Here is a 70,476-nt window from a genome sequence, read left to right as displayed (position 1 = left end):
CAAGCTTTGTAAAATGATGATATTAATTCTAACTCGGTTTTCTCTCGATGTGATTTTGTTATATTTGTAAATCATTACAAACCATTTTACTAATATTGTTAAATATGTAATGGAGCATTTCACTTCAGCCTTCGTAAGTCCCTAACCACGTAAACTTACAAAACCTTACGAACATACCTTTTCAAAAAATTTAGTTTTCATTCAAAATTCAGTCATCAGGATTTCTGATTGATGATTTTCATTCACATTCAGCAATTTTCTTTCAAACTCATTTCATTTCACTTCACTTCATCGGACTTCATTTCTTACTTCACCTTACTTAAGCATAGGCTGAAAAATGAAATGAGTGAAAAATCTTTCATTCACAGCCATTCATCTGAAATTGTGGAATCTTTCAATCATTTTCACAAAAATTACGGGAAATTCATTTTCATTTGCCATCTCCCCCCATCATAATCACGCGAATGAATGAAAGTGAACAAATATGCTTGCGAAGAGAAAAGGCGAAGTTACGAAGTAAATTGACGTGAATTGACTAGTTCTGATAACTTCTTAGGCAAAGTCATGAATCTATATATTCATGGGCAAAGTATCGACCTAATGTATAATAGCAAATAATCAAATGAATAAATAAACAAATACGTTCACTAATATCTTACAACTTTTGAAGCTTGTGAAAATGAAAATAGTTTTCAGAAATTTAAGGTGCTTTCACCCATGATAAAATTCATTCCATTACAAAATAATCTCCTGATTTAATTTGAACCATAATCGAAAACACATCGCAATTTTGGAATACGAAAATAACATTTTTGAATACTTTTTTTTAATCACCTGCAAAATTTCTGCCTTTGCCACTCATTAAAGTTCAAAAATAAAAACATAATTATATCTTATGAGTATAAAATTTTTAAAAAAAACGCAAAATAGTAACCCTTAAAAAAAAGGATTACAATTAAGGAAGACTGAATTACTACTCTCTGAATCTGGACAATTTAAATCCCATAATTTCACAGGGTTGCAAACATCTACGAGATTACTATTTGTTAATCCCAAAAATGCTTTAAAACTTAAACTTTCAAACTAATTTCATTTTGATAGTAAGTTAAAAATTAAGTTTTTCTGGCCAACAAAGATTTGCACATTTTTCGAATTTAAAAAAATCTTATAATTTCAATATTAACAAAAATTGATGGTTGGATTAAATAAATACAAAACAGCAAACATGTAAAAAATCTTATTATTTTTAACAATTTAAAAGTTAATTTAAAGTACATTTTCGTAAATTTGTAATCCAAAAGTATTCTACTTCGAGGGAATTTTGGAAAAAATATCGTAATTTATTTAACCATAATTTATTTAAAAACCCAACTCCAGCGTTAAAGAATATATCTAATTTTACCTTTAAAATTATTAACTATTCATTAGTGTTATTAATTGACGTTAAAACTAAACAAAAAGTGAGTACTAGTAATATGTTTTCAAACCGATTTCATTCCGACAGTAAAAATGCACTCTTCCTTGTTAAGAAAGATTATTTGAACATTTTTCGGATTAAAAAAAATCTTATACTTTGAATATTAACAAATACAATATATTGGTTTCAACTAGGTATTTAAAAAATGAGTGACGAGTGTGAAAAATACTTTTCATAAAATTTTTAAATCCGCAAGTACCCATTTTAGAAATTAAAAAAGTTTATGATTTTGCCCTCCAAGCGAAATAATTGTGTCGGTTATGTGTTCCACAAGATTGTAAGTTTTTCATTAGATATAATTTTTTATGAAAAAAATACTCAAAAATTCGAATTCGCGTTAAACTAAGAACGAGCCAAAAATAAAACAAAAATTCAAAGGGTATTTTCATTGTATAGAAATTTGAATGGTTTTGGCGTCATAAATAAAAATTCCGTATAGAAAATGACTCATATTATTTAAAAGGTGTCATAAGAGTCGAACTATAAATTAAAATTAGTTAATGTTAAAATTACTCAATTGATTAATTTAATTAACTTAACTTCATTGCTTAACCAAAAATATTTGGAACCTCGTTATGAAATGATCAATTTATGTGAAAATATTATTCTAAAAATGTAGTTTATTTGTTTGTTATCCTTTATTCATGTGCCAATAAATATCAAAAAGTTAGTTATATCAAAATATTGTTACAAAAATACAGTTTTACAAAATTTGCACGACTTTGACGCTCTTAAAACACGTTTGGTAAACCTCGTAACGAGATTAACTTGTAGATTAACTACCTTGCCAACCGATAATAATTTTCCACATAATTAATTAGCTAACTTCTATCGATTGAGTTCGTCAAGGCAATTTGAATTGATTTTAGTGAGGGCAATTCACGCAGTCCAATTTTTGTTACTGAGCGTACTCGCGTCAAGCTTTGCATATCTAGCAAATTGAACATGTAAACATAACTTAAGATTTACGAAATTCCGCTGAAAAGTTTTTACATGGTTTTTTCGCAAATTTTTCCAGCAATTGGTTCTTATTTCGCAAAATTAATCATAAATAGATTCTCTTGGATGGGGGGTCCGCGGATCTATAAAATCATGAACATATAAAAATTCGTCATTTTTTCCTAACGGCGTCGAACTTTATAAAATGATAAAATTAAGATTAACTCGGGATTAATTCTTCTGACGCGAATGTGTTATATTTATAAATCTTTACGAACAATTTTACTAAACCATACAAATAAAACACGAGAATTGTGGATTCTTGGCCCAAATTGAGATTGTAGATGTGCAAAAAATTGTGCTAAACACGAATTAAGTTCCTGCAAATTTTCTGATATGCGTAAAATCTACACCATTGCAAATTGTCAGATTACCATTGATCTGATCAAGATGAAGTTGCTTTTTAAAAAATATTTGATTATTTTACTCCAAATTAACTTCGAGAGTAAAATTTCCAAAATTTCACAAAATTGTCCCCCCATCGAAATCAGGGGGACAAACCCTACCCGTTTCTGGGGGAAGTTCTTCTTGTGTTACCTTAAGTTTATGAAATTTGTTACTTAGAGCGAGTTTTTGGAGAATATCACATTTTGTTTGAATACAATTTATAACGAAACTCCACCCCGATACCGTGAGCATCTAATTTTTAAACTTGCGTCGAAAAAATTCGCTATTGTTATCAGTCGACGTTAAAGCTAGCAAGCTATTTACTAACATTAAGATTTAATAAAATATTCAAATTTAATAGTAGTTACATATTTTCCAACTGATTTTTTAGCGCTAAAAATGAAGTTTTTTCCCTAGCAAGAACGAAGGCAAGAAAGAATTTTTAAGTTTACTAAATTTTCTTTAGAAGTGTGAATTTAGGAAAATATCGTACCTTGACAAACCAATCAAACAAATGTCAATGAGATCATTGATCTTTTGTTAAATTTGCGTCAAAATCATTCGTTATTACTATTACGTATTTATCGACGTTAAAATTTAGTAGCAAGGCGAAATACATTATCGTAGTTATGGAGGGAAGTATACCAGGTGCTGATTTCTTTTTTTTAATTGAACTTTTCAAGACTTTGGGAAACTCGGAATCTTGAGTGGCTGCGATGCGTTGATAGGTCATTGGAAATGGTAACAAATATGAAATCCTGAGAAAGGATTTTAAGTTGTTTTTCGTACATATTTCGTAGACATTTTTTTGCTGCTTACATATAAAAACTATGACGTAACTTAAACAAAATTAAAATATCATTTTGAACCTTTCTAACCAACAGTTATTGGACAGTTTTGTCCTATAATTTTTTCAATGAGGAAGATTTTTACGTTTAATCATGCGGTAGAGAAACATATACGATATAGAGAAAAGTCTGTGCAACTTTAAGCTTTGTAGCATGATTTTCCTAATGAGATTATTGAACAGCACGTTAACTTTGTAATTTTGTCAGGTTTATTAGGTTACAGAGAACTGTTTCATTTAATTTCCCGCATTCTTGCACCTTGAATTTTTTTAAATTTCTTGCACCTTGAAATTTTGTAATTGTGTGAGTTTGACGAGGTTACAATGATCCCCGTGAACGGTCTCATTTCAGAATTTTTTTAAATTAATCATTCCAGCGAGTTAAATGTCGCATAATTTTGCATGGTAAAATTCGACGCCAAAATAACGATTTGAAAAAAAAACAGTTATGAAAAATGTTTGCATAGATCTTCCACCGGAGTTCTGTTGCTGTTTATACTAGTCTATAGGAGTTAATTAATATTAGGTAGAAATAAATTTTACTGATAAAGTTACAAATGACTGCGTGAATTGATTCCGTATTAGGCTCAAAGCTAGCAAAAACACCAAAACAAAAAGTTTGTCTCTGGTACACAACTCATACTCATACTCGAGGTGAGTCAGCTCGAACATTTTGAAAACCCGACCCGATAAAGTTCTGAACCCGACCCGCCCGAACCCGATCGGGTTTCGGGTGGGTCGGGTTTAACCGGGCCCGTATCCCGAGGAATCCGGGCATAATGGGGACTCAAGTATTATATGAGTTTAAATTAAATAGAATTGTCCACCCTTAGTGGGTCCTTATTTTAAGATTATCTAGATTTTTTTGTCCGTATTCTGGCATCAATATATTCGTTTGTCCTAAACCCTAACCCGACTAATCTCTAACTCATACCATGAATCATTTTCTTTTACATCGTCCAGTTTCACTTACTGTTCAGGGTGCATACACATTTTTTTGCTTTCCGTGGTTCCTCCTAATAAATTGAAAGTTGGGGAATTGCATGCAATTTCGCCATGAATTTAGTTGTCAACCACATATCAGAAATGAAATGAACAAACCTTTTCTTCGTATTCGTCTCTGAAGACGAGGAATACATATCTTGCCCATTCCTAGGGGAAGGGAACCTGGTATGACAAACCCCTCCAAAAAATTTATTAACAAGGGGGGAATTTTATGAAGTGGTGGCCCATTGAGAAAATTTTAATTTTGGCCCGGTTTTCTATGCTAATTCGGTCAGAGGGCTGAAATACTTAACAAAACTATAGAATATTGTCATTTGATAAAAATACATCCTCAAATATATCTAAACAAAACTTTCAAATTCGTATTTTGACCACACCCTCAGGTCGTGGGTGTGCCAATATTAGTCGGAGTTAGATAAAGCTTGATGAGACCTTTTAAGTGATACCTGGGGTAACACGAGGAAATAATTATTGCCCTTTGACCACACCCCCAAAAGGGTATAGCTTTCAATGAAAGTTGCATATCTAATATACCTTGCAACTTCATATCTCGATTCCCGAAGACAAATTTGAATTAATCGAGAGCTATAGGTTTTGGGAAACAATTAGGTATTCATTCCAGACCACTAGTGTCTTGTAAAATGCATAAGTTTTGCATAATTTTGCAAAGTTTTACACAAAATTAAGGGACAGCTTCGATCTGAAGAAGTTTACAAAAAATTGTAAATAAGTTAATTTCTCTTCAAAATAAGTGCGAAATTTTGCAAAAGATTGAAAGTTCACAGAATTTTCGATTTTACAATGTTACCAAGCACTGCGTGAATTGCCGTAATGCAGGAAGTTCATAAATTAAGGCAAAGGTTATGATTTTTGGACTTTTTGAATTTTGTGTTTGGGTTACTAATTTTTGTAACCCAGTAAACTGTACGATTACAGAGGATTGTCTGGCAGACAGAAGTTGGTACAATTTTGCAAAGATAAGAAAGATACGATATTCTTTCGGACTCTACGTTTTTAACTTTACGCAATTTTCTACTTCGAGGGAATTTTGGAAACAATGTCGTAATTTATTTGACAATAATTTATTTAAAAACCTACTCCAAGCAACTTTGTGGGGCCTTTTAAGATGGCATTAATACCATCTTGGTAGTTAATGGCAACACATTTGGGTGGAAATGACCCTCACCGGCCAACCACTTGACCGATCATGCCCATCTCCGAACTCATCCTTACTTTTGACCCGAAGATGAAGTGTGCAAAATTTCAAGTCGATAGCTTGTGTTTAAAGAGAGTTATCGTGCGCACAGACGGACGGACAGACAGACATCTTGGTAAATCTATAAGGCCATCTTAAAAGGCCTAAAACCAAACTCCAGTTCAGCGTTAGAGAGCATATCTAATTTCACATTTAAAATTAACTATTGTTTATTGTTATTAATCGACGTTAAAACTAGACAAAACTTAGTACTTGTAAGATGTTTTCAAACTGATTTCATTCCGACAGTAAAAATTAAGTTTTTCTGGTTAAGAAAGATTTGTACATTTTTCGGGCCTAAAAAACCTTATTTTTTGAATATTAACAAATATTTATGCTTTCATTAATTTAAGACAAAACAGTGAATGTGTAAAAAATCGATTGGTGTCAGCTATTTAAAAATTAATGTAAACAGCGTTTTGCATAAAATTTGTAGAAATCACAAGTACGCACTTTTGGAAAATTTTACGAATTTTGCCTCCAAGCGAAATAATTGTGTTTGTTATGAGTTCGGCAAGATTGTGAATTTTTTCATTAGATATATTTATGAAAAAATACTGAATAATTGGACTTTGTGTTAAATTAAGAACGAACCAAAAATAAATTAAAAATTAAAAAGTATTTTCATTTTATAAAAATTTGAATGGTTTTGGCATCATACATAAAAATTCCGCAAAGAAAATAATACCATTTATTTGAAAAGTATTGCGGGAGTCGAAGTACAAAACTAATATTTAATGAAAACTACTCAATTGATTAATTAATTCAATCAACTTAATTGCTTAATAAACCAGGAACATTTCCAAACATGTTAAGAAATGGTCAATTTACTTTGAAAGTAGTATTTTTAAAATGTAGTTTTTAAAAAAATAGTTTAAAAATTATAATTTACAAAAATAACGAGATTAACTTATACAAAAGGCGTTAGGACATGGTTTTGACGAGTTCGCGGGTGAATATCTCTGGCGGGGAGTTGAATTTTGAACTGATTTTTGGTCAGTTGTAAGATAATACTCTCAAAAAGATATATTTAAAATTTTAGGCCGATAGCTTTATAAATGCCCCCTCCAGTGCCCCCAGAGTTGGAAGGAGCCAAAAAAACACTTTCCAAACTGAATTACTCATATAGCATGATAACCTAAGAGGTCAGAGGTGAATGATTGTTAATATTACAACCCTAGATAATCATTGCATGTAATAATAAAAGAATCTACATGAATTACATAATGTTGGGCCTCCATCGTCGCTGATACTTTTTCATGAAAATTGATAAATTGGACCGTGCACAGGAAAATTGACCTGCTGACCTTGAACGCGGACCCACTCGGTCAAATGAAGATTGAGGGCAAAGCTCTAAGTGTCCCAAATAATATTAAATTAAACAGTGAAGATTTTGTGTAAACAGTTTTGGAGAACGACCCTAGCTAATCAGCTGTCGCGGAATCCTAAAAAACTCGTGAACTTATTTGGAAAATTAATGGTCAAATTTTTTAGAAAATAAATTTTACTAATCTTTTTGTGTCCCCTACTGCAGAACTATTTTATCTACAAGGTACAAGTGACAAAATAATAAAATTATTGCGTTTTGGTTAGTTAAATTATTTCTGAAGTTCGACATCGAAAACGACGGGAACTTTTCCAAAAATTTTATAAGGTCTGATGAAAACTCAGTCCGTGGGGTATAACCACTTATCAAAATTTTGTCAAAAGTACTTCAAGTGCAATATACTATATGTACCTTGGATAAAAACCACGTTAGGGATTTTTAGCATCAAAGTCGTAAAATGTGGGGGCCTTAAAAGTGGAAGAGTTGCGTGAAAGAGAGCATTCCATTAAGACAAGTATGAAATTAGACTGCAAAACGGACTTAAAAGATACGCATAAGGCAAACGTGGTTTTATATAGTGAAAAGCATGCTAAGTCCCTTAAAAATAGTCGCAAAGACGATTTTTGCATCAGGACCTAAGAAAAAAATATTTAGTTCAACGCCATTTTATAAGAACACTGGTTTGGAAAACTAAAAAAGGACACCTCTCCAAATTATACCTTGCCTTCTTTCGCAGAGTACACAAAATCGGAAGCCAGATATGCTTACCTATAGTTTGAGACATGGGCTTTCACATAAAACAAGTTAGAAATCTCTACGACTAAAAACCATCCCGCAATTAAAGTATGAATTCGTCAAAACCATGTCCTAACGCCTTTTGTAGATTAACTTGATTGCAAATTGATAAAAATTGTCCACAAAATTAATTAGATTCCTCCTTTGGAATCAGTTCGTGACGGGAATTTGCATTGATTTGAGTGAGGCAATTCACGCAGTGCTTGTTAACATTGTAAAATCTGTACATTTTTAGACTTATAGACTTTTACAAATATTTCGAAGAAAATTTTTGTAAACTTACTCAGATCAAAGGCGTCTCTATATTTTGTAAAACTGTGAAAATTTATTTTACAAAACTTACGAACTTTACAATGTTACAAAGAACTACGCGATTTTCCTCAATATTTTTCCAACAACGTCAACCAACCCTAGCGAATTTCAAGTTAATAAAACGGAACCAATTAAAATTTCGTGTATTTTGTTAAATGACAATTTGTGCAAGTTTTTGAAATGACATTTATACAAATTATGGTGAAACGACAAGTTAATATTCAACCTTGTGCGATATATGCTGGAAATGTATTTTTATTAATTGCTATGAAAATCTGTATTTTTTATTGGGCGTCGTTGACCAGCTGCAAATTACTTTTAGAGTCGCCTAATCAATTTTTATTACTCACGTCAAGCTTTGCATATCTGGCAAATTAAACATATCAACATAACTTGCAAACTTTTGCGAAATTTGCGAAATTTCGTTGGAAAACTTTTGCTGGAAACCCATAGGAATTTTTTTCGCAAATTTTCCTAACAATTTTGTTCTTATTTCACAAAATTAATCATAAATTGATTCAATTGGACGGGTGGTTCAGATATATCTACAAAATAATAAACATATAAAAATTTATCATTTCTTTGCTAACGGCGTCAAACTTTATAAAATGATAAAATTAAGAATAACTCGGGTTTAATCCTTTTGAGGCCGACTTTTTTTATATTTATAAATCATTCCAAACAATTTTACTGAAACATATAAAAGAAATAAAACACGAGAATTATGTATGTTAACGTGTTCTTGACGCAAATTGAGATTGTAGATGTGCAAAAAAATTGTGCGACACACGAATTAAATTCCTGCAAATTTTCTGATATGGTACGTAAAATCGACACTATTGCAAATTATTAAAATTTACATTTAGAAATAAAGTTAGGTACTCACTACGAGTTAGCATCGAAAAAAAACGAAGTTCGCAAAAAAAATTGGCTCGAAAATTCATTTACAAACTTGCGCATTTCCAAGGCTAGTATTTAGTTGGCAAATTTTTGTTCATAATTATTCGTATTGCAACATATAAATTGGAAAAAAATGCCAATTAAATACTAGCCATGGAAATGCGTAAGTTCGCAAATGAATTTTCAAGCCAAATGTTTTTGCGAGCTTTATTTTATTGCGAACGTTGCGAACTCCCAAATGAAATACCCTCAATGACCCGATGAATATCTGTATTGCAAAAAATACCAAATTTCTTAATCTTTCAGCGAAAAAAAAACACCACAAAATCATTCATCCAACTCTTTCCATGCTTATTTCAGGTCAGTCACGTCACGGAGTGTGGAGTGGCGCCTATTTATTTACGGAAATCAAATCAATTCACACTCATATAACGAAAGTTTCAACAATTCGTCCATTCTTCCATTCAATCTCGAACTGCCTAACAAATAATTTACAAATGACCCACTAAACTACACCCGCACTTAAAATAATACCTCTTACACAATGTCCATATACAATTAATTATGTAGGTTGCACTACCCTCCATCCGTCCACGATTGATAAATCCTCATTAATAAATATTTTGCTAATTTGCCGTTTCCGACACAATTTTTGTATGGATTCTCCACCCCAGTTTTTTTAACTGTGTGAAAATTATAGTTAATTAAGTAGGTAGTTAAATTTAACGGGAAGGCGAAGGTGAAGGTATATCCTTAATTTATTACTTCATTTCCGTGTTATTTTTGTCAAGAGGAGGTAAAATGAGACGAAAAATGAGACCTACATAAATAACTTAAAAAACGGTTTCATTTTCCCACATGGAAACTTTCTCTTAATCAAAATTAGAATTTCGCGTCGGTTACAACTTTAGTTTCTAATAATTCCCGAAAACTTTCCCATAATCAAAATTGCTTGGCAAAAATTGAAATTCAGACTGCAACTTTATTTTCTAATATTTCCAGAAACCTCGGAAACTTTCCTCCAATAAAAATTACTTGCGTTTTGCACCTCGCTTTTATTGGAATTTTACGTCTGTTGCAATTTATTTTCTAATATTTCCTGGAAACTTTCAAACTTATCGTTCGCTTTTTTCACAAGCCTCTCATTAATCGGAAGAAATGTTAAACATTTCTGTAAAATTGCAGATTTTGTATTATTTCGCCGCCTGGAAACTTTCCCGGAAATCGAAATCACTTATGTTTTTAACAATCAATTTATTTCTTAATATTTCCAGAAAAGTTTTTGTCTTAAAAAAAATCGCCTTGTTTTTCATAAGCCTCTCATTTCTCGGAATCTTTCACTAAAATGTCTATTAAATTTCCAGATTTTTACCCTCGTCCAAACTATGGCGTACAGACGCCTCGCAATTTTCCTCTTAATCGGATTCCTCTTTGCCCTCGTGGAATCCAGTTCGCTCGAAGTGTCCGCCGAGGATGATGACGATATTATCGAGACGGGCGACCCCGTCGTGGTCAGTCGGGCTAAGAAATCAGCCGATTATTATGACGATGATTATTATGAGGATGACGATTACTCGAGTGAGGAGGAGGACTATTCATCCTCTGAAGAAGACAGCTATGAAGACGACTATTACGGAGGGTCAGATTCTTACGAAGGTAATAAAATTGTTACCGGGCTGTTAACGATTTTGAGTAAGGATTGACCATAGCATTTACAATTCCCACTGTCCAATGATTTCAAACAAGAGTATCTTCCTGATTTTCTAAAACGGTTGTACTAATTTTTTTACTGTTTTATTTAGTAAGGCAATTCACGTAGTCATTGGTAACTTGGTAAAATTTGTAAATTTTGTAAAATGATTTTGCAAACTTTTACAAAATAAAGACACTCCCTTGATCTTAGCAAGTTTATAATAATTTGGAAGCTAATTTTCCTTAGAAATATGTGTCAAATTATGTAATAGTTTGTAACTTCACAAAATGTTTAGAATCTGGTAAAAAACTGGGAAATTTATGGGAACATAATATTCTAAAATGTACCTTTAAAAAATTGTATGACTTTGCCGTTTTTAAACAAAATTTGGTACAGTTTATGGCGAATTTAGTGTTTAGATACAGTCGTCGAGAAGAAAAGATATGCATGTTCACGCAGTCACTGGTAATTGTGTAAAGTAAAATCCATAAATTTTGCAAATAATTTTACAAAATTTTCAAAATAAAGAGTAAGATTACTAAAATTTGTAAATTTAGTAAAATAATTTTACAAAATTTTTCAAAATAAATAATGACGCCTTCGATCTGAGAAAGTTTATAAAAATTTGCAACCTAACTTTCTTTCAAAATATTTGTGAAATTTTATAAAAATTTGTAAAGTTAAAGAATTTAATAATTATGAAATGTTACCGTGACCTGCGTGAATTGCCTCGATGTACATAAATTATGTTAAGAAATAATTCATGGTGAGCAAATCTTACCGCGTGGTAGCGATTTTTCTGCACTATTTTGCAATAAATATAAAATTGTGACTTTCCGTTGAGTTATAATTAAGGAACGCCCAATCTTTCGATGACAGTTTTGCATTTTGTAGATTTTGAAAATTTTAAATATTCAAAATCTTCCTGTTATTTAATAACGAAGACAATTTTGCTCTTTAGATTACGGTGACGATTACGGTGAAGATTACGGTGACGACTATGGTGGTGGTGGTGGTCGTAGTTTTAGCGGTGGCGGCGGCGGCGGCGGTGATGATGCCGTCCCACTTTCCGAATTAATAGGACAAGCTGGTGGTGGTGGTGGGGGTGGCGGTGGCGGTGGACACCATCACGGCGGCGGACACCAAGGTGGTCGATCTCTACTCGGTGGCGTGGGTGGATTACTGGTAAGTTTTGAACGAAATCAAATTCCGGATAACAATGATTTATTTTAATTTTCAGAAAAACGAACGTAATTAAAATAAAAGAATTCGTAATTTTGCAAAGTTGTATATTATGTATAAAAGCGGAGAAAGGTTTGAAAACAATAACTTAAAGGAGTCGTTTTTGATTTATTTGAGCCAAAAATTTCTGTAAACCTAAGTTTTAAGTTAAAATTTCCGTAATTTGTATAAAGCTAAAATTTATTTTGATTTTTCTGAACATTAATTTTTATATTTTAGTTAAAAATTCAAATGTTTTGAAAACATAAGCAAAAAGTTTTTTATTTCGTTAAAAACAATTTATTTCTAAAATTTTCTACTTTTTAAGCTGAGATTTTTGTAAAACTAAAATTTTGTTTAAACATTTTTTATATCCTTTTGTTGAAACGAAATTTTGCATAATTTTTGTAAAAGCAACATTTTTTCATAATTTTTTAAAAACTGAATTTACTACGTGAGAAATCATGTTTAATAGTATAAAATTTTAAATAGAGAAATATCATTTGATTGTTGTGTCCACAGTGGAATTTGTTTAACTTAATTTGCAAATTTAATGTGCGAAATCGTGCTGCAAATTTTAAATGCAAATAAAACGTCCCATTCATTTTTTCAGGGGGGAATCTTGGGCGGAGGTAAGCGCCCTGCTACGACGACGGTGACGTATAAATTGGAACAAGCCAAGCAGCCGATGCCCGTCCTCCAAAATGCGGACATCAGCCAAAAAGCGTTGGCAACCTCGTTCATGGACGCTGCGTTAAAGGCGAAAGAAAAAATGTTGAAGAATTTACCACCCGGGACACAGTTGGAAGGTGAGCAAAAAATGCATATCAATTTTTCGCATGATTCACAAATAATTGGCGAAATAATTATCTTCTACGATAAAAAAAATATGTCGTTTTCCTAGACCGTTTCACAACATTTTTATAAAAAATATGTCGATTTCCTGGGTATATTTATGCACGAACAAAAATCTAATGTGCAAAAAAGCTTTGCGAAATGTTTCAAATTTTGCAAAACTTGGCAAGTTAGTCAAATAGATACGTTAATTTGCGATCAATTTGCAAGATTTGGGTGGGTACGCTAAGTATTAAATCAGAACGTAACATCATTGTCCCCAATTTCGCAACATGATTTGCCAAATAATTTTGCATAGAGTGCAATTTTTTGCTGGTTAGATTTGCACAGAATAATGGGATTCTTTTACACTGAACGTTGTCTGAATTACTGTTTTTCCAAAATGTTTGGCAAATGTAAATAATCTGTGAATGTTGAAGTGAGCATTCCTAATAATAAATCGTATCGACCCAACTTTGACAAGTTTGGAACAAAAAGTTGCAAATTTCGCGAAACTTGGCAAAAATCGGATTGATCTCTTCAAATCAAAATAGTTTATGTATGATCATCATTAATTTTAAATTTTTGCAAATTTCAGAACCACCACCTCCGGGAGGACTGTCTCTCAAGGTACGTAAAACATATACATTTCGAAATCTTACAAAATTTACACACTTTACAAAAAACTCACATGAATTACAAGTGTTTTTTAATGTCAAAACAAAAAAATTGAACATATATCCGAATCTTTTTCAATTCCATTTCTGCCTTCTCCTTTTTTATTTTTTTTCCAAATTCACCCCAAAATTTGTAAAGTGTGTAATCTTTGTACAAAAATCTGGCTGTCACCTATATTGCACTGCTCACTGCATAACGAAATATGTACGCTGGTAAAGTGAAACAAGGCTTTTTCATAAATTAATTAGTAATTATGAATGTTCTCAAAATTCTCAAACCGGGATCAACTCATAAATTTATTTAAGTAACGTGTTTTAAAAATTTCATCGAAACGAAAAGTTTAAAACTACGGTTCTTTTCGCGTATAATTGATATCTTATTATTTATTATTATTTCACAAAATCCCATGAACATCAGACAAATTCTTTAAAAAAGACTCAAAAATAGAACCTACGATAATTTCCATAATTTATTTTTTAACGTAAAGTTCAAAACCTTATTGAACTTGGATATTATTAATTTCTCAAAAAATCTCAATTGGCATCATAATGCAAATTTTCAGTGGGCATAGAACATAAAGTACGATTTTTCAAGGTACTATATATAAATTTTCTTTAAAAACCCAAAATCGAAAAGTTTTCATAAATTTCTTCAGCTATCCTCAGCAGTGGCAGTGAGAAGAACTCATCTACAACTAATAAATAAATTATAGTTTTCACCAAATTCTCAAACCGGCATCAAGCAATTGCATTTTAAATATATTTAAGCAACGCTTTTTTTAAAATTTCATTAAAATAAAAAAGTATGATTTTAGTTTGGAATTCATACAAAAAATTTGAAGCCTTTTCATAAATTTATCCCTAATGCATACAGTAAAGTTAGTAAGTTTGAAAATAATTTGAAAAATAAAGAAAAAACAAAATCCTCATAATATAAACTGTCATAAATGGCTATGGCAGTTGTTATCTAATCTCTTGTTGCAATTCGCTTGGTTCGTATGCACCTTCGCTTGTGTGTTAAGCTTGCATTAAGTATGTTTGTAACAGTGATCATAATCTCATCACTCTTCACAATAAATTCATTTACTCACAAAAATTGTATGTGTACCAAAATTTTGAATTGCTACATAATTTATCAGAGCTCTAAATTGATTTGTTAGATAAATATGGATGATTCTAAAGACTACACTAAAACATTAACAAAATGTGTAGTTAGGGAAGGTTCTATCATCGGTTGACGTGTGTACGTAACAACTGTGTAGAAATTTCTGATACTTTTGCTTGGTATAATACTAATTAACCGTATCGTACCAAAAATCACAAATCCAACACTGATTTTTCAAGGTACTGGATATATGTAGTATAATTTTTCTTTAAAAACCCAAAATCGAAAAATTTTCATGAATTCATTGAGCTATCCTCAGTTTTGAAAAGAACGCATCTACAAATATTAAATAAATTACGATTATCACCAAATTCTCAAACCGGCGTTAGGTTATTGCAAACAGACATATGTAAGCAATGCCTTTTTAAAAATGTTTCCTACTGTCTGGAATTTGCATCGAATCACGTCAAACTATATTTTATAAAGTTGAAATATATTTTTGTAAATTAATGCACTTTTAGCACAAAATTGGTGAATTATGCCATGTTACTTTTATAAAAAACGAGGCTTTTTCATAAATTTATCCCATAATAAGAACGTTACATAAGTAAAATTAGTGAATTTGAAGAGACGCTCGAAACAAATTCAATCTTAATTTCTTCAAAAATATAGCGGAAATTAAAGGCAGTATAATTTCACATGCTTTTTCGTAAAATTTTCCTTAATCTTTGTGGAAAAAATTGTCCCTTAAAATTTTAACTAGTTTAAAATGTTACAATTTTTACCAAATATTCTTAACTGGCATTAATACGATTAAGAGGATACGGTCTCTGAAATTTACCTAAACATAAAAAAATAGATTTTATAAATTATATATGAAATTTATGTTTTTATAAATAAAAAAACTTACATTTTAAGCATGAATATGGTCAAACTTTGAAATTTTTATATTTGAAACAATAATCTTAATAATGTCTTAAAAGAAAAAAAGCTCAGTAATACAGACACGAGCTTTTCATAAATGCGTAATAACGACTCTTTCAAAATGCACAATTAGCATCGATCAATGCATAAATTACGCTTTATGAGTTTAGTAAAAATTTAGAAAAAAGCAAAAATTTAAATAAAAAAAAAACTCGAAAATCGATAAATTTCGTAAATTAGTTATCATTAAAGTAATTCAGCTTTCATCCATCCATCCTTTCATCCATCCCAGAATCTATTATCAACTAAATATAATGATTTTCTAAAAATTCTCAAACTGGCGTCAAGGCATGGCACAAATTTTTGCAACGTTTTTTCCATTGTCATCAGACAATTTCTTTTAAAAAAACGTTCAAAAGTAGAAACAACGATAATGTCCATCAATTATTAAGTAGCTTCAGCTACTTTATGTGAAGACTTTGTCTGTCTGTCTGTCTGTCTGTCTGTCTGTCTGTCCGTCTGTCTGTCAGCAGGATATCAGGAGAACGGATTGAGATAATCGAAATCGGTTTTCGCCATCATACATAGGACCCCAGGGGGAGGATCCTATCAACGTTTGGGGGCAACCGGACCACACCCCCTTTGGCGACAGGGGGTGTGGTCGGGGCAAAATGAGATTTTTAGTGCAATTTAATCTATAGGTGAAATAGAGTAAAATTATGTGTTCCGGAGTTGTGCCACACCCCCTCGGCGCCAGGGAGTGTGGTTGGGGCAAAATGAGATTTTTAGTGCAATTTAATCTATGGGTAAAATTAGGTGAAATTGAGTGAAATTAAATGAAATTAAGTGAAATTAAGTGAAATTAAGTGCTTCCCCGATTGTGCCACACCCCCTCGGCCCCAGGGGGTGTGGTTGGGGCAAAATGAGATTTTTAGTGCAGTTTATTCTATGGGTAAAATTAAGTGAAATTGAGTGAAATTAAATGAAATTAAGTGAAATTAAGTGAAATTGAGTGTTTCCCCGATTTTGCCTCACCCCTTCGGCGCCAGCGGGTGTGGTTGGGGCAAAATGAGATTTTTAGTGCAATTTAATCTATAGGTGAAATAGAGTAAAATTATGTGTTCCGGAGTTGTGCCACACCCCCTAGGCGCCAGGGGTGTGGTTGGGGCAAAATGAGATTTTTATAAAAAATTAATCTATAGATGAAATAGAGTGAAATTAAGTGTTCCCGAGTTGTGGTGGGACCGTTTGGGGTGAAGTACGTCTGAAGCTACTTCCGTATGCGCGTTTGCGACGGTTTATTTTTAGTACAGTTCTGAATGTATTGAGCGTACTCACGTCAACCTTCGCATATCTCGCATATCTCGCAAATTGAGCATAGCAACATAACTTGCGAAGTTTTGCAAGATATGCGAGATTTCGCAAAAATTTTGCTGGAAAACCATGGGATTTTATTCGCAAATTTACCCAGCAATTGGGCATGTTCTTATTTCGCAAAATTACTTCGCAAACACTCATCCTCACTATCGCCAGCAAGAGAAATTGAAGAAATCCATGGAAACAATGACAAAATAGGTGTTTTCAGTAGATTTGCGAAGTCATATTTTGCGAATCCCCTCACGACAGAAATATTTTGATCTTCGCAAGTTTGCTAAATGAGTTGCGATGCGAAATAAGAAGTTGTCGTGAGTACGCCCATTATTAATTTCTCACAAATTCTAAATTGGCTTCAAAGCCTAATGTAAATTTTCAGCGATTTATTCATAGAACATAAAGTACCATTTTTCAGGGTACATATGGTATAATTTTTCTTTAAGAGCCCAAAATCGAAAAGTTTTCATAAATTAATCTTCATTAATTAATTCAGATATCTCTGGACAGGAAACGATGTCATCTGCAACTAATAAATAAATTACGACTTTCACAAAATTCTCAAACAAGTCATTACAAACATATTTAAGCAACGCTCTTTTTTCAAATTTCATCCAAACAAAAAGGTTTAAAAACTGCGGTTATTGTTTTTATATGATTGATACCCTATTATGTAATGAAATTCAAGAAATTTCAGACAATTTCTTTTTTAAAATAGTTCAAAAATAGAAACAACGATCACTTCCACAAATTATTTTGTATTTAAAGTTCAAGAACTTTATAATCTTAAATTCACCATGTACATATGATTAATTTCTCAAAAATTCTCAATTGACATATAAGCATAATGTAAATTCTCAGCTGTCATTCATCCATCCATGCATATAACATAAAGCATGCTTTTTCAAGTAATGAGGGTTTATAATGTGGTAAATAGCGTAAATTTACGACATCTACGAAAATTCCATGCTTACGAAGCTTCGTAATTATGCGTAAGGTTTAGGCATCTTTTTCGTTCTTAAAAAAATTCGTAACAATAAAAAATCATGATTCGTAACAATAAGAAATTCTGATATTTCGAACACCGTAGTTACCGGTGATATTGGGCAAGGGAAAATTAAAAACAATTTGTACGAAATATTTTTTACGAAGGGTCTTTCACGTCAACCCTTCGTAAATGACGTAAATTTACGAATTACAAAACCCCCCGTATAATTTTTTTTATGAAAAAATTTTCATGAATTAATTCAGCTGTCATTCATTACTTCACAAAAAAACACCTGCAACTAATCAACAAATTATGATTTCCCAAAAAATCTTAAACCGGTATGAAGTCATTAAAAAATGATTATGTAACGTTTTTTTTTAAATTTCATCCAAACAAAAAAGTACGATGTTAGTTAGGAATGCGAAGCCTTTTGAAAAATTTATCGAGTAATACGGTTCGTGCATACAGTAAAATTAGTAAATTTGAAAATAATTTGCGAAAGCAATAACGAAAAAAGTCCTCATCAGTACAAAATCAGAAAATTTCAGAAATGCGTAAAGACTTTTCAAAATTCTTAACAGGGAATTTGAAACTTATTATAATATAGATGGATAATATAGACTTTTGAAAAATTCTTAATATAGCATAAAGTATGATTGTTCAGTTTTCCGTAGTATATTCGTTTAAAACTTCAAATAAAAAACGTTTTATAAATTAATTTGTATGAAATCATCCAAATGTGACTTAAGAAAACAATCGATCTTCGTCCTACTAATAAATTCAGCATTTTTCTAAATTTTCAAACTGGCATTAATCATTTCATACAATTTTAGTAACGCTTTTTAAAATGATATCCCGACAAAAAAGTTGGTGAAATTATAAGCACAGGTTAATTTTCATGAATTAAATCTTCTTTGAAAAACCGAGTCATTCGTATTTAAATAATAACTTTTTTTTTAATTTCAAACTCTCAAAATTCCTTTTCAAAATTCTTGAAACATTACATAAAAATTTTTGTCACACTTTTATAAATTACACACAAAATAGTTTAAACTGCGGTTAATTTTAAGGTCTTATACAGTCTCACCTATCAAATCTAATTATTTATATACTTACATATTTTATGAATTTTTCCAAAATTCTCAACTAGCATTTTATAACGTAATTTTTTTTGTAAAATTTTAGCATGAAATTCATAAAAATTTGGTATGCTGTCGGAAAATTTCTTTAAAAAAATCAAATTCATGTACTTCATCTGAAATTCATTTGATACATTTTAAAACGAAATTCAAGATATTTCAGATAAAAAGTAAAAAATTTTAGGATATTAAAAAACCTTTCGATTAATTACCTTAAAAACAAAATTACATCTGTCCATCATTTTAGCACTGTTAATTTTGCAAAAAAAACTTAATCGGGATCAATCATTGCGCAACGTAGAACAAAACCAAATTCTTGCAGGTTTCTATATAAATAATAAAAATTTTCATAAAATTTCTAAATATCGGTTATTTTGTTAACGACAATCTACAGATTGTGTCCGTATTATCAATTTTTCAAAAATTCTCAACTACATCGTCTATGATTTTCAAATTTATTTCAAAATTGTTTATATACAAATGTTATAACCGAAATGTGTTTTTCAATTCTTCACCTCAAATTACGAAATTTTTTGAATTGAAAACCGAAAGCGGAAATGTATCGTATTGATTGTAATTTTTAAAATCTGGACTAGGCAGAGTTCTATCTTGAAATCGATTTAGTTACGCTACTTATTTTTCCAAGTTTCCCATCTGGCGTCAACTCACAACATATGATTCGAATTTATCAACTCGCTAATTCTTCAATTCGAAGAACCCATGTTTCTACAAATTTTAGAATTTCATATTTGTTATTTTAAAAGAGATATATCCCGAAATTTTTCCATTTCAGTGTTCTTTTTTATTAAACTAATTTTTTGAAACGTTAAACTAACACCAAAATTTACAGAATGGGAAACCTTTGTAAAAAAAATTAAGCTATTATTTTTTACATATAATTGATACCCTAATATTTCATGAAACTTACAAAATATCAGACACTTTCTGTAAAAAAATCCAAAATAGAAACGAGGTTAGGGAGAAAAAAAGCTCGGTAATACAAATCAAAAACTTTTCGTAAATTATTTCCATAGTTTTTTTTTGTGGAAATGAATTATCTTCAATTAATTGTGAGGGACTTTTTCAAAATTCTCGACCAGTATTGACCCATACATTTTATATAAAGTACGTATATAAATTTTATATAAAGTTTCAGTGTATATTTAATTTAAAAAACTCCAAAATCGAAAAATTCTCATAAGATAAGTACTAATTCAGCTCTAATCTAACTCTTGAAAAGACATCTATAAATAATGAAAACTTACGAATTTTCTTCAAATTCTTAAACTGGCGTCAAATTACACATTTAATTAAAGTTTTTTTCATCCCAAGAAAAAAGTTAAAACGTGGTTAATTTTTTATATAATTGATATTCAAGAAATATCAGACAATTTCTTGATAAAAAAACTTCCATTCCAAAATGGGAACAACGATTGTTTCCAGGAAGTATTTTCTTAATTGGGGTCCAGAGGGATAGCCAATCATCTTATTTTCCCTATTTCTTTTCTACCACGTCGTACTTTTTTTTAAGTGGTAAAATTGATCTAAACAAAGCTCAAAGCTGCTGAGAGTAGTTTATGAATTGATACATACAGTTTTATCATAAATTTATTGAAATATTGGACAAGTTCTTAAAGAACCTTTGAACAACGTCATGCTGGATCTGAGCATTACGGTAAAACTGAAAATTTATTAAATACATTTTTACCGGCGTTAAGATTAACCGTGATTTTGTAAAATCGCAAAATATTTTCTAAAACCTCAATTTGAACCAAATTTAGTTCTTTATTGGTACGCTTTTAACATAATTAACAGGATATCTACTAAAAAAAATGCACGGATATAAAAAAAAAATGATTGGATAACCCTTGATTTCCGAATACATTGACAAATACCTTGTCAAAATTATCCACTTGCTGGCACGACGCCATCGCATGAAATTCCGAATTTTCCTAAAATTCTTAACTGGCATTAAATCATGACAAAATCACGATTTGCCCTAGGACGCTAAAATTTATCCAAATAAAAGGTAAATAGGATTAATTTTAAGTTGACATAATTTTAGCAAGGAATCCATCCAATTTATGGCATCGCTGTAGATAATTTCTTGAAATAAATTTGACGGTGCAAACGAAGTAAACCAAGAAATCTATGCAGATACCTAGATCGGGGGAATCAAAAAACATTACTTGTAGCCAATATCCAGAGTTCTTAATTTAATTAAAATTAGTGAAATATTAGTATCACGTACGTAGCATATTAAAAAAAACACTGAATTAGAAGTAACAAATCGACAAGAATTTATATCAATTATTTCTTAATTAACAACGTGAATAAAACTTTCAATCTAGAAATATAAAAAAAAACTTCGCAAGCCATTTACATAAAGTGTTCCTTAATCTTTGTGGTAAAATATTGCCACCTGAATTTTCACTGATTTCACAATTTCTTAACGAGTCTTAACGAGCATGAATTACCTACGCGATCTCTTAAACTTTTCCCAAATAAGTTAAAACTGAGATTATTTTTTTAGCAACACTTTTTTTTAGTAACACTTTTAGCATAAAAATAATCAAATTCGTGATTGTATATTCTTAAAAAACGCTCTCAAATTCAAAAAATAAACGTTTTTATAAATTAGTTTCTGTGGATGACAATATTCATCTGAAACTACGTATTTGCAATATTACAAACTTTTTAGATATTCTCAACTTGTGATTTTTCAGGTTTTAGAAACGTATCAATTATTTGACGAAAACAAAATGTATACTTATCGCTAATTAAAAAATTTAACACAATTTCCTGTGTTGGCTTAACTTCATTTCAAAAAATTTTGATTAAAATTCTATGAAATCCAACAGTAAAAGGAGAAATTTCATCTACTCTGTTCATGCAATTTTGCAAATTTTCCCAAAAATTCTCAACCGGCGTTAACCTTTACAAACATAATATACATTTTTAAATGGTCGTTATTAGAACCAAAAATTAACGCTAAGCAAGATTTATCTTCTTGTTTTTTAAATTGTAAAAATTTATGCGATTTGCTACACTAGCAAATTCCAGATTGATATGATTTCAGCTGATAATGTGGCTCACAGCCTAAATTAATTTTTTAAACATTATCTTCTAAAAAAAACTACGGCACTATCACTCTCAAAGTCCCCCGTTAGCATAATTTGAGGGAATTTGAGACTGATAGTGCCGTAGTTTCTGAGAATTCTCAATTTCTGTACAAGTTCAACCGTGTGCGAATGGAGAGTAGTTAAAAAATTACCATCTCCTACCAATTGATAGAATAAATTTTTCATCTTTAAATCATCATAATTTATAATTAGAGGCAATTCACGCCAGACTTTGTAAGTCCGAATTTGAGAGTCCGAGAGTCCACGTAAACTTACGAAGATCAGTTTACGAACCAAGAACATGCATTTTATCTTCGTAAGGTTTAGTAACTTCGTAAACAAAAATTGCCTTCGAGATGTTCGCAAGTTACAGGCTTACGAAGGTTGACGTGAATTGCCTCAATGAAATGTTTTAACCGAAATTAATTTTGTAATGAAAGGAGGAGGCACCCTCCTTACGTGAAATGCCCCACCGTGATATTTGCCCCAATTTTTGATATGTTGTACATTTCGACGTGCTGAACAAAAAATGTATTGGTCGCTAAGCCCTAAGTGACCTGGTTCGACCGGAAATAGAGGTCAAAGGTCAGTGCACTTTTTCGTTCGAAACCCCACAAACCGTATATTTTTGGAAAGCTACGGACTTCCCGAGTTCGAATATACACTAGAATATGGTCTAAGGTCAACCCCTGACCATTCGAGGTCAATCAATCCTATCAGAAATGTGCTTTGGTCACTTCTCCCCAAAAATCTCACCTTGCCCCAAAAACATACTTGATCTCGTAACGTCATTACTTGACCTCGAAAGGTCAGGGGTTGACCTTAGACCATATTCTAGTGTATATTCGAACTCGGGAAGTCCGTAGCTTTCCAAAAATATACGGTTTGTGGGGTTTCGAACGAAAAAGTGCACTGACCTTTGACCTCTATTTCCGGTCGAACCAGGTCACTTAGGGCTTAGCGACCAATACATTTTTTGTTCAGCACGTCGAAATGTACAACATATCAAAAATTGGGGCAAATATCACGGTGGGGCATTTCACGTAAGGAGGGTGCCTCCTCCTTCTTCACGGCACGTTATGAAATTTCTTGAATTGTAAACCGAAAATGGAAACTTATCTGGACAATCGTAATGATAGTAAAAAAATTTGTATTAATTATTAATAATAATTTTTATTATTAATTTGATCTTAAATTCAATTTTACTATATTACCTATTTCACAAGTTTCTTATCTGACGTCTAATCATAACAGAAAATTATCCACTGGGATACAGCAAAAAGTACTATTTTTCAGTTTATTCTAGTATATATGTTTTTTTAAACGTGTAAAATCAAAAAAATGTCATGAATTAATTTTCGTGAATTAATGTATCTCTTAATAATTTCAGCAAAAAAGCCAAAATTTAGCATATTTAAAAATTAGATTACTTTGAAAGGAAAATTACACCTGTCCCTAATTTTAGAAGTGCGAATTTTTTCAAAAACCTTATCGGGATTAAATCACCGCACAAAGCCCAAGTTTTTCCAGTTTTGCTAAAATTGATCAGATTTTTAGCTTGAAATTATGGATATGCATGGATGAATTATGGATTAGCATGATGAACTTCTATCGTAAATTTTTTGTAATCAAGTTTTAAAAAATGTGTGTCAAACGGTCAACGCCAAGGGAAAGCTTTATCTTAGCACTATTTGAATATTAAAAATTTATGCCAAAAAATTCAAAAAAAAATCATAAAACTTCCTACCGGCATCAGATTGCGTAATTACAGAACCGCGTCATACTTTTTGTCAAATCGGTAAAATGTATCCAAACAAATTGCAAAACTTCTAAGAGTAATTTATGAATTGATACACTTTGATCAAACATTTATTGAAATATTAGACAATTTCTTAAAAAACGTTTCGAAGTCCGTGGAGGCTTGATTTGAGGATTACCTCAAAACTGCGAATTTATAAAATAAATTTTTACCGGTTTTAAGATGAACCGTAATTTTGTAAAATCGCTTGTGTTTCTAACCCCAAAATTTCAACCAAATTTAGTTTTTAATCTGTAGATTTTCCACATAAAATTCATAAATAACAGGATATCTACTCAAAAAAATATGGAAACAATGGTTGGATAACCCTTGTCGCAAATTATTTTCGAATACATTGACAAATATCTTGTCAAAATTATCGGCTTGCTGGCACAACGCCATCACTTTGAAAACAAAATTTCATAAAATCTTACAACACATTTTCACAATTTGGGAAGGCTTTTGTCAATATATTTTTACTTCGAAATTTCATTACTTTAAAAATTGAACATTTTGTAAAAAATTTGTTACTTTAACACTGGATAAGATTGTTCTTTCAAGTTATGAAAGAAGTACAAAATGTCACATACTACCAAAAGCTTCCTGAAATATTATGTTTCAGGAAACATAACATTAATTGAAATGTTTCAATTAATCGTAAAATCGTACCATTGTAAAATTTTTCGTATTAATACTCATAATGTTGATGAAACAAATTTTCGATTCTATTTAATTACAGTACTTATTTTTCCAAGTTTCTCATCTGGCGTCAAATCACAACAACCTAAAATTCGAACTCGCTAATTCTTTAATTCGAAGAACACATGTTTTTACAAATTTCAAAATTTCATACTTCATTATTCAAAAAGCGACACATTAGGAAATTTCTTCCATTGCTGTGTTCGTTTTATTAAATTATTAATTGAAACATTTAATTCACACCAAAATTTTGCAGAGTGTAAAATCTTTGCAAAACAAAATTTCACAAATTTATTGAAATTGAAAAAATTGACATATTAAATTTTATTAATTAATTCAGCTGTTCTGCATAAGCTTAGAGAAACCACCTACAGGGTACATATCAATAAATTACGATTTTCTCAAAATTGCCTCACCGGCGTCAAGTCATACATATTTCAATAAGGATTTTTTTAAATTTCATTCTAACAAGTAGTTTAAACCGCGGTTAATTTTTTATACAATTGATACACTCTCTTATTTCGTGAAATTCGCGAAATATCAGAAAAAATTTATTTTTTTAAAAATTTCGAAAATAGAAATAACGATTTGGGAGAAAAAAAGCTGGGTAATATAATCCCAAAATAATCTCAATTGGGCTCAACATTTAGCACAACTTAGGATATTTTTGAAATCGATGAAGTTAATCAAAATCCAAAGACAAAGACAAGTCGAAATTTCTGAAAGTAGTTTATGAATTGATAAATTTTTATCATAAATATTAAAAATCAGGTTATTAAAATAACACCTAAATTTGATTTTGAAGTTATTGTATGTCACGAGTGCAGATATTTTTTTTAATCCCATCTGCGTCTAGTTGCTGATCCACAACATATTTTTTTCAAATACATCATTTCCAAAGGGTATTTTTTTAATAAGAGCACAAAAGATCCGACAATCTTAATTTGACCCTATTTTTTCAAATCGACAATGTTGATCCAAACAAAATTCAAAACTTTTGAAAGTAATTTATGAATTGAAACACTTTTACGCTAATTTTTTAAAATCAAGCACGCCATCGATCGAGAAAACCTTATCTTTGAATAATTTTAATATCGCAATTTGTAATTTAAAAATATTCCTACCGGCGTCAGGTCGCGTAATTACAGATCCACGACATAATTTTTTTTAATCGAAAAAATTTATTTAAATACAACTCAAAATTTCTGAGATTAATTTATGAACTAATACACTCTTATCATAATTTTTTTTAATTTGAAATATTTGACAATGAATTTATTCAACCACAAGAAGCCTTAACCTGAAAATGACTTAAAAACTGCGAATTTATATAATACATTTTTACCGGCGTCAATATAAACCATAATTTTTTTAAATCTCTAAAAAAAATTTCTAAAAGAAAAAGTTCAACCAAATTTATTTTTTAATTATTACACTTTTAACACAAAATTCATAAATGTCAGGAAATTTATTGTAAAAAATAGAACAAATAATAGAAACAATGACTTGATAAACATTATCACAAATTATTTTTGAATACACGATGGGATTCCACCTGCACCCCATTTTCAATAGTCTTTAAATTCTTCCCAAAATTACTACCAAAAGTTTCCTGAAATATTATGTTACAAATAATTGTAAAATTGTATCATTGGAAAAATTTGCAGCAGATTCAGATGCTGATCTTGAATTCCATTTAATCAAATCACTTATTTCCTCAAGTGTCTCATATGGCGTCAAATCACAACATAAAAATTATAATTTATCAACACGCTTCATTTCGAAAAACCCATATTTCTACGAAGTTCAAAATTGCATACTTTATAATTTAAAAAACAAGGTCCCAAAAAGATGGAAATCTTAGTGAGGCTTGGTGCAACTACAGATGTTAAATAAATTTTCCGGAACAGCATTTGCACCACCACTCTCCAAACTATCTTATCCTAGACGATTAATTATTAACAAATTATTGTAGTTTTAAACAAAGATTTTTAATGAAATCAACAGCAGCCTATACACCAACGAACTGTAAAAGGATTGAATTAAGTTTATCTTGGTATCAAAGATAATACGGTTCCTACATCTCCTTATTCATAGCTCTCTTGTCCCTTAGAACTATTCTGATAATTTTGTAAAACTAAATCTCCGAATAGAAAGTTTACAGATTGGTGATGCAAATGCTGTTCCGGGAAATTTATTTAACATCTGTAGTTGCACCAAGCCTCACTAAGATTTCCATCTTTTTGGGACCTTGTTTATTTAATACTTGTAATTAGTAGTTTTTTGAAGGTTTTGTTGTCAATGGTGCTTCTATTTTATAAATTTCATCCATTTTTTGCACCTTTCATAGGAAAAACTTTGTCATTTATCAACCGATTTTGATCATACTACCCTTAAAATTTGCAGAAAAATTTATTTTGTGCAATTGGTTTCTCACTACGATATGCCAGTAATTAACTAAAAATATAAATGTGTTTCGAAGGGTACATTTTTGTTCATAACTCGGGTAAAAATCAAAAATTCGCTAAGTCGAATCGATAAACTTTTTTAAATTGGCTCAAAATGATCTGTGCAAAATTTCATCCAAATCGGTTGAGAAATGGCTGAGATATCGTAAAATTTCACTTTTTTTAACGATATTAACTGCATACTTAGTAATTTTTTCGTCGTTAGGTATTTTCCTCACTAAGAAAAAAGATATATGATGAGATTTCTCCCATTCCTGTGTTCCTTTTATTAATTCATTTTTTATGTTAAATTCACGCCATAAATTTGCAGAATGTGTAACCTTTAGTAATTAATTAATATGACAAAGCAATCAATCTACAACTCATTTTCATAGTTCAAATTTTCAAAATATTAGACCTGCCTATCATTTTTTAGAACTGCTTATTTTGCAAAACTTATCGGGATCAAATTATGACACAACGTAGAACAAACCCCAAGTTTTTCAAGTTTCTAAAATTGGTAAGACTTTTATCATTAATTTAGCGAAATATTTACTTAACTAGTGTAGAAGCCCGTCAATCGACGAGCAAAATAGGCCCGTCGATAAGCCCTTTACCCCAACATTAGTGAATTTAGCCTCTCCTGTCCTCTCTGCAGAGTGGAGAGTGAAAAGGAGAGGCTAACTTCTCAAATAAGCCACCGACCCAGCCAGCCAGCAGCAATACACTCGCCTGCTTTATATAGTTTAGATATCAAGGAAATTCTTGAAGAGAAACGCCCAGAAATGAATCAAGCAGTTACTGAAGTAATTTTTAGTATGTAATTAATGGGAGACAATATTTTAATCTGGGTTTCATTCCAATTTCACAATATAATTACCAAAATCTTAACCGATATCAACTCATTACGCAAAGCGTCATTTTTCAAATTAGAATTTATTTGCTTGAAATTTATTCAAGTCAAAGTTAAAACAAATATTATATTTAAAAATTGTTCCATTTTAATTTAATTTCTTTATAATTAAGATTTATAAAAACTTTCAAACCGCATTAAATACGATCTTCAAATTAAGAGATAAATTGCAGATCCACGACATAATTTTTTTCAAATGGATAAAATCTATCATTTCCATAAAATATATTTTTTAATTAGACCACACAAATTCTAAGAACCTTTAATTGAATTCTTATTATTAAATTCCCAAAAAATTCTCAATTGGCATCAACGTAACAAATTACGATATTTTTCAAAAAATTTCAAATCGATAAAATTGATCCAAACAAAACTCAAAAAGTGTCGAGAGTAATTTAGGAACTGATACACTTTAATCACAAATTTCAAAAATCAGGTTATTAAAAAGAGCACCTAAATTTGACCTTGAAATTATTACAATCTTACGAATTAAAAAAAATCGCTCAATTCGGATCCACAACATAATTTTTTCAAATCGATAAAATCCATCATTTCCATAAATTATTTTTTAATAAGTCAAAAGAAGATCTGAAAACTTTATTTAATTGTTCATTAATAATTTCTTAAAAAATCCTCAATTGACATCAGCGTCCAGCACGAATTACGATTTTTTAAATTGATAAAATTTATCCAGACAAAACTCAAAAGTTTTGAGAGTAATTTATGAATTGATACACGTTGATCATAAAGTTTTTTAAATTTTATATATTCGATGGTTTCTTAAAAAACATTTGAGATGGAAGCCATACTGGACCTAAATATTAATTTAAATCTACAATTTCTAAAATAAATTTTTATGGGCGTCAAGATGATTTGTGTTTTTGTAAAATGGCTAAAACTTTTCTACAGGCAAAATTTAAGCAAAATTTAGTTTGCAATTGGTATGAAATAAATAGATGGAAATTTATTTTTTTAATGTACGAAAATAGAAAGAATGGTTGAATAACCCTTGTTGCCAATAAATTACTTCCGAATACCTAGTCAAAATTATCTACTTGCAGGCACGAAGCTATCATTTTGAAACCAAAATTTCATAAAATTTCAGTAATTTTTTTAAACAAAGGTGAGAAGCATAAACTAAGATTTTTTATTAATTATTGCCGAACCCAAAATTAACATCTCCAAATTATTTCAAAATTTACCAAGTACATATCCTGAAATTCTAAACTGGATTCAAGCCATCACGCGAAGTACGATTTTGAAAAATCGCTAAAATTTATCTAATCAAAAGTAAGGATTTTCGTAAATCGTATGTACCATTTACGCGAATTAATTCGTAAACCAATAAAGACACGCACCATCTACAACTTATCATAAAATTACGAATTTTCTTTAAATTCTGAACTGGCCTTAAACCTTTACACAAGATACAATTTTTTCCTGAATAAAATAAATTTATTTTCAGAACTATTAATGTATGACTATTTTTGAGTTGATAAAATTGTAGCATGGAATCCATAAAATTTATGACATAACATTAGTCAATTTCTTTAGAAAAACAGAAATACTGTCAAATTTTTATAGCGAGGCACCTCAGTTGCATATTTTGACGCATTCATGAGGCGACATTTCATTAATTGTTCCTTAATCTTTGTGGTAAATATTGTCACCTGAATTTTCACTGGTTGTTACTATACTATATATATACTATGTTTCAAAATTTTATCGAAAAATTCTTAACAAGCGTGAAGTACCTACGATCTCTGAAATAAGTTAAATAAGTTAAGTAAGTAAAAGTGAATTAAATAAGTATTCTCATAAATAAGTTAAAGCTGAAATTGACTTTTTTAATTGTAACACTTAGCATGAAAATAATCAAATTCGTGGTTATATCAATTTCTTTAAAATGCTCTCAATTTAAAAACCGGGCGGTGTTGTAAATTAGTTTCTGTGGATGAAAATATTCATCTGAAACTACGTACTCGCAATATTACAAACTTTTTAAATATTCTTAGCCTACCATTTTTCAAGTTTTAAAAACGTATCTCGTCGTACTAATTCATAAAAGACCTAAGTGCAGTCGATGTTTAATTCAGAAAAGACCTAAGTGTATAGAAAAAAAGTAAAAAAAGAGACCTATGTGCAAGCATGTATTTAGTTGTGGCTAAATCGCGCGATATATAAAGAATCGCTTTGGCAAGATATAGCCATAAGGAAATACATGCTTGCACATAGGTCTTTTTTTACTTTTTTTTTTACTTTTTTTTAAAAAACACTTAGGTCTTTTCTGAATTAAGCATCAACGGCACTTAGGTCTTTTATGAATTAGTACGACGATCTGTTATTTCACGACAAAAAATACGTATCGTTAATTCTAAAATTTGGTACAATTTCATTTTTTGGCTTAACTTCATTTCTAAAATTTTACTTAAAATTCTCCGTAATACCTTACAAATAATAAGAAGTTAAAAAAATCAAAATTTATCCACTACAAACTACATTAGCATCGAAAAGACATCTATATCTGATTAATAAATTACAATTTTCTCAAAATTCTCAAACCGGCATCTAGTTCAAACATATTTATTTTTTTAATTTGATCCAAACAAAAAGGTACAATGTTAGGAATTAAAAAAAATACGAAGCCTTTTTATAAATTTATCCCGCATTACGGTGCGTGCATACTGCATACAGTAAATTTGAAAAGAAATAAAGAAAAAAATCCTCAGCAACATAAAATCAAACTTTTCAGAAATGCGTATTAAGAACTTTTTCATAATTTCTACCCATGAATATTACATAAAGTTAAGCATATAGCGAAACTCAATCAGTTATCTTAAAAAATGAATAAAACGTGTAACAATTATTTATCTGTGGAAAATATTTCTTATTTGAAAATCTTATACGGATTAAGAACTTCAAATATACTCAACTTGCATGGATCCATAGCGTAATGTAGAATTTTTCAGTTTTATGTAGCATAATCTTATTCAATAAATCACCAAAATCTATTAATTTTCATAAATTTATTTGCTGGTATGAAACATATCGGGGAACAACCAATCTTGACATTATTAATAAATTGCTAATTTTTCAGAAATTCTCAAACTGGCATTATGTCATTGCATACAAATTTTAGTATCGTTAAAATTTTAGATTTTCCAAATAATTTATTTTAAAGAGAAAATTACATCTGAACCCAATTTTATAACTGCTTTTATTTTGTCAAAAACCTTAACCATGATCAAATCATTGCACAATATAAAACAAAACCAAATTTTTTAAAGTTACGAAACTTTATCAGATTTTTTGCATGAAATTATTGCTAGCGAAGTATGTACTTAATCCCGAAATTCATATTTTATACACTTGTAAAGCGAAATTCATGATAAACAAGAATTCTTTTTAGTATATTAAAAAATCCTTTTGATAAATTAGTTTACAAAATTGTACTTTCACTTCACTTTGGAAATATGAATTTTGAAAAAAACTAAATCGGGATTAAATTTAATAGAACAAATCCTCATTTTTTTCAAGTTGCTAAAATTTATCAGACTTTTAGCCTGAAATCGGTGAAAGATTTTCTTAATATCAAGAAAATTCGTGAAGAGAAACGCTCATAAATAAACCACTTAATTAATTCTTGCTTTGTTGTATACAGAACATGAAGATATTTCAACTCGTATTTCGTTTCAATTTTTGTAAATTTTTCTCCAAAATCTTACCCGACATAAACTCATTACATAAAGAATCATTTTTCAAATACAAATTTATTTCCCTAAAATTTAGCCAAACAAATATTATATTGACGTGAATTGCCTTATTGAAAAGTTACAGCCGAAATTCATTTTTTTATTGACAAATTAAATTTTTCACGTCATGTTACGACATATCTTGAATTGAAAACCGAATATGGAAACTTATCGGGGTAATTGTAAAGTTTAAAAATTATTAAATTTTAAAATTTAACATTCCGTTTCCGTAACTATTCAATTTAACACGGAATTAGGCTATTCTTTCAGAGTTATGAAATAAGTATAAAATTTCAGATAAGTTACAATTGACCGTAAAACCGTGTCATTTCAAAAAATATTCGTATTCATTATTAAAAATGTCAGCGATGCATATCTTTCTTTCTAATTAATTACATTACTTATTTTCCCCAAGTTTCTCATCTGGCGTCAAATCACAGCATAAAATTCGAATTTATCAACTCACCAAATTTTCAATTCGAGGAATGCATCTTCTTCCTAATTTCAAAATTTCAAATTTTATTATTTTGAAAAGATACATCAGGAAATTGTTTCTATTCCAGTGTTCTTTTTATTAAATCATTTTTCGAAACGTTAAATTCACTCCAAAATTTGCCGAATGTGTATCATTTGAAAAAAAAATTAGGCAGTCCCTAACTTTGCATAAACTAACCGAATACCCAAACAAAATACAAATAAACTGCTACACCTGCTTTTTCATAATTAGTAATCAATTGATCTGACTAATGCGAACAGATACAGATTGATCTGCAACTTATTTTCATCGTTAAAATTTTTAAGAAATTCTGGACTGGCATCCAATCTTTTCTAATCGTCAAAATTTATTTTATAAAGTTAATTTATATATATTTTTTGCAACTTTATGTACTTTTAATACGAAATTCATAAAATATTGGGATCATTTTATGAAATATTGTTAAAACAAAATATTTTCATAAATGTGTTTCATAATTCCACAAGCAAAATTAGTAAATTTGAAAATAAACTGTGCTATTCTGTTTAATCAAACCAAACTCAATTTCCTGAAAAATATAAGCAAGAATAATTGCATACACCTTCTCGTAAATTTTTGCTTAATTTTTATGGTAATAAATATATTACCACCACAATTTTCACTGATTGCAAAAAAAACTACCTGAGTCAAGTATGTACTGTGTAATTTCAGATCTACAGCATACTCTATTTTCAAATAGATAAATTTAGCATTGCCAAAAAGTATTTTTTGCTTAGAGTAAAGAGGTCCTAACAATCTCAATTTCACTATTAATTTTTAATTTCCCAACAAATTCTCAATTGGCATCAACGTCCAACACAATTTACAATTTTGTTTTTTTAAATTGGCAAAATTGATCCAAGCAAAACTTAAAAAATCTTGTGACTAATTTATGAATTGATGCACTTTTATCAAAATAAACTTTTTGAAATTAAATTCTTCCGTAAACCTCCCATAACATAATCCGCTGCAATCTAGACATTATTATGTGTATTACGAATTTATCAAAAATTCCTACCCGCGTCACGTAACTCCATAATTTGAGATCTACTTTTTTCAAATTGATAAAATCCATCATTTCTAAAAGTATTGTTTAAAATACATTATTTCCATATTTTTTAAAATGCATCATTTTTATAATGTATTTTTTAAAAATTAGAGTCTATAAGAGCCGACCATCTGAATTTATTTATTTATTATTATCACCCAAAAAATTCCAACACGAATTATGATCTTTTTCAATTGATAAAATTTATCAAAACAGAACTAAAAAAATCTTGAGAGTAATTTATTAATTTATACATATTTGTCATAAATTTTTTGAATAATGTTCTTAAAAAAACGTAAAAATAAAGGTTTATCTTGATATCATTCTAACATTACAAATTTTTTTAAATCCTACCGGCGTCAGGTTTAGAGTTAATTTGCGTAATTTTACCTACAGAATTGAATAGATTCACGACATACATTTTTTAAAATTTTTATAATTTATTCAAACAAAACTCATAACTAATAAGAGTGATTTGTGAGTTAATACACTCTTATCATTCATTTTTTTAAAATCTGGGGAGGAATTATAATTGAATTCCTCTCCTGAAGTATTAAACTAGTTCTTAAAAAAACGTTCCCGAACCCCGTTGACCTGAATATTATTCTAAACTATGAATTTATAAAATACATTTTATCCGGCGTCGAGATGATTCTTGATTTTGTAAAATCGCTAAAAGGCAAAAGTTAAGCCAACTTTAGTTTTTAATTTGCACACTTTCAACCTAAATTTCATAAATAACTCAAATTTATTGAAAAATGCTACGAAATAAATTCATTGGTTGGATAAACCTTGTCGTCAATTATTTCCTAACATCGTATCAAAATTATCTACTTGCTGGCACGAAGCCATTACTTTTAAAGCAAAATTTCATAAAATTTCAATCTGTTTTTTTAAAAAAGGTGAGCTTTGTTGATAAATTATTATTGAACTGAAAATGAACATCTGCAAAGTCTTTCAAAAATTTTACCAATTATTCTGAAATTCTAAACTGGAATCAAGCCATCACGTGAAATACGATTTTAACAAATCACGAAAACTTTCCACAAGGTTGAAATCGAACATTACATTTTCGGAAATCGTATCATTTACGCGAACTAATTCGTAAACTCAAAAAGAATCTAACATCTTATCTACACCTTATTATAAAATAAGAATTTTCATAAAATTCTGCACTGGCATTAAACCATGACACAGAACACAATTTTTCCCCGAATAAAGTAGAACTAATTTTGAGTTGACATAATTTTACGTAACATTTAATCCATAAGATTTGTATCATCACAGTAGACAATTTCAAAGCAGAAATATTAATTGGTCCAATTTTCATAAATTTGTGTTCCAGTTTATTTTACCAAAAATATTACCCGGATCAAGTCAGAGCACAACATAGAACAAATTCCCATTTTTTTCAAGTTGCTAAAATTTATTTGACTTTTAGCATGAAATTAATCAAATATTTACTTAATGTCAGGAAAATTCTTGAAGGGAAACGTCAGAAATGACTCAACCAATGACTTAAATAAGTTTTATCGGGTAATTAGTAGGAGAAAATGCATATTTTAAAATAAAATATGCATTTTCTCTGAACTGAACTTTAAAAAAGAACTGATTAAAATTTTTAATCAGTTCTTCATTTCAATTTCACAATGTATTTTGCAAAATCTTAACCGACATCAAGTCATTCCTAAAGCGTATTTTTTTCAAATTAAAATTTATTTGCATGAAATTTAGTCAAGTAAAAGTTAAAACTAACATTATTATATTTCAAAATTGATACATTTTGATTATAATTTTTAAAAATATAGTTTAAAAAGACATTAACAACTTAAGAAATATGATCTTGTTGTTAATTTAATATTACGCATTCATAACAAAATTCCTATCGGCGCCAGGTCTGCGTAATTGCAGATCCACGCCATAATTTTTTTTAATTGATAACATCCAACATTTCCATTAAGTATTTTTTTTAATTAGAGAAGAGAAGAGCTGACAATCCTAATATCACTATTATTAAATTTTAATTTCCCAACAAATTCTCAATTTGCAGTAATATTAGTATAGCTTTTTTTATTAAATCTGTAAAATGTATCCAAGCAAAACAAAAAACTCCTGATAATAATCTATGAATTGATACAGTTTTATCGAGTTAAGTAATTTTTAGGAGGTAATCAGTAGGAGAGCTAACCATCTCAATGTCGCTATTACTTTTTAATTTTCTAACAAATTCTGAATATTGGCATTAACGCCTAACATGAATTACGATTTTTTTTCAAAATCCACAAAATTGATTCAAACAAAATTAAAAAAAATATTCAGAGTAATTAATAAATTAGTACAGTTTTATCATATTTTTTGAAATTATCTATGTTCTTAAAAAGTATAACAATTAATGTTTCACCTACATTTTATTCTAATGTTACAAATTTATTTTTAAAAATCCTACCGACGTTAGGTTCTGTGCAATTAAAGATTCACATAATTTTATTCAAATCGACAGATTTATCCAAACAAAATCAAGGGTTCTGAGAGTAATTTATGCTATAACTTGATACACTTTTATCATAAATTTTATGAAATCTGTAATATTGGACAAGTTCTTATAAAAACGTTGACCAGACAGTTGACCTGAAGATTATTTAAACACTCGGAATTTATAAAATACATTTTTCCCGGCGTCGAGATGATTCTTGATTTTGTAAAATCGCTAAAATTTATCTAAACGCAAAAGTTAAGCCAACTTTAGTTTTTAATTTGCACACTTTTAACATAAAATTCATAAATAACTCTAAACTTATTTAAAAAATGATACGAAATAAATTCAATGGTAAACCTATTATTTCCTAATATCTTATCAAAATATCAGAAAAATTGCATCCAAAAGTTTTCTGAAATGGTTTTTCCTAAATGTGCGTAAAACTTGGGAACGGTCATCTCCTCAATTTGCGACATTTGCGAAAATTGAAATCTTGGAACTAAAAGTTAAAAATTTTCATGAATTTTTTCTTAATTATAAATACGCGTTTTCAGTGTACTCTAGTTTATTTTTTATAGCCAAAAATGACAAATAGATCACGTTTGAAAAAATACCTACAACTGATCTATAAGTTACGATTATCTCAAAATTCTCAAAACGGCATCAAGTTTAACGGGGCGATGGTGTGAAGTGTAACCCTCCGATTTAGTTGAAATTTTCAAGAAATTGATCAGACCTTTAGCATGCAATTAAATTAGTATTTTCTTAATATCGGGAAAATTTTTTGAAGAGAAACGCTCAGAAATAAACCGCTTAACAAATTTTTGCTTAATTTTATTATACTGTAGAAGAAGATATTTAGAACTTTCAAAATCTTAACCTATATCAACTCATTACAACTTCGCATAAAATCATTTTTCAAATAATGATATATTTCCCTGAAATTTATCTCAATAAAAGTTAAAACGAACATTATATTTTTAATTGACATAAATTTATCATATTTTCTAAAACTATTGTAAGTTTTTAAACAAAACTTCGCCTAACATTACCCGACTCAGGATCTGAAGCTTTTTCTAATCTTACGAATTAAAAAAATCCTACCATGATCAACTTGCTGTTTACCGATCATATTTTTTCAAATCGATAAAATTCATCAAGTATTTTTTACTCGACTTCCAGCAGTGCTTAATCTGCAATCTTAAATTGCCTGATTATTTTTAATCTCCATCAAACTTCGCAATTGACATCCATGTCCAACACAAATTACGTTTTTTTAATCGATAAAATTTATCCTATCAAAACTCACAAAACTCTTGATAGTAATTTATGAATTAATAAGTTTTTATCTAAAATTTATTGAAATATTGATTTAAAAAAGCTTATTTACGGAAAAATACGACTTTACCTCAATATTGCTCTCAAACTATGAATTTGAAAAATAAATTTTTACCGGCGTCAAATACTGTGCAAAAATGAACATCGTAAGAACGTAACCTACGATTTTGTAAAATCGCTAAAACTTTTCTAAAAGCAAATATTAAACCAAATTTATTTGTAATTCGTAAACTTTTAATACAAATATTTATGACTCTGGCCAATGTATTTTCACGCATTTGCAAAACAAGTTACAAAATTTCGCACCAATTTACTACCAATTTACTACTGGCAGCGTAACGTATGATTTTTTTTAGTATATATTATTTTTCTTTTAAAAAAGCTCCAAAATCGAAAAATTTGCATAAATTAATTTAACTTTCAATTAATTCAGGTGTCCTGCCTAAACCTACAAAAACACCTATCACTTCTCAATAAATTTCGATTTTCTCAAAATTCCCAAACCGGCATCAACTCATACATATTTCAAACGTTTAAACTGTGATTCTTTTTTTATATAATTTGCACCCTATTATTTCATGAAATTTAAGAAATATCAGACAATTTGTTAACAAAAACGTTCGAAAATAGATTAAACGATTATGAAGAAAATACGCTCGGTAATAGAAACAAAAAAAACTTTTCATAAATTACTTCCTAAGCTTAATTTTTCGAAAATTATCATCTTCAACTAATTGTGAGGGACTTTTTCAGAATTCTCGACTAGCATTGACCCATGTATTTCACATAAAGTATGATATTTCGGTGATATTTCAGCTCTAACATCACGATTGAAAAAAATATCTATCACTAAGGAAAATATTATGAATTTTCTCAAAATTCTTCAACTGGCGTCAACTAGTACACATTTAATTAGTGTTTTTTAAAATCTCATCCACGGAAAAAAGTTATGCAGTTAGGTAGGAATTCATATAATAAATACGAAGCATTTTCATAAATTTATCCTTTAATACAGTAAAATCAGTAAATTTGAAAATTTGCGAAAGTAAAAATAGCAAAAAAAAATCCTCAGCAATACAAAATCAAACATTTCAGAAGAAGTGCCTATATGCCTTAAGATTTTTTTCAAAATTCTCAACTGGCAAATTGGTATAACATAAACCGTAGCATGTAACGAAATAAAATCAATTATAACTTTTAGCGTGCAATTAGTTAAATCTTTACCTAAAATTTTTGAAGATAAATGTTCCGAAATTACTCGACCTACCGCTTCACGAATTTTTGCCTAGTCAGTACTGGAGGGAATTTTGACATGTATTTCATTCCAATTTTACAATTTTTTTTTCAAAATCTTAACCATTATAAATACGTACGGAAACATTTTAAACTTAAAATTTATTCACCTCAAATTTCTCCAAGTAAAAGTTAAAACAAACCATATATATTTAATTGGTACATTTTTACATAAGTTTTGTAAAATCAGGTTGCTAAAATCACTGGTTTAAAACTAAATTTGATCTAAAATTACCCTAACATTACGAATTTATAAAAAAAATCTTACGGGCGTCAAATTACTGTAAAGATCCACAACATAATTTTAGCAAATTGATAAAATCCATAACTTCTATAAGGATAAATTTTGATTTTATAAATTTCCATAAACTTGAATCTAAATTTCCATAAACTTGAATCTAAATTTCATCCAAACAAAAAATTTTAACTGTGGTTAATTTTTTATATAATTAATGCACTCTTATTTCATGAAATTCTATAAAAATTTATTGACAAAAACTTTCGAAAATATGAACAATGATCATTTTCATATTTTTTTTTACAAATCAGTAACATCCATATATTCCATAATAAGCATTTTTTTATTAGAGTAAAGAAGAGCTAACAATCTTAATTTGATTATTAATTTTTATTTCACCAAAAATTCTCAATGTTTTTCAAACCGATTAAACTTATTCAAACCAAACTCAAAACTCTTCAAAGTATTTTATGAATTGATACACTTTTATCATAATTTTATTGAAATCAAGTTCTAACAAAATATGTTCAACAACGACCAATTTTCATCTTGAAATTCTTAAAACAAATTTGTTCTTTTGTTATGTTTGGATCTTCTCTGGACCTCGTTTTTATACTATGAATTTATAAAAAACAACAATCCCTTCAGGAGTCAGGCTGTTGAATTAAAGATCTTTTGAAATATTCTCAGCCAGCGATCTTTCAAGTTTTAAAAATGTCTGTTATTTCACGATGAAAAAATGCACTTATCGTTAATTCAAAGATTTCATAAAGTTTCATATTTCATTGTATTCAACATCATGTCACATGTCAGCCAATTTTTAATTAAAATTCTCTGAAATACTTTAGAAACAATCATAATTTGTCGAATCCTTACACCGTATCGGCAACTATTAATTATGTTCCTAATTTTGCAAAAAAATTCTCAACCGGCGTCAACCCTTGCAAAATAAAATACATTTCTTTAATAGCCGTTTAACTTAATAAAAATCAAAAATTATAATAATGTTGAGCAATATTTGTCTGCGTTTTTCTTTAATTACACAAATTTATCAGATTTATTAGACTAGTAGCAAATTGCATATTAATATTGTATCAGATAAAAATGTGGCTCACATCCTAAAATTATTTTTTTAACAAGAAATTTTTAAAAAATTAAAAAAAAATCTAATCTGTTTCCAATTAATAGCATATGTAAGTTTGGGTTTCTTCAAATCCACAAAACTTATACATAGAGCCAATTCACGTCAACCTTCGTAAGTCAGTGACCATATAACTTACGAACCAAAACATGTCTTTTTATGTTCGTAAGGTTTTATAACTTTGTAAACACAAATTGCGTTCGAGATGTTCAAAAGTTTCGCCAAAATAATCGTAAGTTTCGATCTAAAATTTAATTTGCTCTCATTAATTATGTTCCCAGGTTTCTCATCTGGCGTCAAATTACCACAAAATTACAATTTATCAATCTATTTGAAATTCATTTGATACACTTTTAAAACAATATTTCTGATATATCAGCAAAAAAGGCAGAATTTTAGCATATTTTTATAACTAGATTACTTTGAAAAGAAAATTACACCTGTCCCTAATTTTAGAAAGTGTGAATTTTGCCATAAACCTTATCGGGATCAAATCACGGCACAAAGTCCAAGTTTGCTAAAATTGATCAGATTTTTAGCATGAAATTATGGATATGCATGGATGAATTATGGATTAGCGTGATGTACTTTTATCATAATTTTTTTGAAAAAATGTGTGCCAACGGCAAGAGAAAAAGCTCTATCTTGGACTACTCGAATATTACAAAAAAATTCCTACCTGCGTCAGGTTGCGTAATTTCAGAACCAGGTCATACTTTATTTCAAATCGGTAAAAATCCAAACAAAATGCAAAACTTCTGAGATGTATGAATTGATGCACTTTTATCATCAATTTATTAAGATATTAGACAAGTTCTTAAAAAACGTTTTTTGAAAAAGCTCAGGCTTGATCTGAGCATTATCATAAAACTGTGAATTTATAAAATACATTTTTACCGGCGTTAGGATTAACCGTGATTTTGTAAAATCGCTAATGTGTTTCTAAACCCAAAATTTAAACCAAACTTACCATGGAGGGGTGTGCGGGTCTTTGCCCCCCATTAAAAGCTACCCATGAAATGCTACCCATTATATGCTACCCGTGATGATCTGCTACCCATGAAATGCTACCCATTATATGCTACCCGAGATGATCTGCCCTCCATTATATCCTACCCGACCCATTTTCACTTTCTTCTTGCAAATTAAACCAAAATGGATACCCCGTTTTGCGTCGTAGTGCAACATAAGAGTTACTGTTTATTTACGCAAAATTAGTCAAATAATAAATTCAAATAAGAATAGAAAATGTGTTGAATTTCAATTCATATTCTTCCATTAGGACCCATTAACAACCTCTGTACCAAATTTCAGCTCAATTGGAACCTGTTCAAAATGTCATCTTATAAATTTCTGACTCGGGAATGATACAGTTTGTCAATTAATTTCGGACGTATTCCTAAAAACTAACCTAATATAGTCGTCTGCTCTACTATCACTTTTTAATTTGAGACTATGTAAAATCTCGTAAAATCAGTCAAATAATAAATTCGTTGTTCCACTGATTTTAAGAGATTTTATATATTGATTAGTTTTTTGAGAATTTATTGTTCGGCTGATTTTACGAGATTTTATGTATTGATTCGTTTTTTGAGAATTTATTATTTGACTAATTTTGCGTAAATAAACAGTAACTCTTATGTTGCACTACGACGCAAAACGGGGTATCCATTTTGGTTTAATTTGCAAGAAGAAAGTGAAAATGGGTCGGGTAGGATATAATGGGGGGCAGATCATCTCGGGTAGCATATAATGGGTAGCATTTCATGGGTAGCAGATCATCACGGGTAGCATATAATGGGTAGCATTTCATGGGTAGCTTTTAATGGGGGGCAAAGATCCGCAAATCCCATGGAGGTCTTCCAAAGCATGCTCACAGATTTGGGCCAAATTAGCTTCAATCGATCACAAATATAAGTAGTACGAAATTTGCAAATAAAACTATCTGCCAATGCTCAAGTTTAGCGGAGGTAAGATCATTTTTTCAAAGTTATGAAAGAAGAAGTTCACAATTTCTGATACTACCAAAAGTTTCTTGAATGTTACTAATACAATCAATTATAAAATCATATCCTTTTAAAATTCTTCATATTACGTATACAATGTCGATGATCTTTACTTCGATTTAATTACATTACTTATTTTTATAAGTTCTCATCTTCCGTCAAATCACAACACAAAATTCAAATTTAGCAACAAGCTACTTCTTCAATCCGAAGAACCCATATTTCTGCAAATTTCAAAATTTCATACTTTATTATTTTTAAAAAGATATATCAGGAAATTTTTTCCATTCATATTTACTTTTTCTATGAAACATTAAATTCACACCAAAATTTTCAGAGTGTATAGTCTTCGCAAAAAAATTAAGCATTAATTAAGCAGTAATTAATTAAAAAAATTAATTACTAAAATTGCAATGCAATTATTGCATGATCTAAAAAAATGCCGTAAAGTGAAGCAACGGTTTCTCATTCATAAATTAGTAACGCTCAATTTTGACTCCATACTTTCCTATTACTTTTACTGTCTGCTTTACCATTTACTTTCACATCGGCTAATTCTAACTCCAAGTGAAAATGGAAAACATTTCACATATCAATACTCATTACTTAAGTTTTCAGTTTGGGGTGTTTTAACTCCATTTTACCCTCCACTTTACCATTACTTTCCCGCAACTTTTGAGAGTTGAATCAAATCCAACTTTTGCGGAAAAGTGAAAGTATTTTGACACAAAACTCGCTATAATTCCGACTCGTTAATTGGGAATTTTTTTATTTGGTTAATTTAATGGCGAATCAAAAATTGTTACTCGATGAAAAATTAATTGGTCTTGTCTGCGAGCGTCCGTTTTTATACGACATGAGTCATGTCGACTACCGCGCCACAAAGAACAAGGAAAACGCCTGGGTAAAAATTGCCGAGTTATTGGACCACGTCGATTACACGGGTAAGATCAGCTCAAAGTTAATTACATATTTTATTAAATATGAACTTCACATACTATTAACATGTTGTTTTTATTAGCTGCATTTTGTCAAAAACGTTGGGGAGAACTCAGAAGCAAATATGGGAATTATCTGCAAAAACTTGACCTGCCGACAGGCACTGGAGCGGGACCAGTACCGTACTTCCGGTTATCTTCACTCATGTCGTTTTGTTCGGATAAATTTAAGACTAGGAAAGTTATTCGGTAATAACTATTTCATTAATTATTTCATTTTTTGCTGCAAAAGACATGTCTCACTTGAATCCGTATTTTTTAGAGTCTCGAACGTTAACAATAATAATGACGACGACAGTGTTGAAGTTCCAGTCGTAGACGAATTACCTCCAGGATCCTATGTTGGCGACGTATCGGAAATTGATTGAAAATTGAAAAATTGAAAGTTGAAAATTGAAAGTTGAAAATTGAAAGAATTGAAAAATTCCTGCATCTGAACTGGAACCGTCCTGACCGATATCCACCATCACAAACCGATAGTTGGCATCCGTAGCAGCAAATAAGACCTTCGAGTGAAATTTTTTGTAATTAAAACATAGAGATCCGGATCGTTTTGGGGCCTTGATTCGAATATGCTTTCCGTCTAAGCTTGCACATGCATTAGGGAAATCCCATTGTCGCTCAAACTCTTCAGCGGCCAAAGCAAACGTTTCTTTTGTTGGCGTAGGAAGCATCTCAGATCCTAGAGTTAAAAGCGTGTCAATTTCATAGAATTATAAATATTTACACTACTAATTTTATATGCATTCTATATCGTTTGTAAGTACCTAATACTTTGCAGCTAGCGGAAAGTGTTTCACGTAATATAGTTGAAATCATGGATGGTGATATTCTAAAATTGAATGAGAGGCTAGATTGACTGTTTCCAGTAGCCAAATATCTGTAAAATTGCAATATTATATATTCCTATTATTTTATATTTTAGGCCAGATAAATTGGGTGTTTCACCTTATTGCAATAGCCAACCGTGATACTGCTGGAATCGGAAATGCGTGGGTGGAACGTCTTTCGATAAGTGGCAATATCTTTTGAAGAATCTCATCAAAATTGTTTTTGTACATCCTACAAGAAATACATGCCAAATTAAAGCAATATTTCATATTTTGATATCGTTAAATCATGATCGTGTCCAATATTTTATATTTTTCGGACGCGTAGGTTGGGTTAAAATATAAAGATAAGAGTAAATTTGTATTCTACTTGCCTTAAATATCGATGATGGTACTCGGGGTCATTTCGCAATTCCTGTACCAGGAAAAACTCGCCCTGAACTATACGATTTTGAAAGATTGGGCGAATATAGCTCAGTCGCTTATTTCGTCGACGCCGGTTTTTACAAATTTGTCGTAAAATAATTAATTTTAGAAGTGGAGACACCATTTTCATTAAAATTTTTAATAAATAGCACTTTCTTATTATTTTTCACGTAGAAGTGGTTTTGTTGTTTTAACTTCCGCGCTGAAAGTTAAAGCGAAAGTGAAAACAAAGAGAAAGTATTAATTTTCACTTGGAACTTAAAATATGCAATGTGAAAGCAATCGGGACGAAAAGTGAAAGTAGACCGGAAGTGAAAGTTCATGGAATGGACTCAAAATTGAGCGTAAGTCTGAACGACAAATTTTTTTAGCAAATCGTTACCAATTTGATTTTGACACTTTTTGAAGGAGATCTCAAGTTGAGAAACCTTCAGAAAAATTTGAACTCATCGGAACTGGCTTGAAAACTCCTCCGCTATTCTATCAATCAACTCACTGATTAGTAATCAGTGATTACTAATTTGTCGTTCATATTTTTAAATAAATTCCCAGAGACTACAAATGTTAAAAAAATCAATCAATCTGTTACTCATTTTCAGAGGTAAAATTTACAAATAATTCTGAATTGGCATTGAATCTTATCAAATCGTCAAAATTTATTTTAAAAAGTTCAAATAGTTTTTGTGTAAATGATGCACTTTGGCTCATAAAATACTGAGATCATATTATGAAATATATATATTTAAAGAAATTTTCATAAATTAATTTCATAATGAGGTGCGTGCCACAATAATAATAATAATAATAATAGGATTTATTATCTTGAAAGTAATTTCTGCCCATAAAGCACTACTATTCTTTGCAATAATGGTGCGTGCCACAAGAAAATTAGTAAACTTGAAAATAAATTGCTATCCTATTTAATCAAACCAAACTCAACTTCAATTTCCTGAAACGTAGAGAAAATGTTAACAAAATAATTTCACAAACCTTTTCATACATTTTTACTTGATTTTTATAGTAAAATATTGCCACCTTAATTTTCACTGATTATGTATTCCTTGCAAAGTAACATAAATTAAAGGATAGGATGTTGGAATTTGGAGTTTTTGGAACAAGAAGAAGTTTTGCGCATTTTGATTTAAGTTTCCAGTTAGCTTCTACCAGTGATTTTTTTAAATGGGAAAATAAAATTTGTGAGAATAAAATCGTGTAAAATTAATGTTTTTTTAACGATAAAAGCAACATTTTCAATTTTCCATTGACTTTTTTTAAAAATTAAAACATGTTAAAGAACCTGTAACTTTTGTAAAATAATTTTACAAACTTTTACAAAATAAAGAGACGCCCTTGATAGAAGCTAATTTTGAAGCTAGTTGTCCTTCGAAATATTTGTAAAATTTTGTAAAAATTTACAGAATGTAAGTATTTTACAATGCTACCAAGACCAGCCTGAATTTAGTTTAGTGTATGAATTTTTTTATAAGTTCTTTTCCGACGGTACCAACCAAAGCTAAGGAACGCTGTAGTTAAATTGCAAGTCCCATCGAAATGAATGAAGTAGAGCCCCCTAGTTCGAAAGGCCACAAGTAGTAGCCCTTCATCATGTGTGGATTAATTGTGGCCGTTAAAACTGGATGGCGTACAACTTCACTCCTTCGATTTCTCTATACAAAACACATGGAGTACAGAGGCGTCCTCAACCTTTAAAGGCCAGAAATAATCTCCTTACTCTATGAACAAAGAGCTCTACTCGCATCATCCTTTCTTATACATCCATGGTACCAACTAATCTGTAATGATTTCCGAACATATTTAAATAAAAATTATTTATTGCACGTCGGCGTTAAAGTTTGGAAATTTTAGAATTTTTTTAAACAAATTTACAATTTTTTTAAACAAATTTACAATTTTTTTAAACAAATTTACAATTTTTTTAAACAAATTTACAATTTTTTTAAACAAATTTACAATTTTTTTAAACAAATTTACAATTTTTTTGGCACGAAGAAAAAAAATTCACTCTTGACTTGGAAATTTTAGAAATTTTTCATAATGGTGAGAATTATCAAAAAATTCGTTTTTTCTACGGAGCACGATTTATATTTATATTTCGTGAATCTCTATTCTGGAAGCACGTGAAGATTTCTTATCTGTTGAGAAAGGTCATGATTTTTGGTGGTTGATGGTTTTAAGATTAGAAACCTTAAATTTCTGGAAATATTAGAATTTTTTATATGTATAGAGCAGAGAGTTATCTAAAAATACGATTATAATTTGGTAAAATTGGAATGTCAATGATAACATTTTAAGGTGTTTTGTATTGTTCAATTGAAAACCATACCTGTTCACTTTCATTCATTTGACTGATTATGATGGTGAATGACAATGAAATTCCTGACATTTGAATGAAAATGACTGAAGGATTCCGTCATTTCCTATGAATGACTGTGAATGAAAGAATTTTTCACTCATTTCATTTTTCACGCTCAAAAATTGAGCCATTTTAATTTTAATTTTTCATAGTCAAGTTTTAAAAAACTATCAAACCCCATCAAATTAAGAGATAAATTGCAGATGCACTTCGTATTTTTTTCAAATCAATGAAATCCATCATTTCCATAAACTACTTTTTAATTAGAGCACGTAGTATCAAACATCTTTATTTTTATTTTTATTATTACTTTCCCAACAAATTCTCAATTGGCATCAAAGTAACAAACAACGATATTTCTCAAATCGATAAAATAAAATTGACCCAAACAAAACTCAAAAAGTGTCGAGAGTAATTTAGGAATTGATACACTTTAATCATAAATTCCAAAAATCAGGTTATTAAGAAAAAGAGCACCTAAATTTGATCTTGAAATTATTATAATATTACGAATTTATAAAAAAAATCGCTCCGTACAGATCCATACAGAAGTAGTTTTTAAAAATTAGAGTAAAGAAGAGCTGATAATCTTAATATCACGATTAAATTTTAATTAAAATCTCAATTGGCAGTAACGTATAACTTTTTTCAAACCTGTAAAATTTATCCAAGCAAAACAAAAAACTCCTGATAATAATTTATGAATTGATACACTTTTATCGAGTTAAGTAATTTTTTGGAGGTAATTAATAGGAGAAAATATTTAAAGTTTCTTTCAATTTCATAATTTATTTTTTAAAACATCTTCAATGATATCAACGTATTAGGCAAAGCGTTATTTTTCAAATTAAAATTGACTTGCCTGAAATTTAATCAGGATTTAACTAGGATTGTTCAAGTTGTAAAAATATATTTGTTCTTAGGAAATGGAAAATCTAAATTCGAAAATTTTCATAGACTTTCTTAATTGGTTCTTTCTTAAAATCGAAATTACCTTAAAAAATATAAACATAAGCTTCATTCATTTCAATTTTGACTTTTTTTCGAATCTCCAAAATTTACACGAAGTAAACAAGTATTGCAACTGAAATTCTTCATGTCACAGTACGAAATTTCTTGAAAAAAAAACGCTCCAAAAAATACAAATTTGACTTGCAAGACATAAATTATTCCGTATTCAATGAGTCCACTCCTCTATCTTAATTTCGTTTTTGTAATGTTACCAATTTTTCCAAGATTCTTAACTGGCATCAAATCCTATCCTACAATATAGCGGTTTTCAAAATTTATCTGTTCCTTCCTTCACTACACAAATTTAAATTTTCAAAAATTGCTTAGAATTTTATACCTACTACTGGACAGGCTGTAAAAGATGACAGATTAAACCTCTCAAACATCTATAAAGCATTTGAATTGTTAAGAACTTCAAAGAATTCTTCACCGGCATTAAATCATATCATAAAATACGGCTTGCTGATTGTCTAATTTGAAAATACATATGACTCAAATTAAAAAACTAAAAACTCATAATTTCAAAAATTTCATACCTTTTTATATTTTGATATTTCAGAAATGATGTCACGCAATTTCTAAAAAAACGCACTGAAATACAAACTACAGTCTTAGAAAACCAGTACTAAATCATTATTAGCCAGAGTACGTATAAATATGATATGACTAATAACTGGCTTTACCGTTTAGTAATTTTGTACCAATGACAAATTTACCATTAAAAACTACTACCAAGTCGGTAAGATCTTATTACCAAATCAATACCAGTACGGTGTTGAGTATATGTTACCCTACCAGATTTTTAACGGTGAATATTTGACGTAAATTATGTTATTTCACACAATTTCTTGAAAAACAAACGCACTGAAATACAAACTAGGGCCAGATAGATAGCTTATCTATAACTTATTTAAGATAGGTCATTTATTTTAATAAATTGATTTGATTTACCAACGCTCCTTACCAGAGAGTGAAATTAAAAGAATTCTATGGAAAACAAGGACAAAATAAGTGTTTTTATAATTAGATTTGTTATAAAGTTATGTTTTGAGCTTCGTAAACTTGCTAAACGAGCCATTCTAAATAAGACCTCCGAAAAATATATATGTATTCATATCTATAAAAATACATATAAAAATTGACTTTTCTTCGTAATATTTACTAGTTTATGGAAATTTTAAAAAATTTGGACAGATTATCCAGTTACAAATTGTGGATGGAAAAGCTTTGCTTCTTGATCTAGTTTCCGTATTTACTAGGAAAAAATACTTTTTGTTGTAAAGGACATCAAAATGTAACAGACTTCAGAGAAGTATTTTTTTACACGCTTTTCTGTGTGAATTTTAAGTTTCCAAACCGTCATTTTGTAGAGTTTACAGAGTTTAAGTGACACTTGAGCTCTTCTGCAGAATTTACGGCGTTGCGAAGGTTTTAGTTGGCAAAAAACGCGAATTCTCAACATATCTAAACTATGGCAACATGTGGTTTTTTAATCTAGTTCTGTAACTTTAACCAATAAACAGTTTTGATTAAAAATCGGAGTCAAAACGTGATAAATTTTTACAACGCATTTTTTCGTATTTTACACAATTTTACAGTTTTTGAAATATTATAGAACCGCTCATAAATTTGTAGAGTTTACATAGTTTCAAATTTCGGGCTCAATACTTTCTGAATTTATTTCCAGAAACGTAAAAATTTCAGCTGTAAACACTGTGAAAATGCTATAATTAAAAAAATACATTCTTTAATTTTAGATGATTTGTCTTCGTAATTTTTAAAAAATTGTAGAACTGTTCGGAGAGTTTACAAAGCTCCAAATTTCGGACTTGGTTCAATCTATTGATTTCTATGAACGTGAAAATATTCGCTGTAAACATCTTGTTATAAGTTTTTTTAAAATGCATCCTTTAATTTTAGGTGACTTACCTTTCTAATTTCTGAAAAATTGTTGAAACATTCGTAAATTTACGTAGTTCGCAAAGTTATTAATTTGCAAAATTTTGTCTCATTTTTCCCAGGACTTGGAAATGGGGACATTGGCCATGTTGGACGATGGAGATATGGTTCACCGCTTCCCGGCAGATCACCAAGGTCCGGAATACGTCTACCTCCCCCGCACAGGAGGCATCTACCTCTTGACCCTCAAACAGATCGAAGCCATGTTCGAAGAGCCCGTGCAAGTTAAGGTTCGTAAATATATTTATTTTTTTAAAAAAAGCTGGTTTTTTAAGAAATTTTATTTTATACACTGACGCAATTCACGCAGGCCATGGTAACTTGTAAAATAAATAAGGTTTATAAAATAAGTCTACAAACTTTTACAGAATAAAGAGAAGCCTTTGATTGAAGTTTAGGTACATAAATTTGTAAGCTTCTTCCAAAATATTTGTAAAATTTTGTAAGTTTGAAGAATTTACGGATTTTATTTTTCCAAAAAAAAATACGAACCCATGCAGAACGATTTCACTCACATTTTTGTAACCGACTAATTTTCAATTTTTATAACACGGAAAATATCGAACCCCACTTTAAGGTGCGTAAATTTGATTTTAAAGTTTGCTACTAATGTATTTGCCACTGTTTTTAATTGACGTTAAAACTTGACAAAAATTTAAAAGTAGTAAAATGGTAAAAATTTTTGAAATTGCCCATCTAAATTCGGTACATTTTGTAATAACGATTTTTACAAAAAATTCCGTCAATAACTTTTGGTTATCAAGATGATGAGCGTACACATGTTATATTTTACAAAATTTTGAAATCGTTTCATACATTTTGAAACAACTATTTTATACGCATTTCGTTACGTAAATGATGTTTGGTTAGGAAGTTTACAAATATTTGTAAGCTTAATTTCCTCAGAAATATATGTGCAATTTTGTAAAAGTTTGTAAAAGTTGCAAGTTTATTGAATGTGAGGATTTTACAAGTTACCAATGTGTGAATTCCGTCATTATTTTTTCGCGTAAAGCAGGTGATCCTCAGTAAACGTATTAACTTAAGATAAGCGTTTCACTCATAGATATGTAAGATTAATAAAATAAACAAGGGAAAGAAATTTGCTTTCAGAAATAGTCAATTTGAGGAAATTTGAAAAATTTCGAAACGAAAGTTGATGAAATTAGAAGAACAAAGAATATCAAATATGTACATAGAAAACATTTTAAAAAACATAAAAAACAGACAAATGCAAAAACGCGGTGTAAGAATTGATTTTTTTGTAAACTGCAAATGTGTAAAATATTAAGTTTAAGACTAGAATTTTAACTATTTTACCGATTTCATTTTATTCGTAACAAAAAAGTTTTTTGTTTCCCTAATTTCCTAAATTTCAAAATTCAGTAATTTTCAAAACACAAATTTTTCAATGTTATACGATTTAAAAATAAAAAAATTCATTTCATTTTAGGGAAACGCTATTCAAAAATTTCAAATTTTCGACATACTGACCTATTCACGTCGCCGATTTTATAAATCTTACAAACAATTTTTCCAAAGTCTCAAAATCCCATTTTTTCCCCACAGGTCGAAACCGTCACCACCTACAAAAACCAAGGCCTCCTCCCCGAAGTGGGCAACCTCGTGGGAAACCTCCTCTTCGGGGGAGGGGGACGTAGTATGGGGCATTCTAAGAAGAAAAAATCCCGCCATGGCAAACACCGCCACCACAAAAAGCACCACAGAAAACATGGCCATCGTTACAAACGGTCCACCTTCCAAGCGCCATCTCCCGCCACGGGGAGTAATGAGATTGAAGCCTCGGCAGAGCGGGAACAGAGGGAAAAGCGCGGGTGGCTATTGGGCAACGGGGGGCAAGGCGGGAACGGGTGTCACGGCGTGTTTGGCATTGTCGGCTGGATTTTGGGGAACAAAAAAGGTTGCGGTGAAGCCGAAGATACCGTCACAATTATTGGCGCGAACGGAGGTACCATTATGCCCCCTGGTGTGCAAGTTGATAATCCGGGTGGTTATCCGCCACCAGGTTATCCACCACAAGGAGGTTATCCGCCGCAAGGATATCCACCACAAGGAGGTTATCCACCACAGGGTTATCCACCACAAGGTTATCCACCACCCGGTTACCCACCTCAAGGTTACCAAGGAGAAGAACAGAGATAAAGCTTCAAAAAAATTATTCAGGAGTTAAATTATTTATTTATTTATCTATCGGCTATTACATAATTTATGTTGTGAAGATTTAAAAAAAGCGTGAAAAAATAAATTTGAATAATTGCGCGAAAAATAAGGGGGAAATTTGAAATAAAATTGATTTTAATTGATAAGAGAATTACTCTAATCTTCTTAAATTAAGAGAAAGGATGTCAAGGATTGGAATTGGAGCGTCAAATATTTTTCCCGCTACAGCTAATCATTTTTTGGGGGTAAATTGAAACAGGGCGGAAAATTCAAAGATACTATGAAATTCACCAAAATTCCATGCCATACTTGATGCACGACTACCTTCTAAATTAAACAATGACCGGATAAATTTGTTTTCAAGTTGTGTCTGTGTTGACCTTAATTCGCAGAATCGAGTTCACAATTGGCGTCTTTGTTTTTGTTTTGTTTTTTTGCATGAGCTTGGCCTTCTTCCGCATCTGCCTAGGCACATTTTCTTCTCCGTCACGAGGGAAAGTTAAGTCTGGATTGTCCTTGTTCTTCGTGGAACAATACGGTTTTCAGTTTTTCGCGAAGGTGTGGCCCGTCATGCTGAATTTCTGATGCCGCTGTCAAGGTAAGTTGTTCAGTTTTTATTTTATTTTAGCTTTAAACGCACTGAAATTTGGGTTAAAAAACGTCACACGATTTACAAAAAAACTCAAAATATTCATGAAACACTTGTTAAAACAACATCATAAAATACTTCTGAAAAAAAACACCAGGGTTTTCACGTCACGTTCATAATTCTTTCAAATGACAATTCACGAAGCTTCGTAAATGTTATAAATTTCAGTCTAGTATCAGTTTTTATTATTTTAACATACTGAAATTTATTTTTAATATCTTATTCGACAAAAACGTCAAGCTATTAACGCAAAAATGTATAAAATATTTAGGAATTGTTTCTTGGAAGGGTTTCACATCACTTTTATAACTGTGGTAATAAGCGTCGTAAATAGTGTAAATTTTCGACATTACGAAAATTCCATGCTTAAGTACAAATTCATTGTGAAACACAATTTTAAGTAATTAAACTTGGATTGGACAATTTCTAATTCTGCGAAAAGTATTTCAGGGGAAATCTCAGAAAGAATCTAATTTTTTTAGTTTTAGTGCAACACCCCAAAAAACAGGAACCGTCTCATAAACTAGTCAACAATCAAATGTATTCTCATGTTTGCAATATTGTAAACTCTGCAAATTTTTTTAATCAGGCTACAAACTTAAATACCTACATACGCGAATCGGGGTGCTTTTTTTAACTTAATTTTACAAAACTTTTACACAGTTTACAAATCAGTGCTTGAAAGTCAAAAAGGTTTCCTCGAAAAATGACCTAAAGATTATCCGCTTCTCTACAACAAAAAACAAATGCAATCTAAACCGGCTTACGAACCATTCAGGAAAAGAATTTACTCTTTGTAAACTCTGTAAATTTTGTGTACAGGTTTTACGAATGAAAATGTCAAACGATTTAAGAAAAAATGGTTAAAATATTTACGAAATACTTGTATTTCTGAAAACTCTAAAAATGAGTAAATTTTTTCCACTAGTAAAAATTACTACTTTTATTGATCAATGTTTTAAGCCAGCTCCTTTTTCGAAGTTTTTGAAAAAATATACTGAAAATTTTGACATTTTTTTCTCATTCATTACATAAATTACGAGCTCATCATCACAAACATTTTATAATTATGTGCGAATTGGATTCCATCTAACCATACTTTGAGTTACTCAACATCCTAAAACTTGCTTTTTGATGTAGAAACTTAGCAAAAGTTACAATTTCTTTAATCGATTGTAACACAGACGAAGAACATAAAATATGCAGACATATTTATGAAAACTAGGTGAAAAATATGGATTTAAGATACTTATGGAAAAAAATTTGGAAGAAAAAAAAATGTTAAAATTCAAATTTTATTTTTTTTTAGCTAAATTAGAATTTTTTAAACTGATTTCCTTGAATTGCTTTGTACTAATTGTACTCCGATATTTTTAAGTTTTTAGTCAACACTTCGCAACATTTGTCAATTTTAAAAAATTGAAATTTTGAACTAAAAGATATCCGAAGAGCAATCTTTTTATATGTATTAAGTGCTCGATATTTTCAAATTATTTTTCTGGAATAGAAATTTGACAAACGTTACTATTTCTTTAATCGTTTTTAGCAAAAATGTGGAACAGAAAATATGTGTATTTCTGTAAACTAGGTGAAATATGTTTTTAAAATTTCCGAAAAAAAAAATTTGGAAATATTTTCGACAACAAAAACGTAAAATACACGTTCCAAGTTTTAGGCTAAATTAAATATATATATTTTTAATTCACTCCTATCCCCTGAGTTGCTTTGTACTATTTTGAACCTTTCCGTCTAAAATTGAGATATGGGAAAGATTTGTCAATTAAAAAAAAATGGGAATTTTGGTTGTTTAAAATCATTATGGTAAACAATCCGATAAGAAATATACGCTACTGAAATAAAATAGATCTGTATATATTTTTATTAAGTGTTCAATATTTTCAAATTATTTTTCTGCAGTAAAAACTTGATAAAAGTGACAATTTTTTAAATCACTTTTAACAAAACATTAAAAGTGCAAAATTTGAAACTTTTCCTATTTCAATGGAGCCTTAAAACTTAAATTTTAGACTTTATTTATTTGTCCGCCTGTTTAGACACTTTTTCAAAACTTATCAAAATTTATAATTTCTCACATTTTCTGGAACTAAAAATGCTTTATCTTTCAATATTATTTATTAGTTAAATTTCACCATAATTTTGATCAGGAGTAAAAGTATGGCAAAATTTTGAAATATTTTTACGCAGTAAAATAGGAAACTGTAACATTGTTTTTAAATGCTACAGGTAATTTGGAAGCAATGTTGGGTATTTGGATCGATAACTCATTTCTCATTTTTCGTAAAGTTCATAATTTTATGTTTTTTGAAATATTTTTACAGTAAAAAAGGAAACTGTAGGATTTTTTTAAATGCTACAATTAATTTGGAAGCAGTGTTGGGTCGATACCTCAGTTGTAATTTTTTGCAAAGTTCATAACATGGAGTTTGAGATTTCTAAAAGTAAATGTAAGTCTGTGGTTCATAATTTTATAAGCGGCTTATACAACTTGAAGTAAACTTGTAATTATTCTCAAGAACAAGCAATCTCACCTTTTAATATTATTTATTAGTTAAATATCAAAATTTATTTTATCCTATTTGTCGTAATATGACCACAGAAAATGCAACTTTACAAAAATGATTTCATTCCAATTCCGAATTTTGGAAAAATTAAGAATTTTGATTAAAAAAAACTGTAGTTAGACTAACGACGTTTTCCAAATGCACAACTGGCACAAACCAATGCATAATTTACAATTTTTTGTTGGATTTTGGATCTTTTTTATATCAATATCAATAAAAACTAAAGCGTTACGACATTTACAAAAATTCCATGATTACAAATTCATGGGGAACAAAGCCACAATTTTAAACAACAAACATCGGACGACAACAATCTATTAAATTTTATTCATAGCGCAAAATCCTAAAATATCGGAACCGACTCGCAAACCATTCAATTTCAAATTTACTTGCGTTTATGTGAATAATTTTGTAAACTCTGTAAATGTTTTGGTTGGGCTGTAAACTTAAACGCGTATCCGCGAATTGAGGTGCATTTTGGTAACATTATTTTACAAAAGTTTTGCCTCGGTTTACAAATCGGCACTTGAAACTCAAAAAGGTTCCCTCGACAATATTAGAAAATTATCTAAAGATTATTGTCTCCACTAGAAAAAAAGAGAATACAATCTAAATCGGCTTACAAACCATTCAGTAAAATAATTTGCTCTATATAAACTGTGTAAATTTTAGTTACATATTTTACGAATGAAAATTAGGCTAAAAATTTATCGTAAACTTGCTCAGATAGATGACTTTTCTTTATTTTGAGAATTTTTCAAGTAACTTGAGTAAACGTCGCAAATAGCGCAAATTTACGACATTTGCGAAAATCAAAAAGGTGCCGTTGAGAAGACTCGATATTATCTAAATCTTTTCGTCTCCATTACAAAAAACGAATAAAATCTAAACCGGCTTACAAACCATTCAGTAAAGTAATTTACTCTGTGTAAACTCTGTAAATTTGTGTTTACTTTAGTTTTTGTAAAGTTTTACGAATGAAAATGAGGCAAAAAATGTATTCTAAAGTGATACAATTCGAGTGCATCTCTCTATTTTTTATCTTCGATACTATGGTGCGTAAAGGTCTTAAATAGTGTAAACTTACGACGCTTGTAAAATTTCCAAGCTTCATAATACGCAAGATCGTTGATGCGTCTTTTTCATTCATAAAAATATTAGAGCATGAATTAGAAATCACGATACATATTTCGAGCAGCATTTGATAGCGAAGTTATTTTGTGAAAAAGTTTCTGTTAAAAACCTTTTCTAAAGTATTATTTACGAAGGTCTTTCACGGGAAACTTTGTAAATCGTCTTCGTATAATAGTAATTTATTTTGATACGAATCCTAAGTTATGAAGGTCGTTGAAGCCACCAGCCCCAAACAAAATTTGAATGACTTTTCTACTACTAAAAATTATTAGTTTTAAAACTTTAAAGACTTAACTTTAGTCGTTTAAACTGCCAACACTCTTCTTTCGAAGTTTGGACAAATTCAAGTTTAAAAAATAGCGAAAATGTGAAATAATGAGTGAATACGAAATGAATATGAAATGAATAATGAATGAATAACTGCAAATGACAAAAATAAAAAAAATAGGAAATTTTCCTCAATATTTTTTCTCATTCACAAACTCATTACAAATATACCTGTAATTGAACTGGAATTTAACGCAATCTATCTATCTATTCCGTTAGTTACTCAACATCATAAAATTTTTTGTCTGGAGTAAAAATTCAACAAAAGTGCGAATTTCAATTTCAGACAATTTCTGTAATCGTTATTAGCTGAAATTGGGAACATAATGTGCATATTTCTGAAATCTAAGTGAAATGTGGATTTAAAATTTGTGAAAAAATCCAGAAATATTTTCTCTAAAATGGTAAAAATATGAATCTTCAGATTTTTTTAAAGATAAATTAGATTTTTTTAAATTCATTTCCTTGGAATTGTTTTGTACTCCGATAATTTTAACGTTTAGTCTAACACAGTACAACATTTGTCAATTTAAAATTATAGGAATTTTGGTTGTTTCGTCACTAAGAACTTGGAAATATAACTGCATGCATAACTAATTCCAGAAATATTGTCAATAGGATTAATCTTTTTATCTTTGTTAAGTTCTCGATATTTTTAAATTAATTTTCTGGAGTACAAACTTGACAAAAATTTCTTTACTCGTTTGTATATAACATAACCTGTATATTTCTCGAAAAAAAATCGGTGAAATATGGATTTCAAATTGATGAAAAAAACAACCGAAATACTCATGAAACACTTTTGAAAACAGACTTAATAAAAATATGAATTTTCAGCCTTCTTTTCCGAAAATTCGATGCCCTTTTAATCGAGCTTAATAGACATTTATAGCTAAGGTGAATCAAGTGCCTTATATCTTTTACTGCTATTTTCTAATTAAATTTCCTCATAATTTCTGTGTAAAGTAAAAGTATGACAAAATTTCCGTTTAACGGTAAAAATTCAAATTGTGGAATTTTTTTTAAAAATGTGATAAGTGATTTAGAAGCTGTGTAGTGTATTTGGATTGATTGGATTTATTTGTAGTATTTTTTTAATCTTCGTAATTTTATGAAATATTTATCAGGCTTATTATAAACTTGTAATTAGTGGTACTTGGGAAAGAGACTCATCTTTTAACATTGTTTATTAGTTAAATTTTCCCACAATTTCAATATAGAGTAAACGTATGACAAAATTTAGAAGTATACTGGAAAAATAGAAATTCTAGAATTTGTATTGGTTAGATCATTTCTGGCTGTTTGTCTTCACTAAATTTTCAATTAAATTCAATAGGTTTAAATATTTACAATTTTTCAAAAGTTATAAAAGCTACGGAGGAAAATTAACGCAATTGTGCTATATTAATATAAGATTATGAACTTTACAAAAGATTGCAAATGAGGTATCGGTCCAAGTATACGACACAGCTTCTAAATTATAGCATTAAAAAGTTCCACAATTCCCATTCTTTCAGTAAAAATATTTCCAAGGTTTGCCAACTTTAACTCCATATAGAAATTATGGGTAAATTTAACTAACAAATAACATTAGAAGGTAGAAGTCGTTCTTCCGAGAGTTTATTATTGAAATTTTGAAATTTTGGAATTTTTTATTGGTTTTATGACGGACATGATTTTTCTAAATTTGGAGATACACAAATTATTAAAATATGATAAAAACCTCAATGAATCAAAATTTTGAAATTTTTGTAGCATTTTGTTTTTAATTTATGATAAATAATTTTGATAAAGATTTATTACCGGAATTGAAATTATGGGATTAAAAAATATGAGAATGTATTTGAGTCGACACATCATTTATAATCTTGTAATTTTATAAAAAATTATTGAGCTGATGTCATCTGTTAACTAAAAACTAGTTAAATTTCCCCACAATTTCGATATGGAGTAAAAGTATGACAATATTTTTGGAAATATTTTACTGTAAAAATAGACATTCTAGGATTTTTTAAAATACTACAAGTAATTTGGCAGCAGTGTTGGGTAGTTTGGTCGATACATTAGTTGCAATGTTTTCTAAAGTTCATAATTTTATAAACAGCTTATACAGCTTATGCTCATTTATATAAACTTATAATTATTCTGAAGAACACGTAATCTCACCTTTTAACATAATTTATTAGTTAAATATCAAAATCTATTTTATTCTATTATCGTATTTGTTGAAATTTAGCCACAGAAAATTCAACTTTACGAGATTACTCGATTCCAATTCTGAATTTTGGAAAAGTTATTTCTGATAAAAAGAACTGTAGCTAGACCAAAAGACTAAAAGAGATAGCTGATTAAGTTTATTAATTCAATTTAAAACATGCTCTCCCAAAAATTTATTAATTTCATGCTAAAATAGTACCAATTAATTAATTAGTCTCAAGTTTAACTTCTGTTCTAATCAATTTAAGCAACTTTAAGAAATCGTACTTTTTGTAGAATTTCGGGAAACGCCCCAGCTGTATTTAAATGCATTTTTTTCAAGAAAATTTTATGACCTAGCATCGCTCCAAAAAGTAATAAAATGTGAGATTTTATGAAATTTTTGAAAATACAATTTTTTGAAACGATATTTGAAGTCGAGTATGTTATGATTTTGATTGAATGTCATGATTAAATTTATGTTATGATTTAATGCCAGATGAGAAACCTGGGAAAATTAGTAATTCTATTTTGGACTGAAGAATAAATTCTTTTTCGAGAAAAATAAGGTAAGAACTAAGAAGTACTTTATAGAAACGAATGTACAGCCAACTTTGCATTTTTCAGCCTTTTTAAAATAAATTTCGTAATATGACTTGACGAATTTCATTTGCCAATTTTTATGAAAATAAATTTTTCCTATAGCTTTCTTACGCGTAAAGTTTGGGGATTTGTAAAAATCTAAATTTATTTACGGTATGGCTAATAAGATTTATTAATAGAATTGAAATTGCGGGATTTTTTTAAAGCTCTACAAGTAATTTGGAAGGACAAATACATCCTTTGGACAAATACATCTTTAAATATATTTAATTAGTTAAATTTCCTAATAATTTTGATATGGATGAAGTAAAAGTGTGACAAAATTTGGATATATTTTTAAATAGTAAAAATGGAAACCGTAGGATTATTTAAAATGCTACAAATAATTTGGAAGCGGAATTGGGTAGTAGGATCTATATGTAATTTGTTATTTTTTGTAAAGTTCATAATTTTATAAAAAAACATTGTCAAGTTATATAAAAATTTGTACTCATCGCAAACTAGGTAGAGATCCATCTTTTAACATTGTTCATTACTTATATTTCTCCATAATTTCGATGTGGAGTGAAAGTATGACAAAATTTGGAAATATTTTTACGGTTAAAATGGAAATTACAGAAATACTTTAAAAACTGCCATCCATAATTTGAAAGCCGTGTCGTGTAGTTGGATAATTTTATATCAAACAGCTTATGAAAAATTTTGTAATAGCAAATCTAACACAAAACTCATCTTTTAGCATTACTTATTAGTTAAATTTCTCCATAATTTCGGTATGGAGTGAAAGTGTGACAAAATTTGGAAATATTTTTACGGTTAAAATAGAGATTGTGGAATTTTCTTTCCACAAATAATTTGGAAGTAAATATTGGATAAATATTTAGATTTGGCATAAAGCGAATCGCAGATTACGTATTCTTCAAACGAAATAAGGATTTAATTTATGGACATTTTTGCCAAGCCATTGTTTATGTTTTGGAGTTTTTTTCAATAAATTACTTCATAAGTATGATGTCTGTTTAAAAATAGTAATTCGGAATTTTTTAGAAACACGCCTGTTTCTAATTTTCTATTTTACTGCTATCATATCTTTATAAAAATAATAAAATATGAAATTCTGAAATTTTCAGAAGCGCAATCTTTTTTATTGCGACTTGAACAAATCAAATTTTAGGTTATAATTTGGTGCCAGATGAGAAACTTGGAGAAATTTGTCGTACAATTTCAACGAATTGTAGGTAGATTAAAGGCTTTTCTGCATAAATAAAAAAACGGAATATTTTATGAAAACGATTTTCCGCCCATTTTGTAGCGTTCTTTTAAACAAATTTCTCAGATAATTGCGACAGGTTAAGTATTCTTCGGATGGAACAAGTAATTAATTGTTGGAAATGTTTGCCAAGCCAATGCTTACATTTTGGAGTGCGTTTTTTGAAGAAATTGCCTGATATTATATCATTTTAAAAGTAATAAATGTGAAACTCTGAAATTTTTAGGAACCTGCCTTTTTCATACACTTCCTTCAAAATTTCGAATTTTATGTTAAAATTCGGTGCCAGACGATAAACTTTGAAAAATTAGTAATATAATTACACTGAATTAAAGATTTGAACTCCTTCCCCACAAATAAGGAAATAAGTACTTTATAGAAACAACCTACAGTGAATTTTCCAGCTAAAGAAATTTCGTAATATGACTTGACGAATTTCATTTGTCAATTTAAGAAATGAATTTTTAGCTTTCCTACATGTAGAGGTTGGGGATTTTTTTAAATCGAAATTTATCCATGATATAAATTGATGGCAGATTTATTTTTAGGATTGAAACTGTGTGATTTTTTAAAACGCTACAAATGATTTGGAAGCCATGTTGTGTAATTGAATCGATAGCGAATTTGTATTTTTTTGGAAATTTCGTATTTTTGTTAAAGATTGGTCGAGCTTAATATAAATTTGCAATCTGTCTCAGCCTGACACCGTCATTTGAGAAACGTATCTTTGAATATTGTTTATGAATTAAACTATTGTTTATTTGTTTATTATTGAGGGTATTCATTATTTCTTCGTATCCGTAGTATCATAAAATAGTTTACGAAGAAAAACAAGGGGTCAGGTTTAGTAAAAATCGTAAGCGTAGTAACGTGATTTTCGATGAGAAAATCTTACGACGCTTACAAAATCTCGTAAGCGTCGTAAGTTATTTTACGATACGAAGAATACTAAGGATACGAAGAAATAATGAATACCCTCATTGTTTCCTATTTAGTTAGAGTATCAAGGGGAACGAATCTTTATAAATGTATTACTTTCTCAAGATTCACAAATTTGTTATCTAGCGTAAAACTTCGACAAAAGTTTCAATTTCTCTAATCGTTTTTAACTTAAAGGGGGAACATAACTCGTTGAAATATGGATTTAAAATTTGTGAAAAAATTAAGAATAGTCACGAAATATTTTTGAAAAAATATAAAAGTACATACAAATTTTAGGTTACTAGATCGAATTATATATTTTTTAAATTTATTTTTCTGAAATGCTTTGTAATATTTTGAACTTTATAGTCTAACGTTGCAACGACATAAGATTTATAAACTTTTGAAAAGGTAACTTTGGTTATTTTAAATCGTTAGACGCTCTGCAAAAGAATTGCACAAATAATTAATCCAATGAACTAAATAGACGCGGTCTACTTCTGTTCACTCAAATTACCGATCAAAAAATCGAGAATTTTAGGGTGACAAAATTAACAAGATTCTAGATGAATTTCAACAATTTTTTTTCGCTGAAAACTTCCCACATTCTTATTTGTGAATCTGATGTAATCACATCTTTTAATATTATTTGTTACTTAATAATTCTCCATAATTTCTGAATGGAGTAAAAGTATGCCAAAATTTATGTTTAACGGTAAAAATTGAAATCGTAGGATTTTTTAAAATGTTCGAGGTTAATAGGAAGTTGTGTAGTTGGATCGATAGCTTATCTGTAATTTTTTGTATAGTTCGTAATTTCATAAAGATTTATCTAGCTTCTTGTAATTTATATCAGCCTGACATCAAGCAAGGGCAGATGGATCTTTAAATGTTATTTGTTAGTGAAATTTCCCCATAATTTCGATCAGGAGTAAAAGTATGACAAAATTTAGAAATGCATCTATGGCTCGAAAATTGTAGAATAAAAAAATGCTACTAGTAATTTGGAAGCCGTGTCGTTCATTTAGTTGGATGGATACCTCATTTGTAATTTTTTGTAAAGTTCACAATTATAAAAAAACCTTATATAAAGTTTAATGCAAACTGGTCAATTTCCCGTGATTTCGTTTTATCTTTTCTTATTATTTTTTATTTATATTTGCCCATAATTCCGATTTGGAGTTAAAGCTTGACAAATTTTGAAATATTTTTTTCTCAAGGACTTTGATAAATGTCAGGCTAAACGCGTCCAATTAATTAAGTGTAGTCTCTCAACGTATGCGCACAAATTCGGGTCAAACTATTGTCAATTAATCACAAATATAATTAGTATGAAATTTTCAAATGGCACTATCTGCCAATGCGCAAGTTTGGCAAAGATATTTGCATTAAAAAGAGGGAAAACGCGCATAAATGCTGGCAAATTTTTCACTTTCCCAATTTACTGCGCATTTTTCCCGCTTTGGATGCAAATATCTCCGCCAAACCTGTGTATTGGCAGATAGTGCCATTTCAAAATTTCATACTAATTATATTTCTGATCAATTGACACTAGTTTGGCCCAAATCTGTGAGCATACGTTGGGTGACCTCCGTTGTCAGTTTTAACTTTTATTCGAAGCAATTTAAGTATAGCTTTAAAAAAATCATACTTTTGTAATGTGTAATGTAATAGTTTCATAAGAAATTGTATCTATAAGTATCTAGATTTGTCTTTTGGGACATTTAAGTGTTTTTACACATTTTGTAGATACACAACTTTTACAAACTTTCACAAACTTTTACAGTTAAACATTCAACATAGTTTTTAGTAGATTTTGCTGATAAGTACATTTTAATATTATTTGTTAATTAAATTTTTTCCAAAATTTCTGAATGGAGTAAAATTCAAAGTAAAATTCACGGTAAATGGTAAAAATTGAAATCGATGGATTTTTAAATGTTTGATAATTCATTTGTAATTTTTCGCAAAGTTTGTAATTATATTGACCTTAATATTTATATATTTGTAATCTGTGTCAATAAGGATCCATGCATCTTCAACTTTTATTTAGTAGTTAAATTTTTACTTAATTTCGATCAGGAGTAAAAGTAGGACAAAATTTGGATAAATATATTTTTGTCTGCCTGTTTAGATATGCTATACTTAACAAATTTTACAATTTGTCAGATTGTTTTAAACGGGGAACATATTTCTGAAAAGTCGTCAAATATGGATTTTAAATTTATGAAAAAAAATTCCACAATATGTATTCATGGAGTAGTTTTGAAAGAATATAAATATAAATATGAATTTTCCGAGTTTTTTTTAAAGCCAAATTATATAATTTTTTAATTCAATCCCCAGGATCGCTTTGCACTCCAATATTCTTAACTTCTTTGTCCAACATTATCAAGATATGGGCAAGATTTGTAAATTTAAAAAATCGATATTTTATTTCACAAAACAATGTACCAGGGAATTGCCGACGTAACAATTCCAAGAAAATTAATGATCTGCTTATTTAAGTGCTCATTAATTACTCACAGAATAATTAATTTGATCTGTTCAAATTAGTTTAAAAACTTGATATTGACAATGCATAATGAAATTTTCTTGTCAGAAGTCAGTCCTTTAGCGAGTTCTTTACTTTCAAATGACATACATTCAAATTATTGTAACCGATTAAAAAATCTAGAAGATTTTGTACAAATTTCTAAAAATACATTTTCGATGAAAACTTCCTAAATTCTTATTTGTGAAATGTGAATCAAGTGGGGAATTTTTTAATATTATTAATTACCACAATTTCCCCATAATCTCTGTGTGTAGTAAAAAAATATGACAAAATTTATGTTTAACGGTAAAAATTGAAATTATGTTTTGTGTAATGATTCGATGTCAGTTCAGAATTTTGCGAAAATTCAGAATGTAATGATTAATTAAAGATTTAATAAGATCAAGGTTTAATAAGATAAGACACGTTTTTAAAAGATTCAAAATATTGTTTTATAAACTTGAAAACCTCCTAGACTTGGACTTGGATCAATACCTCTTTTCTAATTCCTTCCAAAGATCAGAATTTTATATAAAAATTATTGAGCGTAATATGCATAAATCAGTGATAAGAAAAACACGTTTTTTAAATGTTATTTATTAGTTACATTTCCTCATAATTTCAATATGGAATAAAAGAGCAAAAACTGTAAATCTTTAAAAAATTAAAATTGTGGGATTTTTTATAAATGAAAGAAGTAATTTGAAAGCCGTGTCGTGTATTTAGTATCGATAGCGCAAATGTATATATTTTTTTGTAAACTTCGCAATTTTATACAGATTTACTGATTTGATTAAATGCATATTTCCCAAAGCATACGAGACATCTTTTAACATTTTTAGTTTATTAAATTCCCCCATAATTTCTGTGTGGAATGAAAGTATGACAAAATTTTCTGTTAACCGTAAGAATGAAAATTATGGGATTTAAAAAAAATGGTACAAGTAATTTGGAAGCCGTGTAGTCTACAGAGGGTGTCCGCAGTTTATATGAACAGTATGAATTACCGTATAACTTCTGAACACGATGACTGTGAATTACTTTAGCGATCTCAATGTGTTCTCCATTCTTCCTAGCAACAAGTCTGAGTCTTGGTTTCCAACTTCCAAACACATTTTGACACGTTTCAGGGGAGACAAGATCCCATTCTTGATTTAGAACTTTCCAAAGCCCAACCAAAGTTCATGACTTCCTCATGAAAATGCTTTGTTTCAGGCATCCAAACCCGAAAAAATCCATCTGACCCGTGCCAGATTACTGAATATGGACCTCGGAATAAGATGTTGAGGTCATTCCGATTTTTTTGTTTAAATCATGGGCGTCATAATGGGTATACTCCGCAATATATAAAAATGTTGTGTTGTGACGACTGCAAACTTTGCCGAGCTCCGCAAAGGTACTTCTATGGAATTTCGAAATCCAAAAACTTATGTAGAACATTGTCCATGAAGTGCGTCGACTTTATTTTCACATTATACCAGACAGGTATCAATGCTAGCACTCCACGGGCCGTCATTGTACAAACCACCAGGAATCAGTCAAACAACTTTTCCTTCTTCTCAGACCCATAGTTTGAAACCTGCTTCCGGTCATTTATGCACTAAATTGTTTTTGTCCAGTTGCAGTTTTGAATGTAGTAGAGTGCCCCCTCCAACGTGACGACAAATTCGGAATTTTTACTCCCAACATGACCTTCAAACAGCCTCCGACCGTTAGTTTTTTGTTTACAACATTGGATAATTTTAGTGTTCCGAATTTCGCCTTCCTAAGGACTGCTTTTTCAAAGTTGTGATTTATAACACGATTAACGTGTTCAAGAGGCATCTGGGATTGTGTTGTGACCTTTGTTTGGTCGGAGGATTCTCATTGAGAGGGAGGCGGTCATTTTTCTTGAGGGTGGGAGAATTCGTCGTTTTGAGGGGTATGCATTTTTAGATATACATTGGTCGGATTTAACTAATCATTATCGTTTTCTTGCAAAATTGATGAAGGGGTATATGGGGGAAACGATAAGATGGGTTTCAGATTTTTGGATAATCGTTTGGGCACTTTCCGCGGCCAAATTAGCTTCGGAAACAGGTTTTACGATTCCCCAACTTTGGGGTCACTTTTTTGGGCCACCTTTGAAGATAGAAATTTGAAACTTTGCACAGGTGTTGTCATGACCTTCGAGTCCGTGCTTGCCAAATTTGGCGTCAATTGGATCATCCGTTCGCATGTTACCCGTGTAAATCTAGTGTTCATATAATCTACGGACATCCTGTAATTGGATTCGTTATTTGTATTTTTTGTAAAGTTCGTAATTTTATGAAAGATTTGTCATGCACGGATTTATCAATCTTAAAAATACATTTGTAATCGGCAGCGTTTAACGGAAAGACTCATCTTCTGAAATTATTTATTCGTGAAATTTCCACATAATTTCGATATGGGGTAAAAGTATGGCAAAATTCGAAAATATTTTTAAAATGGAAATTAAAGGATTGCTTTAAAAATGGTAAAAGTAATTTAAAAGCCGTGGCGTGTAGTTGGATTGATAGCTCATTTGTAATTTTTTTTGGAAAGCCCGTAATTTAATGTAAGATTTATGGAATAATTTAAATTTGTAATCTATCTCATAACACCGCCTTTGGGTAAACGCATCTTTAAATACTTTCAATTAGTTACATTTGCTTATAATTTTGAAATGGATGAAGTAAAAGTGCGACAAAATTTGAACATATTTTTAAATAGTAAGAATGGAAACTGTACGATTATTTAAAATGCTACAAATAATTTGGAAGCGGAGCTGGTTAGTTGGATCGATACGTAATTTGTTATTTTTTGTAAAGTTCCTAATTTTATTAAAAATAAACTTATCAAGCTTAACCCATTCAATTTCGCGTTTAATAATCCATCCACCTGCCCGTAGACCGATCTTTTAAAATTAGTTTTTAGTTAAATTTCTCCATAATTTCGATATGGAGTATAAGTATGACAAAATTTGGAGATATTTTTACGGTAAAAATGGAAACTGTGGGATTTTCTCAATTTCCCCAGTATTTCTGTGTCGAGTAAAAGTTTTACTGTAATTTACACTCTGTAAAACTGACAAAATTTATGTTTAACGGTAAAAATGGAAATTGCGGGATTATTTATTTAAAATGGTACAAGTAATTTAAGAGCCGTGGCGTGTAATTGGATCGATACTTTATTGGTAATTTTTTGTAAAGTTCGTAATTTTATTTTTAAACAAACTTGTCGAGCTTAACATCAATTTGTAATTGTAGACGTCTCATCTTTTGATAATATTTGTTAGTTAAATTTCTCCATAATTTCGATATGAAGTAAAAATTTGCAAATATTTTTACATTACAATGGGGATTTTGCGATTTTCTTTAAATGCTGCAGCTAATTTGGGAGTGGTAGGATCAATGTTCCATGTGGTAGGATCAATAGTTATTTTATAAATTTGTAATTAGTGGTAGTCGGGAAAGAGAGTCATCTTTTAATATTATTTGTAGGTACATTTCCGCTTAATTTTGGTGAAGCAAAACTTTGATAATTTACGTTTAACGGTGAAAATGGAAACTATGGATTTTTTTAAATGGTACAAGTAATTTGGGAGCGGTGTCGTGTAGTTGGAGCGATATCTTATTTGTAATTTTTCGTAAAGTTTATAATTTAAAAAAAAACTTATCCAGCTTAATATAAATTTGTAATCACGTGCCGCTATCTGTTAAACATTAGTATTAGTTATAATTCCCCATAATTTCTATATGGAGTAGATGTGTTACAAAATTTGGAAAATCTTTATCATAAAAATTAACACTAGGATTTTTTTTCAATGCTATCAATAATTTGGAAACCGAGTTGCAGTAGCAGTTGGATTGATACTTCAATTATATTTTCTGTAAGGTTTTTTGTAAAGTTCGTCAATTTATGAAAGATTTATCGATCTAACATAAATTTTGTAATTTTTCCCCAGAACGCTTCTTATCTTTCTATTTTTGGCGATTAGTTAATTCCCATCAGAATTTCGATACGGAGTAGAGGTATGACAAAAATTGAAAATATTTTTACGGTAAAATTTAGATTTTGTGATTTTCTTTGAATTTGCATGAATAATTTGGAAGCCGTGCCATGCAGTTGGGTCGATACCTCATTTGTAATATTTCGTGAAGTTCATAATTTTATACAAAAAAAACCTACCGATCATAATATAAATTAGTAATCATTCCCGGGCACGCTTCGAGGGATTGATCTTTTAACGTTATTTATTAACTCACTTTCTTCATTATTTCGATATGGAGTAAAAGTATGACAAATACTTTTGATAAAAAAAGTAAATGAAATTTCAGCCTTTTTGAGCTAAATTATAATTTCGTAGTTTAATCCCCTGGATTACTTCGTACTCCAGTATTTTTGACTTTTCCTTTTAACATTGTCGAGATACTTTCTCACATAACATTTCCAATAGAAGTGTTTGTAAATGTTTGTAAATTGCTTAATCTTTTCAAATTTTGCTGGAGTATAAACTTGACAATGACAATAAATTATGAAATTAAAAATTAGTCCTTTAAACTAACACACTCAAATTTTAGTAACCGATTTAAAAAACCGGTTAAAGTTAAATGTTAATTAAAATTTAGTTGAAAAAATTTCCAATATTTTACACAAAGATTATTAAGGGATAAGCAATTTTCCTGGGCCCTGCAGCACCCATTTTTTTGTTGCCACGAGCCGATTTGTAACCATTTAATTTTAATTTTAATTCAACAAATGCGAACCTGACATAGCCCGAGCCGAGCTATTAATAGTCATATTTCTCATAATTTCAACATCTCATGTCTGTCATATGGTATTTATCAGTAATATTAATTATAAAAAAAGCCTATAGTGCAGACCTTATTTAGTTCTAGTCGGGGACAGAGTCCGCTTCTAAATTTTTGAAGTAATTACAAATCTGCCCCCTTTACTACAGGACCCGTGGGGCTCGCTTCTTTAAAACCTTGAACATCCAAAGTTGGATGTCTTACGCAGACGTAATTTTAAAAATGGCTATGGTATGAAGGTCAAAATTTTTTAGTTGAAAATAACAATTTTTAAAACCAGTATGGGTCACCCTTTTAGGTCCCCACGGCAAAAAATTCTTGAAATTTACTTGATATTTATTATCCTGGTAAATCCGTTCAGCATCATGCCAAATTTCAGTCTTCTACGACCGTTTTAGAAAACCAGTGGGGGTGACCCTACTGGGTGATTCAAATAGTAATTCGGTCATTACAAGCTGTATCAATAGTCCGTGATTTGTTCATGATTTCGTCATGATTTGATGGTTTCTCGCATCCACACTCCATAATAATTTCAAAAAATATTTTTATTCTGATTTTATAATTGTTATGGTGATTAACATGCTAAAATCATGAACCTGTGAAAGCATCACCAAATCACGAACAAATTACGGACTATGGACACAGGTATTGTACACATATATGTGCATATGACCAATGTCTCGAATATCGGTCTATCAACTTTCAGAATAACAACTTTTAGAAAGGGGTCACGCTATGGGCCACTCTGGTTAGACCCTGCTTACTTTTAATTGCATACTCTTTCATGGGAAAGAGCAACCTCTCTACCAAATTTCAACTCGATATGGCGATTTTATTAAATCGGTATGGGTCACTCCCTCGGGTCCCTCCAGACAAAAAGTTTCCCAATCCTAATCAATATTCTTCTTTTAGGAGCGATTAGTAATCTCTGTACCAAATTTCAGCTTTCTATGATAATTTTGAAATTTTGGTCAATAATACCCGACCCATCCAGACGACCCACACCGGTCAACCAGTTAACCGATTTGTTCATCTTCGAACTGAACTCATTGTTTGCCCCATACTACATGTGTACCAAATTTCAAGTCGATAGGATAAGGTTAACGAGAGTTATCATAAACCCGATATACAGATAGACATACAGACAGAAGGACGGACACGACGGTTCCAAAAGTTCTGGCTCGGGCTAATTTTATCATCGGGATAATAAAATGAAATTCAAATATCTTACATAGTTACCATAATTTGGAATTTTTGGGCTTGAGTTCTGCATATTTTGTTAAAACCCACCCCCTTGGGATGGGATTTTCACATCGATCCCCCTTGATTATTCAGGTTTTACGAATTTTACAAAGTTACCAAGGATTGCGTCAATTGGCTAATTTATGAGGGGTTGAATATGCGGTATAAAATTTGTGATTAAAAAATCTGGTTCCAAAAATGGAAAGTTTCTTTGCAAGTTGAACGACTCTGATTTATGTGGACTGAAATTTTGAAACTGTTAACTTTACGACGGTAATGACTTTTCTTAATTTGAGATTACACAAATTAATTAAAGATGATAAATACAATTGGTATTATACAAAGGCCAGAATGAATAAAAATTGGGCGAAAAAAATTGAAT

At 29.8% G+C, this 70,476-nt stretch overlaps 1 protein-coding gene across 1 annotated transcript; it reads left to right on the top strand.

The window, feature by feature from the left end:
• The first annotated feature begins 9,890 nt into the window (after positions 1–9,890).
• Positions 9,891–51,890, top strand: LOC118435264 (heavy metal-associated isoprenylated plant protein 33-like). Its single transcript, XM_035850991.1, has 7 exons — positions 9,891–10,049; positions 10,669–10,960; positions 11,959–12,182; positions 12,832–13,027; positions 13,651–13,682; positions 49,702–49,869; positions 51,209–51,890. Exons 2-7 carry the CDS (start codon positions 10,690–10,692, stop codon positions 51,800–51,802), a joined length of 1,485 nt encoding a protein of 494 aa, XP_035706884.1. The 5' UTR covers positions 9,891–10,049; positions 10,669–10,689; the 3' UTR covers positions 51,803–51,890.
• Positions 51,891–70,476: the final 18,586 nt, after the last annotated feature.

This window comes from Folsomia candida, unplaced genomic scaffold (genome assembly GCF_002217175.1).
Source record: "Folsomia candida strain VU population unplaced genomic scaffold, ASM221717v1 Fcan01_Sc004, whole genome shotgun sequence".
Lineage (NCBI taxonomy): Eukaryota > Metazoa > Arthropoda > Collembola > Entomobryomorpha > Isotomidae > Folsomia > Folsomia candida.
Note: the sequence above shows the minus strand (reverse complement) of the source record. Positions and strands in the feature narration are given on the sequence as shown.

Excerpts from the sequence above, each read along its gene's own strand:
- LOC118435264 (XM_035850991.1), top strand. The coding sequence starts at position 10,690 with ATGGCGTACAGACGCCTCGCAATTTTCCTCTTAATCGGATTCCTCTTT. Across the intron at positions 13,028-13,650 it reads ACCCGGGACACAGTTGGAAG|AACCACCACCTCCGGGAGGA; the intron begins GTGAGCAAAAAA and ends TGCAAATTTCAG. Across the intron at positions 13,683-49,701 it reads CGGGAGGACTGTCTCTCAAG|GACTTGGAAATGGGGACATT; the intron begins GTACGTAAAACA and ends CATTTTTCCCAG.